At 33.4% G+C, this 62,145-nt stretch overlaps 2 long non-coding RNA genes and 3 other non-coding genes across 5 annotated transcripts; 2 read left to right on the forward strand and 3 right to left on the reverse strand.

Annotated features, from left to right (window-relative positions):
* Positions 1 to 10,879: 10,879 nt before the first annotated feature.
* On the forward strand, positions 10,880 to 10,987 carry LOC112780868 (small nucleolar RNA R71). The gene has a single exon (XR_003191676.1). It is a non-coding gene; the product is annotated as a small nucleolar RNA R71 (small nucleolar RNA).
* Positions 10,988 to 34,040: 23,053 nt separating this feature from the next.
* Positions 34,041 to 36,267, reverse strand: LOC112776894 (uncharacterized). Its single transcript, XR_003190224.3, has 4 exons — positions 36,119 to 36,267; positions 35,630 to 35,743; positions 35,367 to 35,517; positions 34,041 to 35,241 (listed from the first exon to the last, which is right to left on the reverse strand). It is a non-coding gene; the product is annotated as an uncharacterized lncRNA (long non-coding RNA).
* Positions 36,268 to 37,558: 1,291 nt separating this feature from the next.
* LOC112775379 (uncharacterized) lies at positions 37,559 to 39,901 on the forward strand. The gene is made up of 4 exons (XR_003189534.2): positions 37,559 to 37,730; positions 37,823 to 37,877; positions 37,956 to 38,099; positions 39,576 to 39,901. It is a non-coding gene; the product is annotated as an uncharacterized lncRNA (long non-coding RNA).
* Positions 39,902 to 41,305: 1,404 nt separating this feature from the next.
* On the reverse strand, positions 41,306 to 41,379 carry TRNAW-CCA (transfer RNA tryptophan (anticodon CCA)). The gene has a single exon. It is a non-coding gene; the product is annotated as a tRNA-Trp (tRNA).
* A 193-nt stretch (positions 41,380 to 41,572) lies between these two features.
* TRNAP-UGG (transfer RNA proline (anticodon UGG)) lies at positions 41,573 to 41,646 on the reverse strand. The gene has a single exon. It is a non-coding gene; the product is annotated as a tRNA-Pro (tRNA).
* Positions 41,647 to 62,145: the final 20,499 nt, after the last annotated feature.

Here is a 62,145-nt window from a genome sequence, read left to right on the forward strand (position 1 = left end):
ATAGTAAGAAGTCCTATTTATACTAAACTAGTTACTAGGGTTTACAGAAGTAAGTAATTGATGCATAAATCCACTTCCGGGGCCCACTTGGTGTGTGCTTGGGCTGAGGTTGAAGTCTACACGTGGAGAGGTCATTCTTGGAGTTGAACGCCAGCTTTTGTGCCAGTTTGGGCGTTGAACTCCACTTTGCAACTTGTTTCTGGCGCTGGACGCCAAAATTGGGCAGAGAGCTGGCGTTGAACGCCATTTTGCGTCATCTAAACTTAGGCAAAGTATGGACTATTATATATTGCTGGAAAGCCCTGGATGACTACTTTCCAACGCAATTGGAAGCGCGCCATTTTGAGTTCTGTAGCTCTAGAAAATCCATTTTGAGTGCAGGGAGGTCAGAATCCAACAGCATCAGCAGTCCTTCTTCAACCTCTGAATCTGATTTTTGCTCAAGTCCCTCAATTTCAGCCAGAAAATATCTGAAATCACAGAAAAACACACAAACTCATAGTAAAGTTCAGAAATGTGAATTTAACATAAAAACTAATAAAAACATCCCTAAAAGTAACCAGATTCTACTAAAAACATACTAAAAGCAATGACAAAAAGCGTATAAATTATCCGCTCATCAATGCTATTCTAACCTTATTCGTAAAACTCAATTCTCCACTAAATCCATATGCACCCAGCACTAACATTTTTAATTAAAAAAATACTCTAATTAAAAACAATCTTAAATCAATAATATTACTGGTATTTCTAATTTAAAAATTTTAACAAAATTTTTATTCACTACTCTAACTAACATTTATAATCAAATACTCTAAGTCACTAAATATTGCTAACATTTCTAATCTAACTTAAAGAAAAGAGATTTCAGTTACTCACGTCTTCGTTGATGCTATCAGTAATATGGTACGATTTCATCCAATCGATAGATATATACGATTTGAATCATCCTCTATATCTGTAGTTTTGAACCTTTTCGTATTGTGATCTTAGAATTCTCTCTCGTATGGGGTTTTGGGGGAGAAGGAAATTGTAGCTGTAATTCAAATCAAGCTAATTCGAATCTTTTAATAGAGTATACCAACACTAAATCGAATTAATTGGTGTCAATTTATGTTGTTTGCATTTTGAAGTAATTCGAATCTATTTGATTCGATTTACCTAGAGCTTTCTCTCTTGTAAATCGAATTCATTTATTTTGATTTACTATAAGATGCATGGGTAAAAAAGTCTATTATAATAAGTCGAATCTAATTGTTTTGATTTACTACCGATCTTACTAAACTGAATTCATTTTATTCAATTTATATTGAAAGAGTTTAAATCATACTTATTTGATTCGATTACATAGAGTTGCAAACAAAACAGGCATATAACACAATTTAATTTAGGATATCTATGTAGTATTGTGGAACAATCATTTTATTCATGTAATTTATCCTAATAATTGATCATGAATAAAAAAATATTTATATTTTGTATATTTATATATTTTATACTTATTTATTTGAAAATAAAAATTATATTTATTATTTAAAATATTATATATTAATATATATGTATATATTAATGTATTTTATATTTATGATAATTTGTTAATATTTTTTTATAATAAATTTTAATTTTTATTTAATAAAATTCAATCATTTATAAAAATGTAATATATTTAATGTACACAAAGATACTAGGTTCATTTTAGACATATTCTTCCTTTGCATCTAAAATATAACTTATTCTCTACTGTAAATAATTGCAAATTAGAGCAGCACAAGGTGAAATAATTTTCAGCTAAAATGTGTATGAAAAAATATAGGTGAACAATATAAATGTTGAACAATATAAACAACAGTTTAAAAAAAAAATTAAATTAATTATTAAAATTAAATTCTCAATTTTTTAGAATAATCAATTTTTTAATTTAAATTATTAGGATTAGACAATGTAACCTCCTCTTAATATACTGTCGCATCACGTTTCCATTCCATCTCAACTCTCTTCTCCCTCCTCCACTCACACTGTCATTCATCCCGACAGTCCTTCCCTTCGCCCGTCACACACCTCCACCTCCATCAGTCAGCCCGATGCGCCTCCTCCTCCGGCGCTCGGTCCAACGCACTTCCCACCCACCGGCCCACCCGCCCATCCACTTTGGTGAACAATGGCTTCTTCTTCACTGATTTCTCCACAGTTTTCCGTTGCTGATTCAACGCCATTGGTCAACACAAACAATAAGCTTCCACTCGTGCCTCCCACCTACCTGCCCAGCCACTTTGGTGAACACTTGCTTCTTCTTTGCTGGTTTCTCCGCACTTTCTTGCTGGTGTTTCGACCCTATTGATCAACGACAGCAACAAGCTTCCACATTTTTATTTTGATTTTTTCTTTTTGATGAAATGGATTCATGGGTTTTTTCTCAAATATTGCAACACAAGACAGAGTAGTGTGTAAGAGAAAGTATAGAGATTGTCCAGGACTCTAAGATCACCGCTTTAAATTGTTGTTCATTTTATTAGGTATGCGAATGGATGTTTATTTAATTTGGATTAGATTGAAGTAGATATAATGAAATTTGCTGGATGTTCATTTTACTAGGTTTGTGAATAGTTATTTTTATTCTAAAGTGGATGTTTATTTAATTTGGATTGAATTTAAGTAGATATAATAAAATTGATGGATGTTTATTTTACTAAGTATGTGAATGGTTATTTTCATTCTAAACCGACAATTTGCTGATGGAGAAGAAGCTCAACAACACTGAGACTGCTGGTAAGGAAGGGATCGATGGCACAATGAAAATTTGGGGAGGGGATATACGATGATAAAAAGATTAGAAAAAAATGATTAAAATATAAAAGATGAAAATAAGATTTTTGGAAGAATAATTTGTGATAGAATATATATGATAGTTTATCAGTGGCTAAGAGAAGGGGGGTTGAATCTTAGCCCCTTTTCACAGAGTAACTCTTGCTTTCCTTTTAAACTGCTTTAGGAGATATTTCTACTTTCTGTCTCGTCACTAGTCAAGAGACATTTTTTTGTCTCATAACCAGTAAGGAGATATTTTTCAATTTTGTCTCCTGCGAACAAATTCAGAAATTGAGTAGAAGAGAGAGAGAGAGAATCACCCCAAGAAGTATCCTGGTTCAGCTACTAAATACAATGCAGCCTACATCCAGTCTACATCACAACAATAATGGAATTTCACTATAATCTTCTTGATTACAGACACCAACTCTCCCTAGCTAGGAACTACCCTTCCTATTCGGGACAAGTCCAGAATCTATCCTCAATCCTGAACTTGACTTGGTCACCTACCAAGCTTTCAACTGGTAAGTGCTAGCCCAACTTGCAAGGGGATTCTCACAGAATCATGAAACACAACACAGATATACAAAGGACCTCTAGGACATTTATGACTTTTTTTTTTAATTTTGTATAATCTGCCTTTTTCTGCTCTACGGCTTTTTCATACAAACCTCACTGTTTGTCTTTTTCTATGAGACTTAAGACAGACAAAATTAAATAGAAAAATACAACATGAAACACATTGAAGGAGAAGAACTTCTGTTAGTTTGGGTAGCTATGAGAACTCTGTGCTTTCACTCTATTCTCCTTACTTCAAGCCTTGGCTGTTCACCCTTATTATAGAAGGGGAAGCCTCCAAGGTTAAAACGGTTGAACCGAGCTAATCTTCTTCTTCTTCAACACAAAACTGGTTCGGCCAGAGAGAGAAGAGAGAGAACCGAATGTAAAATCCAACATGCAATTACCTCTTCCTCATCCCTTCTTACCAAGCTTCATCAATCCGGGCCTTCCATCTTAACTTGCTCCCCAAGAAGAATTCCTGACCCTTGATGAGTCCTTGATGCTTGACAGCTCCATCTGCTCTATCTTCTGCTTCTTCCCACGTAGCTAAAGTAGCTACCTCCTGTGATGGATGAACAAAAGTAGAGACGAGCCATACTCCTAGAATCTTCTTCTGTGACTGAGTTGGATCTCTTCCATTTTTGGGTATAGAGAGCTTGAGACTTCTTCACTACATCTTACCATTAGTGGCAAAGATCTCAGCCACACCCTACTGTAGATCTTCTTTCTGCTAACTCCATCATCACAATGACATCTTGCTTGCATATAGCTTTACTGCTACAGTGCCTCATCTCTGATAACTTACTTCTTCTTCTTCTTCTCTGTGACATGACCGAAACAATGAGAGAGAAGAGAGAGAAGAGAGAAAACTTTCAATGTAATTGAAGAATGAAATTAAAAATGAATTAATTTTCCACTTCCCTTTTGCTTATAACGTGTGATAGTAATACTGGCAATCAAATCAATTTCCACTTTCTCTTTCATGTTTTCAATGCTATTAATGCAAGTTAATTGAATTTTGAAATCCATTCAAAGATGAGAGTGGGTAACCATGGGAAAGCATGCAATATTGCTTTCTTCCTTTTTCAATTTTTTGGACCAAGCCTTGATGGTCTTGTAGCAAAGATTAATTTGGGCTTGTTCAATAAAATATGGCCCAACTTTCACAATAATAATTTCAGCCACATATTTTAAAACTTTTTTTTCACAAGGCTGAATTTTAACTTCACATTGGACTTGTTATTTTTCGGCCCAAAATAAAATCTGTAAGCAAAAAAAATTATTATTAACAAATGTGAATTAAAGTTCAAATTAATAATTTTGTGATTAATTATTTTAATAATGTTTGATCATCATCAAATTAATTTGGAGTTTTTCAAACTCATCAATCTCCCCTTGATGACAAACATTATTAAAAATTGAAATGAAAAGAGTAAGGATTAAGAGTACTCCCTTTGAAGGTTTGGAATCCTCCTCCTTTCCATCTGTTACATAGCTCCCCCTTAATATGTGCCATTTTATTAAAGGAAGCATTACATGTAACATTCGTAAATCAAGCTTAAAGTCACAATGTATTCAACATGTGGATTTTTAAACAATGTTGAACAGCTTGATTTTTGAGCAGAAGTAACATGATAAACACAATCTGATTTGTTATCAACTAATGATTTTCTGCTCAGTATAAATAAAGTAAAGCATGCTTGAGTACCTTCAAAGTACATTTCAACATATAATCAAGACTCAACATACTTAAAATGAACAAACTAATTCTTGTAAAAACACTTTCCTGCCAAGAAAACTTTTGCCAAATAAAACAATAATTCATGATCTATGAAGGTTTTTCTGGGATAAAAACAACTCTTCATAACAATTGGCAGATTAGAAAAAAAATCAAAGCATAATCAAAATATCACAGCCAAAATTAGAACATGATAATGCATAAACCAGAGCATATATCATAAAACATGAAAATAAGATTGGAACACATGCACAAGGGTAATCATTAATCAAATTGATTTTAGTCCCTGTTTTTCAATTTTTTCAACTTTTCTCCCCCTTTTGTCATCAATGGGGGAACCTGCAAAACAGATAAGAACAAAATACCAAAATGCATAATATTTGTTTAAACTAAAACATAAGGTCCAGAGTATCTGGTGCACGAAATTGTGATCCCTGGTAATGGTCGTCCAAGTAATAAAACCTTACGTGAGTAAGGGTCGATTCCACAGAGATTGTCGGCTTGAAGCAAGCTATGGTCACCTTGTAACTCTCAGTTAGGCGGGTTCAAATGGTTGTAGAATTTTCGAATAATAATAGTAAATAAAACATAAAATAGGATAGAGATACTTATGTAATTCATTGGTGAGAATTTCAGATAAGCGTATAGAGATACTTTCGTTCCTCTGAACCTCTGCTTTCCTGCTGTCTTCATCCAACCAGTCCTACTCCTTTCCATGGCAAGCTGTATGTCAGGCATCACCGTTGTCAATGGCTACATCCTGTCCTCTCAGTGAAAATGGTCCAATGCGCTGTCACTGCATGGCTAATCATCTGTCGGTTCTCGATCATACTGGAATAGGATCCAGTGATCCTTTTGCGTCTGTCACTATGCCCAGCACTCGCGAGTTTGAAGCTCGTCACAGCCATCCCTTCCCAGATCCTACTCGGAATACCACAGACAAGGTTTAGACTTTCCGGATCTCAGGAATGGCCATCCATGGGTTCTAACTTATACCACAAAGATTCTGATTAAGGAATCCAAGAGATACTCATTCAATCTAAGGTAGAACGGAAGTGGTTGTCAGGCACGTGTTCATAGGGAATGATGATGACTGTCACGATCATCACATTCATGTTGAAGTGCGAATGGATATCTTAGAAGTGGAATAAGTTGAATTGAATAGAAAAATAGTAGTACTTTGCATTAATCTTTGAGGAACAGCAGAGCTCCACACCTTAATCTATGGTGTGTAGAAACTCTACCGTTGAAAATACATAAGTGATAGGTTCAGGCATGGCCGAATGGCCAGCCCCCAACGTGATCAATAGATCAAAAGATAATCCAAAAATCTAAATACAATAGTAAAAAGTCCTATTTATACTAAACTAGTTACTAGGGTTTACAGAAGTAAGTAATTGATGCATAAATCCACTTCCGGGGCCCACTTGGTGTGTGCTTGGACTGAGCTTGAAGTTTACACGTGTAGAGGCTTCTTTTGGAGTTGAACGCCAAGTTGTAACGTATTTTTGGCGTTCAACTCTGGTTCGTGACGTGTTTCTGGCGTTTAACTCTAGACTGCAACATAGAACTGGCGTTCAACGCCCTTTTGCGTCATCTAAACTCGGGCAAAGTATGGACTATTATATATTGCTGGAAAACCCTGGATGTCTACTTTCCAACGCCATTGAGAGCACGCCATTTGAAGTTTTGTAGCTCCAGAAAATTCACTTTGAGTACAGGGAGGTCAGAATCCAACAGCATCAGCAGTCCTTCTTCAACCTCTGAATCTGATTTTTGCTCAAGTCCCTCAATTTCAGCCAGAAAATACCTGAAATCACAGAAAAACACACAAAGTCATAGTAAAGTCCAGAAATGTGAATTTAACATAAAAACTAATAAAAACATCCCTAAAAGTAACTAGATCCTACTAAAAACATACTAAAAACAATGCCAAAAAGCGTATAAATTATCCGCTCGTCACAACACCAAACTTAAATTGTTGCTTGTCCCCAAGCAACTGAAAATCAAATAGAATAAAAAGAAGAGAATATACTATAAATTCCAAAATATCAATGAAACATAGCTCCAATCAGATGAGCGGGACTTGTAGCTTTTTGCCTCTTGAATAGTTTTGGCATCTCACTTTATCCATTGAAGTTCAGAATGATTAGCATCTATAGGAACTCAGAGTTCAGATAGTGTTATTGATTTTCCTAGTTCAGTATGTTGATTCTTGAACACAGCTACTTTATGAGTCTTGGACGTGGCCCTAAGCACTTTGTTTTCCAGTATTACCACCGGATACATAAATGCCACAGACACATAATTGGGTGAACCTTTTCAGATTGTGACTCAGATTTGCTAAAGTCCCCAATTAGAGGTGTTCAGGGTTCTTAAGCACACTCTTCTTTTGCTTTGGACCTTGACTTTAACCGCTCAGTCTCAAGTTTTCACTTGACACCTTCACGCCACAAGCACATGGTTAGGGACAACTTGGTTTAGCCGCTTAGACTAGGATTTTATTCCTTTAGGCCCTCCTATCCATTGATGCTCAAAGCCTTGGGATCCTTTTTATTACCCTTGCCTTTTGGTTTTAAGGGCTATTGGCTTTTTGCTCTTGCCTTTTGGTTTTAAGAGCTTTTGGCTTTTTCTGCTTGCTTTTTCTTTCTCTTTCTCTCTCTTTTTTTTTCGCTATTTTTTTTCTGCAAGCTTTTGTATTCACTGCTTTTTCTTGCTTCAAGAATCAATTTTATGATTTTTCAGATTATCAAATAACATTTCTCCTTATCATCATTCTTTCAAGAGACAACATATTTAACATTCTTAAACAACAACTTCAAAAGACATATGCACTGTTCAAGCATACATTCAGAAAACAAAAAGTATTGCCACCACATCAAAATAATTAAACTAGTTTCAAGGATGAATTTGAAACCATGTACTTCTTGTTCTTTTGTTTTTAAAACATTTTTTATTTAAGAGAGGTGATGGATTCATATTCACTACTTTAAGGCATAGACACTTAGACACTAATGATCATGTAATAAAAACACAAACATAGATAAACATTTAGCATAAAAAAATGAAAAACAGAAAATTTAAGAACAAGGAATGAGTCCACCTTAGTGATGGTGGCATTTCCTTTTTGAGGAACCAATGATGTCCTTGAGCTCTTCTATGTCTCTTCCTTGTCTTTGTTGCTCCTCCCTTAGTTGCTCCCAATAATTGTGTGGAAGAAAATATATCCCCTGAAGTATCTCAGGGATCTCTTGATTTGCAGTCAAATGTTCTACCACTGAGCTATAGACCCTTGAGATGAATCTCTCCATCTCCTATGACTCGGAGGTGGAAGCTTTTGTCTTCCCTTTCCTCTTTCTAGAGGTTTCTCTGGCCTTAGGTGCCATAAATGGTTATGGAAAAACAAAAAAAACTATGCTTTTACCACACCAAACTTAGAATGTTACTCGCCCTTGAGCAAAAGAAGAAAGAATAGAAGAAGAAGAAGAAGAAGAAGAAGAAGAAGAGAAAATATGGAGGAGAGGGAGGTGTGGGAAGGGTTCTTGGAAAAGGGTGATATAGGATTATGAGGAGGTAAGGTGAGTGGAGGTATGTGGGGATCCTGTAGGGTCCACAGATCCTGAGGTGATCCTGTGAGGTCCACAGATCCTGTGGTGTCAAGGATTTACATCCCTGCACCATTGAGGCATGTAAAATGCCTTTGCATGCAATTCTGGTGTTTAAACGCCGAATTGATGCTTGTTCTGGGCATTCAACGCCCATATGCAGCATATTTCTGGCGTTGAACGCCAGCTCCATGCTTGTTTCTGGTGTTCAGCGCCAGCTCCATGCTCTGTTCTGGCGTTGAACGCCAGCCAGATGCTCCTTACTGGCGTTTGAACGCCAGTGAGTCCTTCCTCCAGGGTGTGATTTTTCTTCTGCTGTTTTTTATTCTATTTTTAATTTTTTGATTTATTTTATGACTCCACATGATCATGAACCTAATAAAACATGAAAGAACAATAAAAATAAAAATAAAATTAGATAAATAAAAATTAGGTTGCCTCCCAACAAGCGCTTCTTTAATGTCAATAGCTTGACAGTGGGCTCTCATGGAGCCACACAGGTGATCAGGTCAATTTTATAGACTCCCAACACCAAACTTAGAGTTTGGATATGGGAGTTCAACACCAAACTTAGAGTTTGGTTGTGGCCTCCCAATACCAAACTTAGAGTTTGACTGTGGGGGCTTTAGTTGACTCTGTACTGAGAGAAGCTTTTCATGTTTCCTCTCCATGGTTACAGAAGGAGATTCTTGAGTTTAAAACACAAGGTTGTCCTTATTTAGTTGAAGGACTAACTCTCCTCTGTCCACATCAATCACAGCAAGGGTCTTCCAAGGATGATGGATTCATCCTCATCCTTCCCAGTGTCTAGGATTATGAAATCAGCAGGGATGTAAAGGCCTTCAACCTTTACTAACACGTCCTCTACTAGGCCATAAGCCTATTTTCTTGAGTTGTCTGCCATCTCTAATGATATTCTGGCAGCTTGCACCTCAAAGATTCTCAGTTTCTCCATTACAGAGAGTGGCATGAGGTTTATCCCTGACCCAAGGTCACATAGAGCCTTCTCAAAGGTCATGGTGCCTATGGTACAAGGTATTAGGAACTTTCCAGGATCCTGTTTCTTCTGAGATAATCTCAGTTGATCCAATGCATTTAGTTCATTGGTGAATAGGTGAGGTTCATCTCCCCAAGTCTTATTACCAAATAAATTGGCATTCAGCTTCATGATTGCACCAAGGAACTTGGCAACTTGCTCTTTAGTGACATCCTCATTCTCTTCAGAAGAAGAATACTCATCAGAGCTCATGAATGGCATAAGGAGGTTCAATAGAATCTCTATGGTCTCTAGATGAGCCTCAGATTCCTTTGGTTCCTCAGAGGGAAACTCCTTATTGATCACTGGACATCCCAGAAGGTCTTCCTCCTTGGGATTCACGTCCTCCCCTTCCTCCTTGGATTCGGCCATGATGGTTATATCAATGGCCTTGCACTCTCTCTTTGGATTCTCTTCTGTATTGCTTGGGAGAGTACTAGGAGGAGTTTCAGTGATCTTCTTACTCAGCTGGCCCACTTGTGCCTCCAAATTTCTAATGGAGGACCTTGTTTCATTCATGAAACTCAGAGTGGCCTTAGATAGATCAGAGACTAAATTTGCTAAGCTAGATGAATTCTGCTCAGAATTCTCTGTCTGTTGCTGAGTGGATGATGGAAAAGGTTTACTATTGTTAAACCTGTTTCTTCCACCATTATTAAAGCCTTGTTGAGGCTTTTGTTGATCCTTCCATGAGAAATTTGGGTGATTTCTCCATGAGGGGTTATAGGTGTTTCCATAAGGTTCACCCATGTAATTTACCTCTACTATTGCAGGGTTCTCAGGATCATAAGCCTCTTCTTCAGAAGATGCCTCTTGAGTACTGTTAGATGCAGCTTGCATTCCATTCAGACTCTGAGAAATTATATTGACTTGCTGAGTCAATATTTTATTCTAAGCCAATATAGCATTCAGAGTATCAATTTCAAGAACTCCCTTCTTCTGAGGCGTCCAATTACTCACAGGATTCCTCTCAGAAGTGTACATGAACTGGTTATTAGCAACCATGTCAATGAGTTCTTGAGCTTCTGCAGGCGTTTTCTTTAGGTGAATAGATCCACCTGCAGAAGTATCCAATGACATCTTAGCTAATTCAGACAAACCATCATAGAATATATCCAGGATGGTCCATTCTGAAAGCATGTCAGAAGGACACTTTTTGGTCAGTTGCTTGTATCTCTCCCAAGCTTCATAGAGGGATTCACCTTCTTTCTGTCTGAAGGTCTGAACATCCACTCTAAGCTTACTAAGCTTTTGAGGAGGAAAGAACTTGGCTAAGAAAGTCGTGACCAGCTTATCCCAAGAGTTCAGGCTATCTTTAGGTTGAGAATCCAACCATATTCTAGCTCTGTCTCTCACAGCAAAAGGGAAAAGCATGAGCATGTAGACTTTAGGATCTACTCCATTAGTCTTAACAGTATCACAGATCTACAAGAATTCAGTTAAGAACTGAAAGGGATCTTCAGATGGAAGTCCATGAAACTTGCAGTTTTGTTGCATCAGAGAAACTAATTGAGGTTTAAGCTCAAAATTGTTTGCTCCAATTGTAGGGATGGAGATGCTTCTTCCATGTAGATTGGAATTTGGTGCAGTAAAGTCACCAAGCATCTTCCTTGCATTATTATTATTTTCGGCTGCCATCTCCTCTTCCTGTTTGAAAATTCCTGTAAGGTTATCTCTGGATTGTTGTATTTTAGCTTCTCTCAGTTTCCTCTTCAGAGTCCTTTCAGGTTCAGGGTCTGCTTCAACAAGAATGTTCTTGTCCTTGCTCCTGCTCATGTGAAAAAGAAGAGGACTAAAGATACCGAGGATCATCTTTATCACAGTATAGAGGTTCCCTTGTGTGAGTAGAAGAAAAGAAGAATAAGAATGTAGAAGAGAAGAATTCAAACTCAGAGGAGAGGAAGGGGTTCGAATTTTGGGTGAAGAGAAGTGTTAGTAGATGAATAAATAAATAGAAGGATATGAGAGAGAGAATTTCGAAAATTAAATTTTGAAAAAGAGTTCATGATTTTCGAAAATTAAAGGAGAATTAAAATTAAAATTAAAATTTAAACAATTAATTAATTAAAAAGAATTTTTGAAAAAGAGGGAGGTATTTTCGAAAATTAGAGAGGGAAGAGTAGTTAGGTGGTTTTGAAAGAGATAAGAAACAAACAAAAAGTTAATTAGTTAGTTGAAACAAATTTTGAAAATCAATTTTTTTTTAAAGATATGAAGATAAGAAGTTAGAAAAGATATTTGAAAAATATATGATATGAAAAGGTATGACTAAAAAGATATGATTTTGAAAAAGATAAGATAAAAAGATATTTTTGAAAAGATATGATTGAAATTAGTTTTGAAAAATATTTGATTTTTAAAATCACAATTAATGACTTGATTCACAAGAAATCACAAGATATGATTCTAGAACTTAAAGTTTGAATCTTTCTTAACAAGCAAGTAACAAACTTGAAATTTTTGAATCAAAACATTAATTGTTGATGATATTTTCAAAAATATGATATAAAATTAAGAAAAAGATTTTTGAAAAATATTTTAAAAATTTTCGAAAATAAATAAAAAAATTGAAAAAGATATGATATTTAAATTGAAAATTTGATTTGACTCATAAGAAACAACTAAATTTTAAAAAGTTTTGAAAAAGTCAACTCAATTTTTCGAATTTATGAGAAGAAAAAGGGGAAGATATTTTTTTGATTTTTGAATTTTTAATGATGAAAGAGAAAAACATTAAAAAGACTTAATGCATGAAAATTTTAGATCAAAACATGTGATGAATGCAAGAACACTATGAATGTCAAGATGAACACCAAGAACACTTTGAATATCAAGATGAACACCAAGAACATATTTTTGAAAAAAATTTTGATGCAAAGAAAACATGCAAGACACCAAACTTAGAAATCTTTAATGCTTAGACACTAAGAATTCAAGAATGCATATGAAAAACACCATACAACACAAAACAATATAATATGAAGATCAATCAAGAAAGTTTATCAAGAACAACTTGAAGATCATGATGAATGCAATGCATGAATGTAATTTTCGAAAAATGCATAGATTTTTAGAAAGAATGCAATTGACACCAAACTTAAAATTGACTCAAGACTCAAACAAGAAACACAAAATATTTTTTATTTTTATGATTTTATTAATTTTTTGGGTTTTGTATATTTTTTTTTCGAAAAACATATAGGAAAAAAAAGAAAATAAGAAATTCAAAAATTTTTAATAAGAATTCCAGGAATCTTTCAATGTTAGCCTAAAGCTCCAATCCAAGGGTTAGACATGGCTCACTAGCCAGCCAAGCTTTAGAAGATACAAATCAGGCATATAACAGCTCATACTTCATCCAACTTCATATACATGCCTTTTATGTTGACAAGTGGAAGCCTCAATCCAAAAGAATTTGGATATGGCTTTACAGCCAGCCAGGCTTCAACATGTTACCATGAAACTCTAGAATTCATTCTTAAAAATTCTGAAATAATTTTCGAAAACAAAAGGAAAAATTTTTTTTTGAAAGATTTTAAAAAAAATTTTGAAAATAAAACAAAAAGAAAATTAACTAATCTGAGCAACAAGATGAACCGTCAGTTGTCCAAACTCGAACAACCCCCGGCAACGGCGCCAAAAACTTGGTGAACGAAATTGTGATCCCTGGTAATGGCTCCTAAAACTTGGTGCTCTAATCTTAATTCATAATTTGTCACAACTTCGATAAAACTAACCAGCAAGTGCACTGGGTCGTCCAAGTAATAAAATCTTACGTGAGTAAGGGTCGATCCCACGGAGATTGTCGGCTTGAAGCAAGCTATGGTCACCTTGTAACTCTCAGTTAGGCGGGTTCAAATGGTTGTAGAGTTTTCGAATAATAATAGTAAATAAAACATAAAATAGGATAGAGATACTTATGTAATTCATTGGTGAGAATTTCAGATAAGCGTATAGAGATGCTTTCGTTCTTCTGAACCTCTGCTTTCCTGCTGTCTTCATCCAACCAGTCCTACTCCTTTCCATGGCAAGCTGTATGTCAGGCATCACCGTTGTCAATGGCTACATCAAAATGGTCCAATGCGCTGTCACTGCATGGCTAATCATCTGTCGGTTCTCGATCATACTGGAATAGGATCCAGTGATCCTTTTGCGTCTGTCACTATGCCCAGCACTCGCGAGTTTGAAGCTCGTCACAGCCATCCCTTCCCAGATCCTACTCGGAATACCACAGACAAGGTTTAGACTTTTCGGATCTCAGGAATGGCCATCCATGGGTTCTAACTTATACCACAAAGATTCTGATTAAGGAATCCAAGAGATACTCATTCAATCTAAGGTAGAATAGAAGTGGTTGTCAGGAACGTGTTCATAGGGAATGATGATGACTGTCACGATCATCATATTCATGTTGAAGTGCGAATGGATATCTTAGAAGCGGAATAAGTTGAATTGAATAGAAAAACAGTAGTACTTTGCATTAATCTTTGAGGAACAGCAGAGCTCCACACCTTAATCTATGGTGTGTAGAAACTCTATCGTTGAAAATACATAAGTGATAGGTTCAGGCATGGCCAAATGGCCAGCCCCCAACGTGATCAATAGATCAAAAGATAATCCAAAAATCTAAATACAATAGTAAAAAGTCCTATTTATACTAAACTAGTTACTAGGGTTTACAGAAGTAAGTAATTGATGCATAAATCCACTTCCGGGGCTCACTTGGTGTGTGCTTGGGATGAGCTTGAAGTTTACACGTGCAGAGGCTTCTTTTGGAGTTGAACGCCAAGTTGTAACATGTTTTTGGCGTTCAACTCTGGTTGGTGACGTGTTTCTGGCGTTTAACTCCAGACTGCAGCGTAGAACTGGCGTTCAACGCCCTTTTGCGTCATCTAAACTTGAGCAAAGTATGGAATATTATATATTGCTGGAAAGCCCTGGATGTCTACTTTCCAACGCAGTTGAGAGCGTGCCATTTGGAGTTTTGTAGCTCCAGAAAATTTACTTTGAGTGCAGGGAGGTCAGAATCCAACAGCATCAGCAGTCCTTCTTCAACCTCTGAATCTGATTTTCGCTCAAGTCCCTCAATTTCAGCTAGAAAATACCTGAAATCACAGAAAAACACACAAACTCATAGTAAAGTCCAGAAATGTGAATTTAACATAAAAACTAATAAAAACATCCCTAAAAGTAACTAGATCCTACTAAAAACATACTAAAAACAATGCCAAAAAGCGTATAAATTATCCGCTCATCAGTATCCAAGTTAACTAACAGTTATACAGTACCAAAAACAAGAAAGCATGAAAATGAAACAGAGTTCATGAGTACGAGCAGCTTAAATATATCAGGCATCAGAAAGATTAATGTCAGAGCCAAGGGATTGGTTGTCTTCATCTGCATCACCCATGTCTTTTTCAAAGCTGTCGAGAAACAGATTAATTTGCTCATGGCACTTTTTCCAAGCCTTCTCATTCTTATAGGGTTATTTGCGGGCTTCTTTGTATGAGCGTACCATCAGAGTTGACATGTTTGAAAATTCAGTTAGAGCGTCCTTGATGGAATCAGCAACCTTTGTAGGCTCTATGGGACGACTTTCAAGATCACTTTCTGATAGTTCAGAGGGCATGGAACGTTTTCCTTTGGTACTTTTCACAGATCCAGAGACTCCTCCTCCTTTGATGGTGAAAACCTTATTTTTCTACATGCTCATTAGTTAAATCAATATAAAAATGTTCAAATATGCATGTGAGAAAAATGCCATAAGGCAGATTTACCTTTTTGTCACTACGCACACAATCTCACATGTGACGCACCATCAAATAAGAAAATGAAATAGGAGAAGAAGTAAGGATTACAAAAAGAACTAAGGAATCACAAACAGTTACTCTTTGGAAGGAACCACTATGAGGCATCAAGATATGATTGATGATCCTGTGAAGTAGCGCTCTTACAGGTCCAAGAGCTTTATGCGTTAAAACCGTCCCATCCAGGGCAGAGAAGTTTTCACAGGTTCGATTCAGAGCAATCTGATATGTGATCCCAACCTGTGAATCTCACTTTCCAATCATGTTGGCAGTTTCTCCTTCATCAGTGTATTCCAATGCAACGCTGATGGTTTCTCTGTTTAGAAATAAGTGAACCCTCTTGACATATAAGTGGATTGCTTCGTCAAGATACACCATGTTCGCATAGAACTCGCGAACCAGGGATGGATAAACAGGCTTCTAAATATGGAATAAAGGAGTCCACTTCAGGTTATCAAACAGAGTGGCAAAGTTGATGCCTTTTGTAGTCAGTGCCTCCAAATTTACTATGTGAGAGTCACATAGGTAACGTTTAGCCAGAACTTGATTGTGAAACTCATACGCAGCACATGAGTTAAATCTGCCCAGATCAAAATGAGAATGCCCCTTGTTGAACTTGTTTTTGAAATCAAGAGATTCCAAGTTTGGCGGTTCCCAGGTGTTATGGAGAGAGTAGTCTTTTGAGCATTGAGAACTGCGGCCAAAAGGGTGAGGCGTTGATTTTCTTGGTGGTGAATGAGGTGGAGAAGATTGAGACTCCTCTTCTTCTACAACAGGTTCTTTTTCTTTTCCAATCTTCTTTCGAGATGAGATTTTCTGGGCAATAACTTTTCTTCTCATGGTTTCAGTTGGCTGAGAGGAAGGTGAAGGAGATGATGAAGAAGTAGAGTGTATGTGAATGTGAGTATGTGTTTGAGGAGTAAAAGAAAATGGAGGATTTTTGGAGAGTGGAGTTCGGCTACTTCTTTTAGGAGCCACCTTCTTTTTCATGTTATGAGAGTGGAGAGAGGAGAGGGAAGATGAAGGAGTGGCCGAAGAGATTGGAGAGAGGTGGGAGGTTATGATAGCATTTAATGCTGAGTGGAGAGAGAATTAAGTGAGTAATAGACCATTAAGTGGTGCGGTTATCAACAAGAAAAGATTTTTAAAATTAAAAAATGAGAGATTAGCTCCTAGAATCAAGGGAAAAGGTGGAAGAAAAGATTATGATTTGACAAGGACTCATTCCTACAAGATATGATGTGACAACTTCCCAAAAAGGTATTATTTTAAAAACATGAGAAATTCAAAACGGCCAGAGTCATGGATAAGGTCAAAGAAGATTTGGTGGGGCCCAAGATCATTATCATCAGTTCAGTCTCCCCCTGTATCATGGCCTGTTCTTCACGTCCTCAAATTTGTCTCCTTCCTACCTACGAGACAAAACCAAACAGAATCAGAAAAATCACAAATTATCAACAGAATTCAATTCTAACATTCCCAAACCGTTTCTTAGAGAGCAGAATCTGTCTTCACACAAGGGTTTAGTAAAAATGTCTACAAGCTGTTCTTCGGATTTTACAAATTGAATATCATTAGTTCCCTTTTGCACATGTTCTCTAATAAAATGATATCTTACTTCAATGTGCTTGGTTCTAGTGTGCAGAACATAATTTTTTGAAATGTTTATTGCACTCATATTGTCACAAAATAAGGGTATGCTATTGATTTTCAATTTGTAATCCTTCAACTGAGTTTTCAACCAAATTAATTGTGAACAACACGCAAAGGCAGATATATATTCAGCTTCAGCTGTGGATAGAGCAACTGTGGCTTGTTTCTTGCTTGACCACATGTTAAGTGAGCTTCCAAGGAAGCAACACATTTCGGAGGTACTCCTTCTATCCACCCGATTTCCTGCATAATCTGCATCACAAAACTCTACTGCACAAAATTCATCAGTTCTAGGATACCATAAGCCATAATCACAAGTTCCCTTAATGTATCTAATGATTCTTTTTATGGCTGAAAGATGGGATTCTTTTGGGTGAGATTGAAACCTTGAACATACACCCACACTTTGAACAATATCCGGTCTAGAGGATGTAAGATACATGAGTGAGCCAATCATTCCTCTATACCATGTTTCATCCACATCTTTGCCATTTTCATCTTTTTCAAGTTTAGTATTTGGATGCATTGGTGTTCCCATAGGTTTGGAGTTTTCTAGGCCGAATTTCTTGATTAATTCTTTAGCATATTTTCCTTGGTGAATGAAAATGCCACTAGGAGTTTGTTTAATTTGGAGACCAAGAAAGAATGTTAGTTCTCCCATTAAACTCATTTCAAACTCACTAGTCATGAGTTTTCCAAACTCTTCACACAAGGATTCATTGGCCGATCCAAACACTAATCATCCACATAAACTTGAACAAGAAGAATATCATCATTAGATTCTTTGATAAATAAAGCAGTATCAGTGGTACCCCTTTGAAATCTATTTTCCAATAAGAAGGCACTAAGCCTTTCATACCAAGCTCTTGGAGCTTGCCTAACCCCATAAAGAGCTTTTGAAAGTTTGAAAACATGATTTGGAAATTCCTTAATTTCAAAACGGAGGGTTGTGCCATAAATACTTCTCTATATATGAATCCATTAAGGAAAACACATTTGACATCCATTTGGAACATTTTAAACCCCTTGTGGGCAGTATAGGCAAGAAGCAATCTAATTGCTTCCATTCTTGCTACCGGGGCAAAAGACTCATCAAAATCTATACCCTCTTTTTTATCGTAACCTTGGGCCACTAATCTAGCCTTTTTAGGAACAACACTACCATCCTTTCCCAATTTATTTTTAAAAATCCACTTAGTACCCGTTACTTTCTTACCATTCGAATTAGGTACAAGTGTCCAAACCTCATTCTTTTCAAATTGGGCAAGCTCCTCTTCCATGGCTTTGACCCAAGAGGGGCCTTCAAGAGCTTGTTTCACATTGTAAGGTTCCATTTAGGACAAGAAAGCAACATTGCTTTGCTCGGTTTGCTTCCTGGATGAGGATCTTGTGGTTACTCCTTGGGAAGGATCACCCATGATAAAATCATGAGGATAACCCCTCATAGACTTCCATTCTTTTGGTTTTTGCAGTATGGTTGAACTTTGATGAGTTTCAGCAGGTTTTTTTGTTTCAGATTCTCTTATTGGCTCAGGAGACAAAACTGAAATGTCTCCTCCTTCCTGATGAGACATTTCTGGGCAGGCAGGATCTTCATTAGGAACAGCCTTGGGATTTTCTTCACTCACTTCCTGATTGATAAAATCTTCACCACTTGTATCATCATCTACAATATTGGGAATTGAATTAGTATCACAAAAAGAAATATGTATGGATTCCTCTATGGTCCTATGATCTTTGAGGTAAATTCTATACGCTTTGCTAGTGGTGGAGTATCCAACAAACATTCCCTCATAGGCTTTTGGATCAAATTTTTCAAGATTTTCTTTATTATTAAGCACAAAATATTTGCATCCAAAACATGGAAATACTTAAGATTAGGAGTGGTTCCTTTCCATAGCTCATAAGGAATTTTCTTTAACCCTTTTCTAATGATAGTCCTATTCAAAATATAACAAGCTGTATTTACAGCTTCAGCCCATAGAAATTTTGGAACCTCATTTTCACATAATATAGCCCTAGTCATTTCTTGAAGGCTTATATTCCTTCTTTCAACTACCCCATTTTGTTGAGGTGTTCTAGGGCATGAAAAATTATGAGCAATTCCAAAATCATCACAGAATTTTTCAAAATCTTGATTTTCAAATTCCTTTCTGTGATCACTTCTTAAATGAGCAATTTTCAAATCTTTTTCATTTTGAATTCTTTTGCAAAGGGTTGAGAAAGCATGGAAAGCATCATTTTTATGAGCAAGAAAAAGTACCCAACCGAATCTAGAGTAGTCATCCACCACCACCAATCCATAATGTTTACCTCCTAAACTTTGTGTTCTTGTTGGACCAAAAAAATCAATATGCAACATTTCTAATGGCCTCTTGGTGGAAATCCCATCTTTAGGTTTAAAAGAGGATTTTACTTGTTTGCCAAGTTGACAAGCATCACAAGTTATATCCTTATCAAATTTAATGTTGGGAATTCCTTTTACCAAGTTCCTTTTCACAAGCTTAGAAATTTGGTACATGCTTGCATGACCTAATTTTTTATGCCAAAGCCATTTTTCATATTCAAGTAAAGTAAAGCATGTTACTTTTTTATCTTTTAAATCCTCAAGAGTCAATCCATACACATTGTTACATCTCTTAGCTTCAAACAGAATCTCACCCGATTTTTCACAAATAACTAAGCAAACCAATTTTCTAAAAATGACTTCATACCCAAGATCACATAATTGGCTAACACTTAGTAAATTGTGTTTCAAACCATCAACAAGAAGAACATCATTTATAAAAGAAGAAAAACTTTTACCAACTTTTCTAATGGCCATTATCTTTCCTTTTTCATTATCACCGAAAGTGACAAACCCACCATCATATTCATCAAGCTTAATGAAGAAGGTTGCCTTTTCGGTCATGTGCCTAGAACATCCACTATCCATATACCACATATTGTCCTTTCGCTTGGATGCTAGGCAAACCTACAAAATGAGCTCAAGTAACCTTAGGTATCTAAGTCTTTTTGGATCCTTTCACGTTAAACCATCTTCTTTGTCCCAATCCATTGTAATCAAAAACAATTTTACAAACTTTGTTGATAGTGGCAGAAATTGACCAGTTAAGAAATTGATAAATGAAATGCGTTGCAAGTACAGTTCTCAACCAGCTAAGATCCGCCTTCTGAATTTAAAAGGGGTTGTCACAAAAAAATTAGAATTAAAATTACTGGGAGTATGAATCCCAGGTCGTCTCCCAACGAGTTGTAGGAAAGAGTGCTAATTTATTAATTAGAAATTTTCCAGAAGGTTTAAGTTGGATAATGAGTAATTAAAATAATTGTAAATTAAAGTAATAAAACTAAAAATTATTATTAATATAAAAAGCCTTGACTAGGGAATTGATTAATTGGATGTTCTATCCTTGTTGGAATCTTCTCAAGTGTAATGTAAAGCGGTTGTTGTTTTCACTTAGTTAACCCTTACTGAGTAAAGGAAAGTCAAGTGATTGGGCTGATTCTTATCCGCAGATCCTAGTCCTTTCCCTTGGGAAGGTCTAGCATTAGTAGATATAGAATTAGCCAACAATATTCAATTCAACTAAGCACTTGAGCATTTCAACTCAAGTGTCTCCTCTTAATCAACCCCCATGTCAATTAGAAAATCTACTCCATTGACATGGAATTAATATTCATAAAAATATAAGAAGACATATTTGAATAAAATAAAATAAAATAGAGATTTAAAATTAATTAAAAATAAAAGAAATTCTATGTATTAATAAATCCAAAATGCAACATACTTATTTGAATAGGGTCAATGATCAACTGAAAAGAGTAAAGGAATAAGGAAACAAACTAAAGTAGTGTCTTCAACGGAGGTAATGACTCTTCAACATCCAAAAATCCAAAGCAAAAGCATAAACTACTAATGTAAAACTAATCTCAAAATCCAGATCTAAAACTAAAAGCAATCCTAATATCGATGTATCTGAATGTGAATGGATGCGTGTTGAGTCTCTGTACGTTCCCTAGCTTTAGTCTGTGTTTCTGGGCCAAAAACTGGGTCAAAATGTGGCCCGAAATTGCCCCCAGCATATTCTGTTATTTTTGCAGATCGCGCAGGTCATATGTATGCGTCGTCCACGCGATCGCGTCATTCAGCGATTTTCCTTGTCACGCGTTTGCGTCGTCCACGCGTTCGCGTCATTCGTACAAACTTCAATTCACGCATTTGCGTCAGGCACGCGTTCGCGTCGCTGTGATTTCTTCATTTCGCGCGCTCACGTGAGCCATGCGTTCGCGTCAGTGTTCGCTGGTCATCTCCTTAGTTTCTTGTGTTCCTTCCATTTTTGCAAGCTTCCTCTCCATTCTCTAAGCCATTCCTGCCCTATGAAGCCTGAAACACTTAACACACGGATCACGGCATCGAATGGTATAAAGGAGAATTAAAATACATAATTAAAAGATCTCTAGGAAGCAAGTTTTCAATCATGGAACAATTTTGGAAAGGAATTGTAATATCATGCTAATCATGTGAATAAGTGGGTAAAGATTTGATAAAACCACTCAATTAAACACAATATAAATCATAAAATAATGGTTTATCAGTTACCAATCATTCTTTCACTGAAGAAACATTGAATAGGAAAGTGGCCATTCCGGTTGCATAATCTACAAAATCTATGAGAAGCTGTTTTCACAAAGCTTGTTGGGCTTTGAAACCTTACATCATTTGAAGATGATTCTATGTTTGCAAAACAAGGTGTTTGAACCAATTTTGATGCTTTATGGAATCCCAATCTAGCTTTGTCATAAAGAGGTTTTTGACTAGCCAATAGTTGATTTAAATTTTCTGAACTTTGTGCAAAGTTGGCTAAGTCTTCTTTAAGCCTTTTTATCTCTTTATGCAGCCACTCATTTTCTTCAAAATAATTCAGATTAGCAGTTACGGAATGGTGTATTCACAGCTTTTAAGTTGAGTTTTCAACTGCTTGTTTTCTTCAACAAGTTCAACAGCAGTTTCAGCATCTCTCAACTTTTCTTTTAGAAAACCATTTTTAGCTTTAAGGATTTCAATTTGAGACTCAAGATTTTGGTTTTCAAGCAAGAAGCATCTAATTTTTTCAGACAGGTGATCGATCATGAGATGAAGATCTTCAGTTTTAGGGTTATGAAATACTACCTGCTCAACATGATCAGCCATAAGGCAGGTTTGAGACTTGGTTTCTGATTCTTCATCTTCATCAGAATCGTTCTCCAAGTCTTCCCAAGAAGCCATGAGTCCCTTCCTCTTTCCCTTTTTCGGCTTCTCCTCTTTCTTTAGCTTAGGGTAATCAGATGTGAAGTGCTCAGTCTCCTTGCAGTTGTAGCATATCACTTTGCTGAAATCTTTCCTTGGTTTTCTTGAACCGCTTCCTTTGTTCCTTTCCTTGAACTTCACCATTTTTCTGAATTTTTTTGCAAACAAAATAAATTCATTTTCAGAAGAATAATCACTGGATTCATCATCCAGGGGGTTAGCAACAGATGTGAGAGCTATTCCTTTTCTTTTAGTATCTTTTTTCAAATATGTATTTTCAAATGCAAGTAAATTTTCTCTCAAATCATCATATGTCATGGAATCAAGACCACTACTCTCAGATATCACTATAGCTTTAGTTTTTCACTCTTTAGTGAGACTTCTCAAAATTCTCCTCACAAGCACAAATTCAGGATACATAATCCCCATAGCATCCAAGCCATTGATGATGATGTTGAATCTTTCGAACAGATCATCAATTGATTCCTCTTCCTTCATTATGAACATTTCATACTTTCTGTTTAGCATGTCTATTCTGGTTTTCTTTACTAGGGTCGTGCCTTCATGAGTGACTTGTAATTTGTCCCAGATTTCCTTTGCCATTGTGCAACTTGATACCCGTCGGTATTTCTCGAAGAAGATTGCACAATTAAGCAAGTTGACAGCTTTGGCGTTGAGCTCCACCTTCTTTCTGTCTTCTTCGGTCCAGCTGGCTTCACCTTTGAGAGAGACCACACCATCAGCCCCTGTGGTGGTTGGGAATTGAGGATCTTCTAGGATTATCTTCCAGAGTCTGTAATCTACTGATTGGACAAATATCTTCATTCTTTCCTTCCAATATGTGTAGTTCTTTCCATTGAATAGAGGAGGTCTGTTACTTGACTGCCCTTTTGTTAGAGTGTAGGCCACCAAGTTTGAGCCACTGTTTTCTGCCATCAGGATCTTTTCTCCAAGCTGAAAAGCTTGATCTCTTTGAGACCAAGCTCTGATACCAATTGATGGTTTATCAGTGGCTAAGAGAAGGGCGGTTGAATCTTAGCTCCTTTTCGCTGAGTAACTCTTGCTGCCCTTTTAAACTGCTTTAGGAGATATTTCTGCTTTTTGTCTCGTCACTAGTCAAGAGACATTTTCTTTTTGTCTCATAACCAGTAAGGAGATATTTTTCAATTTTGGCTCATGCGAACAGATTCTGAAATTGAGTAGAAGAGAGAGAGAGAATCACACCAAGAAGTATCCTGGTTCAGCTGCTAAGTGCAATGCAGCCTACATCCAGTCTCCATCACAACAATGATGGAATTTCACTATAATCATCTTGATTACAGACACCAATTCTCCCTAGGAACTACCCTTCCTATTCGAAACAAGTCCAGAATCTATCCCCAATCCTGAACTTGACTTGGTCACCTACCAAGCTTTCAACTGCTAAGTGCTAACCCAACTTGCAAAGGGATTCCCACAGAATCATGAAACACAACACAGATGTACAAAGGACCTCTAGGACATCTATGGCTTTTTTTTAATTTTGTATACTTTGCCTTTTTTCGCTCTATGACTTTTTCATACAAATCTCACTATTTGCCTTTTTCCATGAGACTCAAGACAGACAAAATTAAACAGAAAAATACAATATGAAACACATTGAAGGAGAAGAACTTCTGTTAGTTTGGGTAGTTATGAGAACTCTGTGCTTTCACTCTATTCTCCTTGCTTCAAGCCTTGGCTATTCACTTTTATTATAGAACGGGAGGCCTCCAAGGTTGAAACGGTTGAACTAAGCTAATCTTCTTCTTCTTCAACACAAAACCGGTTCGGCTAGAGAGAGAAGAGAGAAAACCGAATGTAAAATCCAACATGCAATTACCTCTTCCTCATCCCTTCTCACCAAGCTTCATCAATCCGGGCCTTCCATCTTGACTTGCTCCCCAAGAAGGATTCCCGACCCTTGATGAGTCCTTGATGCTTGACAGCTCCATCTGCTCTATCTTCTGCTTCTTCCCCACGTAGCTACAATAGCTACCTCCTGTGATGGATGAACAAAAGTAGAGACGAGTCATACCCCTGGGATTTTCTTCTCTGGCTGAGTTGGATCTCTTCCATTTTCGGGTATGGAGAGCTTGAGACTTCTTCACCCATCTTACCATTAGTGGCAAAGATCTCAGCCACACCCTACTGTGGATCTTCTTTCTGCTAACTCTATCATCACAATGACCTCTTTCTTGCACATAGCTTTACTGCTACAATGCCTCATCTCGTATAACTTGCTTCTTCTTTTTCTCTGTGACATGACCGAAACAATGAGAGAGAAGAGAGAGAAGAGAGAAAACTTTCAATGTAATTGAAGAATGAGATTAAAAATGAATTAATTTCCCACTTCCCTTTTGCTTAGTAACGTATGATAGTAATGATGGCAATCAAATCAATTCCCACTTTTTCTTTCATGTTTCCAATACTATTAATGCAAGTTAATTGAATTTTGAAATCCACTTAAAGATGAGAGTGGGTAACCGTGGAAAAGCATGCAATATTGCTTTCTTCCTTTTTCAATTTTTCGGACCAAACCTTGATGATCTTGTAGCAAAGATTAATTTAGACTTATTCAACAAAATTTGGCCCAACTTTCATAATAATAATTTCAGCCACATATTTTAAAATATTTATTTTACAAGACTGAATTTTAACTTCACGTTGAACTTGTTATTTTTTGATCCAAAACAAAATCTGCAAGTAATAAAATTATTATTAACAAATGTGAATTAAAGTTTAAATTAATAATTTTGTGATTAATCATTTTAATAATATTTAATCATCATCAAATTAATTTGAAGTTTTCAAACTCATCAATATATATATATATATATATATATTTTGCCCTTTTATAGACTGAAAGTACAATCTAATTATTCCCATTGTTTATAATTTATGTATTTATCTAGCGAAATTGAACTTTTATTTCATCTTGAACGACTAAGATAGCAAGCATTTCGTTTTAACGAATCATAATGCGGGGAGGATTAAGTGAATCTACAAGCTAATAAAAATCACATCATATACTTCTTTTCTTTTGGTCGCTACATCACGTGGAATTTTTTTGAGAAATGAAAAAAAAAAGGTATGTATTTCAGTGTAATAATTAGTTGGTATAATTTTTTAATATGAATTTTAATTTTTTTATTTTAATTAATAAATTAGACAGTCATATTTAAAAATAATAAAATTTATAAAAAAATTTAATGGTCAGATTTCATAGTGCATAAATTAAAAACTTTAATTTGTGTTGAAGTAGATTTTTTATTTTATCGTAAAATAAATTGAAAGATTCGATTAGCACATTTAAAAAAAATTAATACTCATATACAAATTTAAGGGTTAGATTTATATGTTTAAAAAATTAAAATAAAAAATAACGCTCAAATTTGTGGCTAATTTTTATTGATATTGTAGTATTAAAAGCATAGTTGTCAGAACCAAACCGGTGATCGAACCGGTCAGATTACTGGGTCACTGGGTCACTGGTTCAACCGGTGAGTCACTGATTAAACCGGTTAATCCGGTCCCACATAAAGAGTTGATCAGAAGTTGATCTTTGTTCCTGAGAAGTTGATGTTTCTGATGATGTATTTGATGAAGCCATCCTAAATTCCTAATGACTAAATGACTAATCAACAATCTAACAACAATGGATAATAAACAAATTGAACAGAAATCAAATATAAATCAACAACCAAGAGAGATCAAAATCAAACAGAATAATCAACAATCTAAATTCTAACAGAAATCAAACAGAAATCAACATACATAATCAATCATTAATCAATTAATCAACATACATAATCATTAATCATTAATCAACAATCTTAAATAACTTAAAAATCAAACAGAAATGGATAATCAACAATGGATAATCAACAAATTGAACAATGCCAAACTACTTCAAAACCATAATCAACAATGGATAATCAACAAATTGAACAGAAATCAAACATAAATCAACAACCAAGAGAGATCAAAATCAAACAGAAATCAAACAGAATAATCAACAATCTAAATTCTAACAGAAATCAAACAGAAATCAACATACATAATCAATCATTAATTAATTAATCAACATACATAATCATTAATCAACAATCTAGAATAACTTAAAAAAAAACTTAAAAATACATACCTGGAGGGACGAGCAGAAAGAAGACGGCTGCCGAACAGGAGGCGTCGAGCAAAGAAGATCAGAAGCGGGACTAAGGGAGACCGGCGATGACGGCTCACGAGCAGGAGGCGACGAGCAGAGAAGATCAGAAGCTAGACTGAGGGAGACCGGCGGCGACGACTCACGAGCAGGAGGCGACGACTCACGAGCAGGAGCCGACGAGCAGTACGCGACTTCAATCTTCGATGGAGGTGCTTCTGGGCTGTTGTGGGTGGCGCACTGTGATGGTTGCCTCTTGCGACGACGGTGAGCCGGGTGAGGTGGCTAAACGGGTCTTTCTCACACTCTCTGTCTCAGGTGGAAGGTGGTCTCTCATGGAGTCATGGCCAAAAGATTTGGGATTTGGGAAGGGAAACAGAACAGGAAAAAGGGACGATGGAGGCAGCTAGAGTTTCAATGGAGCTCTTCAGCACTTCAGCACTTTACCTATTTTTTTTTAATTTTAAAGGAAACGACGTCGTTTCAAGGGAATTAAAAAAAAAAAAGAATTCGAACCGGTTCGGGTTAAATAAAACCCGCCAGTTTATCGATTTTGGTCAAACCTGACCGGTTCAAACTGGATCATTCCGGTTCGCTTTCTTATCCGATTAAAAAAACTCAACCGGACCGATTAAATTACCGATTCACTGAGTTTTCGGTCCAACCGACCGGTTCGATCTGGTTCTGACAACACTGATTAAAAATGATTTACGTTAATATTATGATATTTTTATGTAATATATTAACATGGGATATTTACAGTAAAAAATTCATAAATAATGATTTTAAATAAGACATAATATTGTTCAAAAATAATAACAATTTTCTTTTTCTAATTGTGATGAAAATTAAATATATTAATCATTACCAACGATTTGAAAACGAATATTTTTAAATATCAAAAAACGTTGGTCCACGACTTATTAGTGCCAATAATAATAATAATAATAATAATAACAATAATAATAATAATAGAACTTCACGGTGCCTATTGCCTAACATTAATAATAGTAAAAATATTAACATGATAACAAAAATATATCATATTATTCTAAAATAAAATATATAATGTTGTATAATAATTACCAATAATAATATCTAAAATATGCTAATAATAATAATGACAAAACTCAAATATTATTCTAATAAATTTGATAATTATCTCTAACCTATTTCACATTAATAATAATAGTAATAAAACTTTAATTTTTATTAATTAAGATAAAACAAGACAAGCATATAGTAACATAATAATAATAAGAAGAATAATAACAATAAATTGAAATATTTTTAATAATGATAACAATATAATGCCATCACACCAGTAAACATAATAATAATAATAATAATAATAATAATAATAATAATAATAATAAAATATTATTAATATTAATTAATGATTTAAGTACAAGAAAATATATTTAGCATCATAACAATATACTACAAGATAAAAAATACAGATGTGTTTTGTCTAATATATCAAATATGGGGGTAGTAGCTAGTAAATTGTGACTTACCATTTGAGAAAGTAAAAATTTATTAAAAAAAGCCATTGAGGCTGAGCTATTAATGGCAAATCGTCACTTACTTGTGCACAGTAAATAAGACGAATTGTTATTCATAATTTGTATAAAGTCATTTTTCAGATCCATATGCAAGTATTACACCGTTTTAGCCAATATCTCAATATTACACAAATCTTACACCCTTATTAAAAAAATGTGCAGATTTATGTTTAAAATTTTTTTAAATCGAGAATAATTAACAAATCTAATTTTATAATCTCTACAATAAAAAAAACACCAAATTTTATTATTGCTAGAAAATACTATTGGAAGGCCAACATTAAAAGTAAAATCATTATTATTATTATTATTATTATTATTATTATTATTATTATTATTATTATTATTAGTTCACATCTTCATAGCATGTTGCCTTTAGTCAGGTGCAATATTTTATACTTGGGAATTAATTATTAACTAATAGAATAAATTAAGAAGCAGAAAAATTTATTAGAGTAATTATTTAAATTAATCTCTACAAATTTTAAAAATGAATATTATTTTAGTCCGTAAAAAAAATTAATACACAAAAGTATTTTTAAAGTTTTATTTCGGCAAATAAATCAGTCTTCAGTTTAATTTATTTTTTGTCAGAGTAATTTTTTAAATCAGTCTCTAAGAATTTTAATTTTCAAAAAAAATTAATACACAGATCAATTTCTAACATTTTTTTCGTCAAACATAACAATTTCCATTCATTTTTCGACATGACTCACTAAATTCTTCAAATATCTATTTGAAAAAAAATTAGTAGATATTATAATTAAATTAATTTTTAAGATTAAATTAAACCTATTTGATTTTTAATATGGTATTTTTTTTTTAGAATATTATTGAACCATCCTCACTACATACACAATTCCAAATCCAACGAAAAGAGATGTACTAAGTCTCATATTCTCTTAAATTAAAAACATATTATTATGGTTTATTTAATTTTATGTCTTGTTTGTACTTTTATTTTGTTATGTTGAGTATTCTCTAACTCTAAGTCAGATATATTTTTCATTAAGAAGTGGTTCAAACATTGATTATATACAAGTGTATGTATTATGTAAGATTATAAATAGATATGATTGCCAATGGGTTATAACTCAAATGACATAGACTCCCCATACTCAATTAAGAGGTCGCGGGTTCGAGTCATATATCTTTCCAAATTTTAAGCCAATGAGTAATAGCTCAAATGGCATAATTTCCCCATACTCATCTAAGAGGTTGCGGGTTCGAGTCTTCATATCTTTGATAAAAAAATAAAAATAAAAATAAATAAATAAATAAATAGATATGATTATATAGCTCAAATGCCATAATCTTCCCATACTCATCTAAGAGGTTGCGGGTTCGAGTCTTCATATCTTTGGTAAAAAAATAAAAATAAATAAATAGATATGATTATATAATTAGTATCAATTACACCACATAAAAAATAAAATAAAATTATTATTATTATTATTATTATTATTATTATTATTATTGTACCATAATTTTTTACATATTTTTAGACAAAAATAATGATAAATTTATTTATTAGATTCTTATATATGTATTTATAATACAAAACAAATTTTTTGTACAAAAAGTATATATATATATATATATATATATATATCACTCGACGACGACAACAACAACAACAACAACAACAACAACAACAACAACAACAACAACAACAACAACAACAACAACAACAATAATAATTCTACAAGAAATTTAAAGTTAAAATTATTTAATATTTTTGTATTTAATATAATTTAGTTTTGTGTGATAGCCAGTAGTTAAGTATAATTAAAATTATTCTTCCGTTTTCACTTGAATCTCAACTTATCACCAAATTATCAGTTACGTTGAAAAATAGACAAGAAAAAGTGTTGAAAATTGATCTATGTATTAATTATTTTAGGGGCAAAAATATCCACTTTTAAAATTCTTAAAGGCTGATTTGAGTAATTACTCCACTAAAAAATAAACTGAAGACTGATTTATTTGGTAGAATAAAACCTTAAAAATATTTTTATGTATTCATTTTTCTTAAAAACTAAAATATTCACTTTTAAAATTCTTAAAAATTAATTTAAATAATTATTCAATTATTATTTTTACTTAATATTTTTAATTTTTAATTTATTTTTTAATATAATAATTTAATAACATACTTTAATTCCACATTTTTAAATATTATTAACTAACCAATGAGTTATAGTTCAAATGACAATGACGGACCCAGAAAAATTTAGTAATGGAGGCAAAAATATAATAAAATTTAGGTATAGATTTTTTTTTTGCTTCCCACGATATCCAACAAGTTAATGACTAATCCACCGTGAATTTGAGTTTCATTTAAGAATCTACAATTGGCCGACAATGAGTTGCTATACATACGAGACGAAATTCGAACCATCAATACTTATTTAAGCGAACGACTAAATTGATCACTTGACCAATTTAGATTTATTTAGATGACCAATTCAGATTGATTTAGATATATTCAAAATTTTAAATTAGAACTATCTATATATATTAATAAAAACTAGAAATATACACACAATCACTTATTATAATATTTAAAATATTAAAAATATAATTTCATACATTGTATAATATTTAAAATAAAAAAATATTTATAATTATTTTTTTATTTTTAACATTACTAAATATTATTTTTCTATATATGTTCTTAAACAATTATTTTACTTTTTATTATCTCATATTTAATTGTTAAATTTATTTATTATAGTCTTTATGGTATGAATAAAATTTTTAACCAAAATAATTACAGTATATTAATATATAGATAATATATTTTTTTATCGTAAACAATTTTTAGAAAATTACTAATAATTTAAATTGTATTTAATTAGAAAACTAAGTTTTAATTATCAATTAATTAATTAATATAATAAAATTAATTATCATTATTTTTTGAGTTTATTTATTTATTTTTTAACATAAAATATAAAAGTACTATTTATATTTTATTTTGAGACAAATATAATATAATATATATATATAAGTATTAATTTTTTTTAAAAAAATTTGTGGGGGCAAATGCCCCCTCTATATTAAACGTGGGTCCGTCCCTGTCAAATGACATAGTTCTCATACTCATCTAAGAGGTCAGGTCGCGAATTCGAATCTCTTTATCTTTTGGTAAAAAAAAGAAATTATTAACTAAACATAAAAAAAATTTACTTGTCCAATCTTTATGAGGGCATAAGCATAAATTGGTCACATTGCTAAAACGACAAGAATCAATTAAAAACATCCTCCTCTGTAGATTAAAATATTAAATGCACTTGGGGACAAAACTGGCATGCGTAGCACCCGCAGATTCAGATAGCACCTTCGAAAGCATGTGCGGTTCTTTGACTAGATCTCCATTTGCCAAACCCAAACAGCAAAGTGCGCAAGCTACATCATATTAAACAGAATTAGAAACCCATTACAGCTATATTAACATTTAAAATAACAAAAATACACTCTCAAGTTTCTCTTCCGGAGTAAACTAACATTTCATATCATAAAAAATTTAAACGCTGACGATTAGTTCAAACTATAAATAGCATAAAATAACTTGATGCCCGTAAAAAGGAATGGGTTAGTTCCACAAATTACTCAGAACTTAGAAAAAACATTTAAACTGCAGTGGACACATTGAGAATATTAAATTAACTTATTACATGTAAATATCATGATGCGTGAACTTAACCATTCTCCATCTGTTAGAAAGTGCAATCCAGATTTAAAAAGTTATGTTTAAGGCATGCATGGCAACTAGCTTGAATGCATCTTAGAGAAAATATTTTAAGCCACCACCTTCTACGATTGTGGTACTCTAACTTCAAAACCCAGTATACACAAGTTCACAATTTCAAATTAAGTAACATTACTAAGACTTGGTTGATTAATTATTTTCTTATGATTTCACATAACTACATGAATATATATACCTGTAACACAGAAAACAGAGTTGCTCCATTTGCATGAGCAAGAGAAAGGCCCATCCATACCTTCAAAAATAATGTTTTGAACAATTAGATCCATGATTGAGCAAATGAATAGTACAAGCCATTCAAATAGTTGGGCTTAAAAAAAAATAAACCACAGAAAATGCATCCGAAATTATTTTGATGCCCTCAAATAATTTAAAAACATGTCAAAATATTTAATCGTGATCATAGACTTACTCCATTAATAAAAAACCTGATGTAACTTACTTGCTAATGTTAGAGAGTCTCACTTGGTATGAAAAACTATTTTTGCCAAATCATTCTTTTTTATTAAGGTAAAACGTCTCAATTTATAGATATACATTTTTGTCACGCTTTTAAATAATTTGAAGATATTTATGTCAATAACAAAATTTAAAAATATTTTTGTCAACAACAAAATAATTCAGATGTATTTTTTGTGATTTACTTATTAAAAAATATAATAGGTTCAATAACTTATATATGGAGAAATCATAATTGTGCTCTAAAATTTTATGTAGTACTACACCACAGAAGGCGCCTAGAGGATCCAAAAGATTTCAATTGAAAAGTGAAGGCACATTTGTGGCCATGCCAACAGCCATATCCTCTTATCTGCATATTTCCAAATCAACATTAGCATGTTCCTTTTGGTGGAATTTTCAACATATTGATGAAAAATTGAATAATGCATTTCCCTTTTAGAATAATTAAACTACTTTTCACATGGGACATCATGGCCTAAGAAAAACATCATATCGTGTCTGCCTGAATATTGAGACAGTTTAGCAAGATAGCGCAGTCATAATACAGCCTGAGAACGAAGCTAAAATAAAAAAGAAAAAAAGAAAATCAAACTGTTGAATGCAATTCAAATTAAGGTTTAATTATTTTGTTGGTCCTATAATTTCGTGAACTTTTCAATTAGGTCCTTATACATTTTTTCTTTTTAATTGAGTCTCTGCACTAATTTTTTTTCAATTAAATTCTTCTTAGTAGTAATTGACTTAATTTTATAGAGACCCAACTAAAAAAAAAAGAATTGGTATAGGGACCTAAATAAAAGAAAAAAAAAAGTGTAGGGACCTAATTAAAAAAAATTTAGTGCAAGGACTCAATTAAAAGGAAAAAAAGTATAAGAACCTAATTGAAAATTTCGCGAAACTATAGGACCAATAGAGTAATTAAACCTTCAAATTATATAGAAAATATCACATATATATAGGGCGCACCCATTAGAACTTGGACATTGAGGGAAAATAATCAATGGAGCATGTTGCTGATAAAAAAAAATATTAATTAAAATATTAAATATAATATGATCTTACTAATTTTACTATAAAATATATTTTTATTATAAAAAACAATTTTGGAGCTGAGCTGGATGACTTAGAGTATAATTCAAATTCGATTCAAAAATAAAATCAGATAAAAATAACAAATTCGAATTCGACAAAATATGTCTTAAGTCCAGACCGAATTTTAGACTAAGTCGACTCTTGAATACCCATAAATGGTATATAAGACGCGAACGTCTTTGACAAAAAAAGTTAAATGTGGTCCTTAGTTCGAATATGACAAACGTGTGGCTATACTTTAATTCGTACAGGTGGTATGGGATGTATGAAATTTGCCCTAGAATTTTTAGTATTTGCAAATCAGTTTATGATAGTCCGGTCTCTATTAGCTTAATAATAAAGCATTAGGTTATTGACAAATGTGACAAAATCATTATTAGGCTTTATTGGAGCATAACGTGCTTTATTGGAGTATCGTGAACATGGTCGATTTTTTGCAAGAGAGATAAACAAAAAATATTCATTTACAGGTACAAAAAAAATGTAGTTGCTATGGGCTAATTTGCTAGGCCATTCTAAAAGGATAAGCAGTCGTTGTTAAATGAGATTTGGATAGTGTTAAAAAAAATCAATTTTGATAACAAAATGTGCAAATATACGTTTGTGTTATGATAAAAAAAATATACGTTTGTGCCGTGAAAATTAGCTCTAAATTTGGTTATATAAAATGTGACAATCATTTTATGTTCTGCAAAATTAACGTTAATATGTGAGTAAGATATAGTAGTCATGTTAGATAATAGTGTAGACAGATAATAATAACTTAGGTAGTTGCAATTTTTGTTAAGGAAGTGGTGCAACAGATTGATAAAGCATAATCGCATGTATCTAGTGCGTAAGGCTGGTATTATGTAACTTATTTGGTACGATTAACTAGTGTAATCATAGAAGAAGGGAATAGAAGATGGACCACATTATGCTGGTAAGTTTTATAAAGCATATTTTCTTAGTAATTTAGGCTGTAATAGCCATAGACAGGAGAAAATAAATCACCTGTAACCAGTGAGATAGCTTTCCAAAAAACTTAATGTAGTATATGAGTAGCAATGTCGAACTTATATAACAGTATAACCCACATGTTGTGAGTCTTATAAAGTATGAAAAGAATGTAGATATTCACTAGCTTCTAGCTTCCTAGAAGGTTCGGACGGCAAAGATTGTCACCAGTTCACGGTTGACAACCTTGAACACCCTAACATGTTCGGGCTTGAAGTTGCACAAGCGAACAAAATCTAACCACCTTCCAAAAAATTACCCTAAAACTGCTATTTCTTTTTCCACTGTATCGGTGTAGCATGTTGTAACCTCAATGTGGTTGTGTGCAAATTAGATTGGGTGCTTCTAACTAGTGAAATGGCTCAGATGCGACACGTTTGGTTGATTGCAACATAAGAACAAATTATTAATAGATAGATAGTAAAGCAGAAAGCACATATATAAATATAAATTAGTATAAGCATACAATGTATAAAATTAGTATTAAATAAAGAACAAGTTGTAGTTAGTTTGACTTACAAACAAGTGTGAGCACAATATGGGGCAGTTAGGTCTATTTGGTGTTGAATTTTGTGGCAACGACTTTAGCCCTCTCGGATGAAAGATTGTTGATACATTTGGTACCCTTGAACTTGCCTTTAGTTTCAGAGGGTTGTCCTTCTAACTGGTGGGACTGGTAGGTATTTTCGAGTCCATCAAAATCAAAGATATGGACTTGTAAATCAGAGTTGTCTTTGTGTTTGAAAAAGAGAATGGAGTCTTGAGTGATTTAGTACATTCGGTAGAACTGTGACTAACCTCGTGCCAATGTGATGTTTCCATCTTCTTATAGTATCTAGTGGCACTGAATATGGACACCCCTTCCATTAGGGACCACTAGGTTAATGTAGGTGTTCTGGTTCAGCAGCACATCTGGAGTGATTGGAAGGGACTGTTCAACAGCGTACAACTGTGGTTAAGATATTGAGCATTGTAAGAAAATCTAATTTTGTTGTGAAAGAGCTTAGCAAGTCATACCAAAGTAGTTTTGGAGAAGATTAGGGTTTGGGATTGTGGCTTACCAGTTTGAAGAAGCTTGGCCTGATTTCTTGCTTTAAAAAACATAGACAGTCTTCTTGGTGGTGACTTTGACCACTTGTTGCTGGTTGCTTACCTTTGGAGAAAGACATGTGCGCCTAATACAAAAAGCATGAGAATGGAATTCAAAGTCTACTAAAAGTGTAACAAAAATAAGGAAGGAGAGTTCCCGTTTTATTTTTTCAAACAGTACAATTCGAGTTTACTAATGTCATAACAAAAAGAAGGAAGGAGAGATCCGTTTAATCTTTGAAACAGTGCAATTAGAGTTTGCTGGAAGTGTAAAAAAGATAGAAAGAATACAAACAAACATGCAACTAAAAATGGCTATTGTTGATGGAAAAAAAAAACTAAGAAGGAGCCATTAGACGTCGTATAGGATTTTGTTATTTCAATTCTCTATGAAATGGACGTGGAGACGAGAAGAACACAACGATTATGAGATATTGGACGAATGAAGCGGCATGGGTTACCTAATCAATCGTAGGTGGTAGAGCTGCAAAATAGCGTAATAAGGGAGAATCTAAAAGACTTCTTAGTGGGAGGCAAAGCGTTGAAGCATACTTCTTTGGGTGATGGAGATTGTGGATAAAGACAGGTAGTTGAAAGGGGGGCAAGTGTATACAGACTCCCTCCATTGCATTGCCTTTTTAACTCTGCGTTGTAGACTTAGGTCAAAATAGTTGGATGTGGTTGTTTTTTTGTTTTGGTTTATATGGGCTCCCTTTGATCGAAAAAAAAAAAGGTCTAAGCAGACAGGATGAAACTCACCATATAGTTCAGACAGTCCTAAGCGCAGTGGATTGAGTATAATAATTAAAATTTTCTATCAACACTAATTTAAATTAAAAGAAAAAGTAAAGCTATGACTAATCTATATAAACAACTGTAATAGAGTAAATAGATTAAACAATTTTTTCGTTCTGGTGTTTCTCATTTTGTGAAATACTGAGAAAAAGCGTTAGTCATGAAAACATTAAAAACAAAAAAAACAACAACAACAACAATAATAACACGGTGAATTCTATCCTAGCGTTGTTTCAAATAAATGGTTAAACACCAATTATGATATAATTAATAACTACTGAATGAAATAGATTGTGTCACTATAATTAACAGTAACTCCTACATTAATCTGAATTTTGATAACGTAAACAATTTACCATAATAATAATAATAATAATAATATTTAAATTAACAATAGTATTATTTAAATTATAATAAAATAAAATATAACTACAGAATATATTGACCTATGTAAGGTTTAGGGTTAGGGGAATTAACATCTATAATGAAGCTTTAGCTTTATACTCGATTATGGTTTGGGTTTGGGTGTAAGATTTAGGGTTTGAGATTTAGGGTTTAGTGTTTTCTCGTAGGGTTTAGGGTTTATTGTCTACTCTTTAGTATTAATGGTTTAGGGCTTAGTGTTTACTCTTTAGGGTTTGTTTAGGGTTTAGGATTAAGGATTTAATGTTTACTCGTTAAGGTTTAGGATTTTAGTGTTTAGGGCCTAAGAATTATAATAGTAAATAATTATAACTACAATAGTAATAATAACATTGGTGAATAATAATAATATTTAAATTAACAATAATAATAATAATGTTTAAATTAACAATAATAATGTTACTTTACAATAAAATAAAATATATGTACAGAATATATTGTGTAAATTCCGCTAAATTAGTAAATAATTAGTCAATAAATTAAATTTTAATAAAGAAAATTAAAAATATGAATATTATATTAAATTAGGATAGAGTTCATTAAAACAATAATTTTGATACAAATTTCAAAGAATTTAGCCCAAAATTAGGCCGAACAGGTCGAAACAGATAAACCGGGCCAAAATGGGCCAAGGCCCAATTCTAGCCCAACAATACACAAGCACACACAGCTTTCCTTCCTTCCTCCCTCATTTCATTCACGGTGGAAACACTCTTGGAGAAGGGAAGAAGAACATAATCCTAACCTTGTGATCAAACCACTATAACTTCTCACTCCGAACTCCGATCACCGCACCGTTTGTGGCTACGCGACCGCCGCGTCGAGTTCTACAATTCTACTAAAACAATTTTATAGGTAAGGCTCATCTCTCATATCAGCCTCTTATTCTCTTGAATTTTCGAAAATTTGGGGCTTTGGTTATTGAAATTCTATGTCTTGATGTTTAGGCTCAAATTAACTTGAAGAAAATATTCACTCTTGCTTGTGTGATCCTTGGATAAGGTGAGAATCATCAACCCTAGTTAATTCTTTAATTTTGTATATTGGGTATTGAATTTGGGTATGATATATGTGAATTAGGCTTGTATATGTATATATTGAAGTTGATTGAGTACATTGGCGGCTTGGTAGAGATTGGGAGGTCTTGCCTTGGAGATTTTGAACCTTGAGGGTTACTTTTGGTGCCTTGGTGGTGTTTCAGGGTATACGCAGAAATTGGCCAAGGTATGGTTTAGGTTTCACGTATCTAATATATAATATTCTGTGAAAACTTATGCTAGATGACCATAGGATAGGATTTGAATGCATATGTATGTTAGATTGTTTAGTGCCTTGAGAATAATTGTGAATTAAGCTAGGAGTTGATTGTTGTTGATATTGGATATGAAATAACGAATGTATGAATGATGTGTTAATGAGGATTGCCATGTTGATGGTAATGGTCTTGTATGGATGATTATGTTGTTGTAGGAATGAAATTAATGTACTAGAAATTACTAGAATTGTTAAATTGGAGTTTGATGGGTGGTGATTGAATGTGGAGTGATGTTGTTATGATATTGTATGAGTTGGAGCTAAAATTTCATGTTATAGGTTGATTTTGAAAGGTCATTTGATGGAAAATGGAGGTTTTGAAGTTTTATAAAAAAAAAAATTTGGGTTTTGGCCAAAATTTGGCAAGCCATAACTCGGCTTCCAGACCCCCAAATTATTTCAAACTTATTTTATACAAAAATTAAGTCTGTAAAATTTACACCATTCGAAGAACGGAAGAAAAATTATTTAAAACGGAAAAGTTATGCCCGTCGGAAGTTTGAGGTTTTAAATTGAAATTCTGCAGATTTCAGTCTTAGCAAAATTTTTGGCTAAAAAGCCTTGCATGCGTATGCATACACCCTTACATGCATTGATTACATTCTGTTTAGTACCTATGCATACGCATACATGTGCATGCGTACGCATAGCACCTAAGAAAAAGGTGTGTTGCGTACACATACAGGAGCCACACGCATGCATTTAATTCTTTCCAGCATACATACATGGCTTGCCACCATGTGTTCCAAGTTGAGACTCGATACTCTGTTGACCCTACGTCGTAAGAGTGACCGGGCATGTATAAATTCCTGGGAATGATTATTCCCCATTGAGTAAAATTATATATGAATGCATGATTTACGAATGAAATGAGAAAAAGCTATGCATAGACTCATGGGAATGCGTGACGGGGACAGTCCAAGGGTTTTGGACTTGTCGGATTGGCTTGATAACCGATAGATGAGCCTCATCAGCCATAGGATAGGCATACATCATATGTATTTTGTTTGTTTGTTTGTTATGCCTTATTTGAGAATGCCTAACTGTATATATTATGTTAATTGTGATAATTGTTACTTGCACTACTTGTTTTCTACCTCTGTTTGCAATTGTCTGTTTGTCTGTCTTTGCAAACTCACTGGAGATGGAGGAACGGAGGAAAGGTGAAAAGGTTTAGTGTTAAGGTTAAGTTTAAGTTGAGTTTAGAATTTCCTAGACACCTACCCCTTTTATGGTTTCTATTTAGTAACTTAAGCTTTATAATCTGAGTGTCAGCATTCTAGGATTGCCTCTGGCATTCCCAGGACCTTATATATTATGTGCATGGCACCTTTACCATGCTGAGAACCTCTGGTTCTCACCTTATACTGTGTTGTTGTTTTTCAGATGCAGGTTGAGAGGCTCCTCGCTAGGCGTCTGGACTTCTAAAGCGGAGTGGTTTCTGGGTTCCTTTTTGCTATATAGTTCATATGTATATATACTTAGCTTTTTTCTCCGAATGACTTGTTTATTTTGATCCTCTTAGAGGTTTATGGAGAGTTAGGGTTTTGGCAATGTATTTGGGTTTGGGATTTGTATATATATGTGTAAATACTCTCCGGCTAGCCTTGGCTTTACAGGCTGAGTTAGGAGCTAGTTATTTTGTATCCTTGACTCTCTATTCTCACTTTTGTTTATTTATATCTATGATCATTAGGTTTCTTCACGCGCAACTAATCCCGTTTCCTGAGTGTTGTGCTTTTATTTTCGCGATTTTTGTTTCACCTGTTTGTTTTTCAAGGCTCCTAGTTATTATATTCTTTTTGAATATATATATATTTGATGACAGAAAAAAAAGACTCTTTCGTGGTTGATAGAGTTTTCTTTTTAAATAAGATATGGAAAGACAAAAAAACTGCGGAACCCGAGTTTGAGGGATGGGATCTCATATCCTTTTTCTTCTGTTGTAGTATAGTAAAGGAATGGAATCCACGACTAAATCTAATGATAAAAAAGTGAAAGGGCATTCTAAGGTAACTCGTTTTTTGTTTTAAATAAAAAAATCGAACAAATTACATACAATAAAAAAGAGGGGGCCCGATTTTTCCGATTTTTTTCCATAGAAATTCAAGAATTAAGTTAAACAACAAAGTTCTTTTTTATTATTATAATTTTAATTATTTTATTAATATCTTTTTTTAATTCTTTATTTTAAATTATTAAATATTTCGAAATAGAACTGAATAAATATTCTATTTTAGAATAGAAAGAAGAAATATAAATATTCTAGAAACTAGAAATAAAAAATAATTTGAAATTCTTTTTGGATTATTTTACTCAACTTACGAGTTGCTCAAAAAATCTGTTGATTTTGAACCATAGGATGGATAGTTGTCATAGGTGATGAATTGATTTCTTACCGATGTCACTCTATTTTTGTTTGTCTATAATGATTGATAAATCCACAAATCTCAATTGTATTTCTCAAATGGTATCTTTTTCTTCTTCTCCTATTCGATTGTATTTCCTTGGAAACTTAGGGAAGTGCTTTGTAAACATACGTATAAAAAGAACTTATTTCATTTAGTTTATTTATGCCCACTATAACTAGTTATTTCGGTTTTCTACTAGCGGCTTTTAGCATAACCTCAGCTCTTTTTATCAGTCTGAGTAAGATACGACTTATTTGATTTTCAAATTGGAATTGAATTAGAGATTTTCTAATACTACTAGATATTCTTGAGTTCTTTATCATGTTAATTTCCAATTCTGCTTGATCATTGAGATTCGTGGTCAATACAGATTAATTAATATTTAGTTTAAGTATAAAGGATATATATTACCTCCCCTTTTCCTTCCCTTTCAAACAAAAAAGAATGATTGAAGTTTTTCTATTTGGAATTGTGTTAGGACTAATCCCTATTACTTTGGCTGGATTATTCCTAACTGCATATTTACAATACCGACGTGGTGATCAATTGGACCTTTGATTAATTAACATCTCGTTTGTTTAGTGATGTTTATTGACCTCCTATTTCTTTTCTTTGTTTTAACCACAATCCCCAGGAGGTCAAATTCAGCCTTTAAACTACTGTTTAATTATTTCATTGTCATTCTCAATATAACAAGAATGGAATCACGCTCTGTAGGATTTGAACCTACGACATCGGGTTTTGGAGACCCACGTTCTACCGAACTGAACTAAGAGCGCTTATTATTTATTTTTTTTTAATAACATAATAATATTATATTAATAAAATATTATTAAATTTTAAGTGACCCCAATACATCTTGCTTGCATATACCATATACTATATATAAATATTGATATATATGTATCTCCAATTTGAATCGGTCTCAATTGATCCCTTGTTACTTCTCCTACGATAAGTATTAGTTCGAGATAGGGATGACAGGATTTGAACCCGTGACATTTTGTACCCAAAACAAACGCGCTACCAAGCTGCGCTACATCCCTTTCAATTGGTTTCCTGTGTCATTGTAAAGAATCTTTGTCTTGTTTTCCACATTTTCTCCGTTGTATATATATTATATAATATAAATAATATATAATATAATTAAGAATATAAAAATTCTTATATTCTAATCAGAAAAATTTTAATATAATAATCAAAGAAAGACTTCTTAAGTTAATAAATAATTTAAATAATAATAAATAGAAAATTTTCCTAACATGGAAATCTATTTCATTTTTATGGAATGTTCGGGCAGAAATAGACCCCTTTTTATTAGAAAACAAAAAAGCTATCGAATGAATCGTTGTACATTTCAAATTTGAATTAAGAATTCGGCAGAAAATCCAAGTGGTTATTAACAAAATAACTATTTTTTTATAGTCTTATATAAAATTATGTATTAGAAATTGAAATAAAGAAAAAAGGAGGATTAAAAATGCAAGATCTTAAAACATATCTCTCCGTGGCACCAGTGGTAAGTACTCTATGGTTCGGAGCTTTAGCGGGTCTATTGATCGAAATCAATCGTTTTTTTCCGGATGCATTGATATTCCCCTTTTTTTAATTATAGTTACTGTCGCAGGAAGCGGTGAAGAGGATTCGAAATCGAAAAAAATATCAAAAATTCCTCCTATTTTTTTTTAGAATTCGAATCGAATAGAATAAGTTAGAAAAGAGAAAGAATAAAAGAAAAGGTGGATTTGTCCTTCGCGAAACTCGAAATCTGGTACAGGCTTCAATGGAATTGAATGAATAATTCAATTCCATTCTTAATATTAAGAGAGTAAGACCGGAAATGGAAATAGAATAGTTAGGTTGGCGGCAACAATATCATTTAAGATACTTAAATGAAAACCAAAATACTGTACTGCGATTCGAAAAATTGTTTGAAATCCTTGTTTTGTTTGTATTACCTCAATTTTCCGGTAATATATTAATTGAAACGAAATTGGATTTAGAATTATCAACTTTTATTTCTTTGTCATTCCTTTCTTCGTCGAATACAAAAATAGATAGATAAGTGAATCCAAAATCAAAAGAAAAGGAGGTTCATGGCCAAGGGTAAAGATATCCGAGTAAGGGTTATTTTGGAATGTACCTGTTGTGCTCAAAAGAGTGTTAATAAGGAATCGACGGGTATTTCCAGATATATTACTCAAAAGAATCGACACAATACGCCCAGTCGATTAGAATTAAGAAAATTCTGTTCTTGTTGTTGCAAACATACGATTCATGCAGAGATAAAGAAATAGAAAGCAGAGATAAAGAAATAGAAAAAAGGATTGTTTGTGTGTCACCTTGCCAAACAAAGAATATGAAGAATGATACATATTCTAATATTTATATAGATGCATTTTCTAATTTATATATAATCTAATTTAGATTATATATAACATAATAGATAAAATAAATTTCATTGTATAAGTATACATAAAAAAACCCTTTTGTTAAGAAATAGAATTCTCGGGATAGGAATAAACAAATCATGGATAAATCTAAGCGACTCTTTCTTAAACCCAAACGATCTTTTCGTAGGCGTTTGCCCCCGATCCAATCGGGGGATCGAATTGATTATAAAAACATGAGTTTAATTAGTCGATTTATTAGTGAACAAGGAAAAATATTATCTAGACGGGTGAATAGATTGACCTTAAAACAACAACGATTAATTACGATTGCTATAAAACAAGCTCGTATTTTATCTTCGTTACCCTTTCTTAATAATGAAAAAAAGATTCTTAATAATGAAAAAAAATTTGAAAAAATTGAGTCAACCGCTAGAACTACTACTACCGGTTAAAAAAAAAAATTAGAGTTATTGTTCAAGTGAATTCAAATTGGAATTGAAACACAAATCAAATGTGGATTGATGTTTTGTTCGAAAACGAAAACTATGACAATCAAATTTTGATTGTTGTCTTGTAAGAAAAAAGATAATCTATAACGAAGAATCAATCTTTTTTTTATTGAGCCGTGCTTGTTCATTTTGATGACTTTATCATATGAATTCTATTTTATCATACAAATCCCTACTCTACTACCTTCCCGGAGTTCATTCTCCGGGGAATTCTTATTTTATGTTATGATTTCGTTGGCAATCATAAGAAGGCAATTCCCCTTTAAGATACCCATTTGTGCTACTATTTTACGATTAAGAAGCAATTGCCCCTTGTACATATTATACAATAAATTACTATACCTATTGTATTGTTTTTTTTTATTCTTACCAATTATTGCATTTATTCGATGGATCCACAAACCGCGAAACCCTCTTTTTTTCCTATCTCTATCCCTATTAGCCGAAACCAACGCTTTGATTTTCTGTTGACTAATAGTTCGAGTAAGTCTTGAATGAGCCCCCCGAAAGCTTGATGTAAATAAACGAATTTGTGTCCTACGTTTCCGAGCTATATATCCTCGTTTAATTCTGGTCATTGAGTAAATGATACTTTGATGAATAACAATTCGATTTTTTTCTTTCAGTTATTCTTTTTTCCTGCCCAGTCTATTAATAACAAAAATGGATTCTTCCAATGTATAAAGTAAGAATTTCAATGGCTTTTGCTACTATAACCTTCCTGACCACCATTTTTTGCTTTTTATTTAAAAGCGTTTAACCTATCCATATGAAAGTGTATTGAATTGAGAAAAAACATAGTAAATAAAATAGAAATAGATAAAGAAATGGTGGGTTCCATCGTTTCTATGATTACTTTTTAAACGGCGAGATCCTCTCTATACACCGGAGCCCCTTCCCGGATTTCATTCATATTATTAACTTGTACAGTTCACACTCTTTGGCTCTACCCATGAAATATCCAGTAAAATAGGTCTTTCACAACGAAATCTAGCTATAAAGTAACGGTATTTAAGTATGCATATTAGCTGGGTAGCTGACCCTCGTAGTCCGTTCTTTCAAAAAGAAAAATAAGAGCATAATTTTTCCGCTATTTATTGAAAATAAAGGATTTCCCCCGCTTAATAGGTAAGCATTTGCTACCAATGGGAAATTTGTCTCATCTTAAATTGTAAATTGAGGTGATTGGATTTCTACCAACCAAAAAACCATAAATTTGATACACAATAGAAGAATATATATAGATATCATTTTTTTTATTATCCATTTCTAAATTTTATAGATTTTTTTCAGTTAAGATAGTGAAGGGAAGAGCTCCATTCACTATCTTAACCGATACATCGATACTGGAAAATCTTTTTTCCTTTTTTGTCTTAGTCTATGATCTGAACGAGTCGCACATACACCCTAGTACAGGTTCCTCGGCGCTGAGGACATCCCCGAAGAGCGGGGGATTTTGTGACATTTCGGATTGGCTGTCTTGTGTTTCTAATAAGTTGTTTCATAGTTGGCATGGTGAGTCGTATACATACTGAGTTGGTTTAGATCAATCTTAACCCGATGTTTAAAAATCAGTTATAAACTAATTAATAGAAATTTTTTATATAAATATTATAAGTTATAAGAAATCCGATAAGATAATAAGAAGATTAGATGAATAAAAAAAAAATAGAAAATCGTGCATTTGCGCGGAATCATTGCTGCTAATTCGCAACCGCGACAAGATCAACAATTCCGTGGGCTTGAGCTTCTGCTGCTGACATAAAAGCATCCCTTTCCATGTCTTTGGATACAAGCCATACAGGTTTGCCCGTTCTTTGTACATAAACTCTTGTGATAGTTTCGCGCAGCTTTAGTAGTTCTTCTGCTTCCAGGATAAATTCTCCCGTTTGTGCTTCATAAAAAGAACTAGCGGGTTGATGGATCATTACCCTAATGATATAACAAAATACTGGTTTCCTCTCTGCCGCACGATAAGGCGAGAGAGAGGAAAAAGATAGAATCGAACAACCGTACAGGCATCTTTTGCGGATTGCATACGGCTCTATTATGGAATTGATTTAGACCTTCCATCAAAGAAATAGAACATATACTAGGTCTATCAGACCCAGATCAGCATCAGTAAATGATCCAATAACCATCCTTCCTTTTTTGTTTGAAGTATTTATAAAATACTATGATGGTTCTGTTGCTTTATTATTTCGTCTGTTCTTCAGCAATCCCAAAGTGTCTTTTTTTTTTTCAAATAGTTAGAATATATATATATATATTCTTGCATAACATAAATATTGTTTAAACCTTTCCGGTGTAAAAACCGAAAACTAAACAGTTTGTGACACTGAAATAGGCTTCCGATAGATCATATGAAATGGTAACTACGGATTTTTTCATACTACTCTTTCGATACAGAATCAAATGGTTTTTGAGAAAAAATTAATATCGAACTCGAAGTGCCATGCTATTATTACTTAATATTTATTTGGCGAAGGCATAGTCTTCTTTTTTTTTTAAAGGACTCATTGGCGCCAAGCGTGAGGGAATGCTAGACGTTTGGTAATTTCTCCTCCTGCCAAAAGAAAAGATCCCATTGAAGCAGCTAATCCCATGCATACTGTCTGTACAGCGGGTCGTACAAATTGCATAGTATCATAAATTGCTATTCCGGGTATTACCCATCCGCCCGGAGAATTTATAAACAGATACAAATCTTTGTTCTCGTCCTCCATACTAAGATATATTATAAGGCCAATAAGTTGATTCGATATTTCACTATCAACCTCTTGGCCTAAAAAAAGGAGTCTTTCTCTATAAAGTCGGTTGATTAGGATAAGATTTTATCCTTTAAGAGCCGTACATGCATCTTTTGATGCATACGGTTCACAAAAGATCGCAAAAATAAATCAATGTGTAGATTTCAACCCCTTTTTTATTACTTTATGACTCTTTTCCAGAATGGACTTTTTAGAATTTCTAACGAAGGGAAAGGTCTTCTTCTTACAATTTTTTTTTTCAATAAAGAGGACTTTTGAGCCCTTCTTTTATCCATACATATAGAATGTATTTAACTTTTTGAACTAACTCCTCATTGATGTATTGTTTTCATCGAGATCGAATCTAAATAAAATTAAATCACAATGTAATTTTCTTGTTTCTGAATGGGCTTCTTCAATTCTTTTCTTTTAGGTTTCTGTTCTACTCTGAGTAAAGATCTGCCCGATTCTTATTTGCACATATAGGACAAATACTGCAATACCACATCTTTTTGCTTTTGCTACGAACCCCCTGATTCTGAATTTCTTTTTTCACATATATGACATGCTAGAAGTAGTAATCCTTGGTATATTACCCAATTGGGTTTGTCTAAACAGAGCCTGGATGCTTCATTTTATTTATTGGTCCAGTCAAGCCAACCATAAATAATTCAAAATTGAGAATACTAATTTGGATACCCCCTTAAAAATTAAAAGATCGGTCTAATTGAACTTCATTACACTTCACGCTCCAGATTTTTGACGATTCAATCAATATTTTTCGGGGTGAAAGAGAGGATACCTCAATCGGTGGAGAAAACGGGGAAATCCTATATAACCCATATATATCTGACAAGTCGCACTATATGTCAACCCAAGATGCATCTTCCTCTCCAGGACTTCGAAAGGGAACTTTTGGAACACCAATAGGCATAAAATGGAAAACAAAAATGAAGTAATATATGTAACTTTGATGTGGAAACGTAAAGGTTTATTGTCTAAAAATTTATTTTTCTTTATTTTATCATATTGTATTTATAAATGATAAATAAAAAAAGGGGAGGTTGCTCCTATATGAGTGTTTTTATTCGTGAATGCAAACATATCTTTTTTTATCATTCAAAGAACCTGTTTGTAATAACTATCCCTTTTTTTTATTCATTTGGTCAACGTCCTCCCACACCACCATTGCGTATTGTTATTTATCGGATATAGAATAAAATAGATCCACTTCTTTTTGTTCCTACTGAATAGAATTGTTCCATTTTTCCTAAAAACCTAGAACAAATATAAATCCTTTACCAGATATAATCGACTGCAAAGGGGGTTCCATAGTATATTTTTTAGTATCTTTTTTCTAGTGCAATAAAGTTACATAGTGTCTATTTTTTGCTGAAAAAAAAAAGAGAGGGGTATTCTCATGGGTTTGCCTTGGTATCGTGTTCATACTGTTGTATTAAATGATCCCGGCCGCTTACTTTCTGTCCATATAATGCATACAGCTCTGGTTGCTGGTTGGGCCGGTTCGATGGCTCTATATGAATTAGCAGTTTTTGATCCCTCTAATCCTGTTCTTGACCCAATGTGGAGACAGGGTATGTTTGTTATACCCTTCATGACTCGTTTAGGAATAACCAATTCGTGGGGCGGTTGGAGTATCACAGGAGGTACTACGCCGAATCCGGGTATTTGGAGTTATGAAGGTGTGGCTGGAGCACATATTGTGTTTTCGGGCTTGTGCTTTTTGGCGGCTATCTGGCATTGGGTCTATTGGGATCTAGAAATCTTTTGTGATGAACGTACAGGCAAACCCTCTTTGGATTTGCCAAAAATCTTTGGAATTCATTTATTTCTTGCAGGGGTGGCTTGTTTTGGTTTTGGCGCATTTCATGTAACAGGATTGTATGGTCCTGGGATATGGGTGTCCGATCCTTATGGCCTAACCGGAAGGGTTCAATCCGTAAATCCCGCATGGGGTGTAGAAGGTTTTGATCCTTTTGTTCCGGGGGAAATAGCCTCTCATCATATTGCAGCAGGGACATTGGGCATATTGGCGGGCCTTTTCCATCTTAGTGTACGTCCACCCCAACGTCTATACAAAGGATTGCGTATGGAAAATATTGAAACCGTCCTTTCCAGTAGTATCGCTGCTGTATTTTTTGCAGCTTTTGTTGTTGCTGGAACTATGTGGTATGGTTCAGCAACAACTCCGATTGAATTATTTGGCCCCACTCGTTATCAATGGGATCAGGGATACTTCCAACAAGAAATATATCGACGAGTTAGTGCTGGGCTAGCCGAAAATCAAAGTTTATCAGAAGCTTGGTCTAAAATTCCCGAAAAATTAGCTTTTTATGATTACATCGGCAATAATCCGGCAAAAGGGGGCTTATTTAGAGCGGGCTCAATGGATAATGGAGATGGAATAGCCGTCGGTTGGTTAGGACATCCTATCTTTAGAGATAAAGAGGGGCGTGAACTTTTTGTAAGGCGTATGCCTACTTTTTGTAATACCACACCACCTCTGTTTTACGTCTTAAGCGTAAAGCTCTGTGTGGTAGGGTGTTACATATTGACCTTTATAGGGTTTAGGGTTGAGGGAATTAACATCTGTATACGAAGCTTTAGCTTTATACTCAATTAGGGTTTCAGTTTAGGATTTAAAGTTTCGAGTTTAGAGTTTAGAGTACAGTGTTTACTCTTCAGAGTTTAGGGTTTGTTGTTTTATGTAAATCTCGGGTAATTAATAAATAATTAACTAATTAATAAATTTTATTCAAAGAAATTAAGAAATTAAATTTGATAAGTTAGAAGAGTAAAAATAATTAAAATACAAATTTCGAAACTAATTTTAAAAATTTTGGCCCAAAATTGGGCCAACGGACCGAACCGGTTGGACTTGGCCCAAACTGGGTCCAAGACCTATCATATATAAAGCCAACTCTGCCTTGTATATATTATATTTTGTCTCTCTTAGAGGCTGACTTGGAGAAACATGTATTTATTTTGGAGTTTGAGTATATACGTATTTTTATTTTTAGAGGTCGTAGCGCCTCGCTACCTCTGATTTACATCATAGGCGTAAAGCTCTGTGTGGTAGGGTGTTACAGTATAGTATCAGAGTAGTTCATTCTTGTAGAGCTTGAGGGACAGACTAACTATGCTTATGGGCATACTCTGGGTTATGTGTATATGTTACTTAGGATATCTGACTGATATATGCAGCATACTTGTTCGTGAGCATGTATTTAGAACTTTAAAATACTAAACTTGAGATATTAAGATTGATCACATTGATATCAATTGTTTGGTGTGAACAGGAACCAAATGGCGTCTCACGGACCTGGGCAAGGTACTCAGAGAGAAAATCATGTGGTCGAACCAGCGCGAGGATGTCAATATGGAACTTTGGTGCTGGTACAAGCAACGTAGTTCGAGACTATAGGTCCATGACCCTTGCCGACTATCTTAAGATTGATCCACCTCAGTTTAACAGAAATATCAATGCTTTGGAGGCTAATGGGTGGTTTCGAGATGTGAAAATTTTTTTTATAAACTCAGCGTGTTCCTAAAGTATAGTCTATAGAGATAGTAACCCATGTGTTAAAAGGAGATGCTCATCGTTGGTGGCAAGAAGTGTGTTGTACCTTGCAGGTGGAAGTAACTGACATTCCTTGGAATAAGTTCAAGATGGAGTTTTATGGAAAATATTTCTCGCAAGCAATTCACACTGCAAAGGAGTTGGAGCTAATGCAGTTGAAGCAGAAGGATATGTCTATTGCTGAGTATACCCAAAAATTTAAGAACTTGTGCTATTTCTTAAATACTTGTCATGAAAATCTAGCTAATTACGAAGAATGGGCTTGTGCCCAGTACGAGAGGGGGCTCTGAAAGGAGATATTCAATCACGTATATCCACAAAGGATAAGGAGTTTTATTGAGTTAATTAACAAGAGCCAGTTCACGGAAGATTACTCCATGAAGTGGCCGTTGATGTTGGAAGTTTATGATGAGACTGCTCCAGATGAGTCGCGCAGGTTTGGGTTAGGTATATGCTGCCGATGTGGGTTACCGACGCATTTGTTGTTGAATTTGGTGGAAAATTTATGGTGAATTTGAGAATTTGGTTGATGATTAGTCATAAAGGATGATGATTTGTTGTTGAATTTGGTGGGAAATTTATGATGAATTTGTTGAATAGATTGTATGGCTGTGAATGTTGGTATGTTGTATAGTTAATAGAAGTATGTGATATTGTGAAGATATATTTTGTATTGAATTGGTTAGGAATTTGGTTGGTTTTGGATTTGGAAAACTTGAGATTTGAGTTTTTGGTAAACATATGATTTTTGACCAACTTCGACAGGCTATAACTTGGCTTCCAGACCCCCAAATTTTGTGAAACTTATTTTGAATGAAAATTGGGTCCGTGAAATTTATAACCATTTTGAAGAACGGACTAAAAATAATTTTTAACAAAAAAATTTATGCAAGTTTAAAGTTTAGGTTTAAAAACATAATTTTGCAGAAAACCAGGATTTCTGGTGTGCGTGCATATGCACGAGGGGGCGTGCGTATGCACAGCCTGAGGATTTTGCAAGTTGTGCAAATGCACAAGCTGAAAAGTTCCTTCTGGTGCATGCGTACGCTACACTAAAACTTTGTTTTTATTGTTTGACCTTCCCGGCAAGTTCATAAATCTCCGAAACTACTGTTTTGATGAAAATTCACAATTTTTAAACTATCAACCATTCTTCTAATTTTTCAAACCTCTTTTACACCTGTTAAGGGTCTGTTAGCGAGTTTTCAAGTTTAGGAACAGAGGTGAATATATTGGATGGGTTAAGTAGATATTGAGAAAGGTTTATGAAGTAAATAAATAAGTAATGAGAAGTGATTGATAATGATGATAATAATAATAATAATAATGCATTTGAGAATGAATGAGACATGATTAATGGCAATGATGATACTGATGTGTTGGATGTGGAGAAGACGGTAGGGCACTAATCCCTCGATTCATTCCCCACATTTTTTGTGATTTGTGTTTTAGTTGATGTGGGGAGGGCGGTAGGGCACTAATCTCTTTATTCATTCTCTCGCATTGTGATTTGTGTTTTGTGGGTGGGATGAGGAAGGTGGTAGGGCACTAATCCCCCAACGTTTTTCCTCACATTCTCTCTATCTCTCTGTCTGCAAAGTGGTAGGACACTAAATCCCTCGACCAGTATGGCACGACCTTATTAGGAGAAGGTGGTAGGACACTAATAATCCCCCAATTTATTCCCCCTAGTGTCTGCCTCCAGGAGAAGGTGGTAGGGCACTAATCCCCGATCTTATGCCTCTTGGAGATGCGCATTCGAGAGACAGTATCCGGGTTAGCTACCAGATGTGTCGGGCTCTGACAGTTAATCGACACATGAGCTCATGGCCAATAGGATAGGTATGCATCATGTGCATTTATATGATCGGATACATTTAACTTTGGTGTTAAATTGAATTTCAATTAAGGCAATAAAATTCTTTACATAATTTTAAACTTTTTTTTTTAATTTTAATAAAATAACCCATGTAAATCTACTAAAATCATCAACAATGCTAAAAAATATTTGTGATTATAAACGAAAGTTTGACGAAATGGTCCCCAAATATCAAAATACAATAAATCAAAATTGCAATTGCCTTAATATAGTTCTAAGAAAATGAAAATTTGTTTTACTTGAAAAGATGACAAATATCACATGCTTCGTCATGGTGTAGGAAAATAAAGGGATATTGTCTATATAAAAAATTAAGTCTTTTTTCATAGATTTGTGTGGGTGATAGATGATGAATTGATAGTATTTATAGAGTGTAAATAGGCGAAAAAATTTGTCATGAATATATAATCCATCTCTCATTCTATCTAAACTAATCATTCTCAAATTGTTGGCCTATATCTTGCAAGAAAAATATGAAAATGTAAGTTCACAATTAAGTGAGAAGTGAGTTTAGAAATTGAAATAATATTGAAATTAAAGTAAGATAGATAAAGAACATCATAAAAAATTAAAGATGGTAAAAATTATATGACACCCTTATAAAAAGATGTGATTTGAGAACCATTTGACATGTGTACAATAATAGAATTAATTTTAGAATTAGATGTAAACTAAAATAAATTTGATGAAATATAATCTGTAGCACCATAATAAATGATCCAAGTATTAAAAAAATTATGTAGGTTAAAAACAATTATTGAGTATAAAAAAAGTATTAAAATAACAGAGATAAGGTATATTCAAATTCAGACTTTGTAAAAGCCCAATTAGATTAGAAAGTGAGACCACATGTTTGCCTTTGCATTCTGAAGAGGAATTTTCAACCCTTTTATGCCATTATTAATTGAACCGGTCATAGAATATAAATTATTTGAAGGAGTCTTTTTTGATGAAAAAGAATAACGTGGTTCTTGAAGATCCATAGATTTATATGAAATTAGGAATAAATATGTGGGTTCTGTTGTAATTATTAAATTTTAAAAAGAAACCTTTGATATACTTTAATTATATTTATTAACAACTTCGTTAGGTAATCAACAAAAAATGTAACCAACTTCAATTAACTCCTATTTGGACTACCCTTTAAGACCCATAAAAAAAGGACTATGGATAGTTTTTTTTAGTAATTGAATGTTTCATTCTATAAAGATTAAGTGTTTTTTATTTGTTAGGATTTATGAGTTAAGAATTTATTTTCAAGGGTTGTGAATTTTTTTTTTTTTTTGTAATTGGATGTTTCATTCTGTAAATATTAATTTTCTTTTATTTAATAGAATCTGAGTTAAAAATTCAATCAAGGGGTTGTGGTTGTTCTTTTCTTTGTAATTGAATTTTTTTTTTATGAAAGAAACATTCCTATTCTAAACTCCAATATATTTTCTAAGGGACGAAAAATATTCACAATATATAAAAAAAATATCCAAATTATATAAAAAAATATCCAAATTACATAAAAAAAATCTAAATTACATCGAAAAAAATTTAAATCACATTCAATTCATTCTCAAAGGGATTATGGATGTGTCTTTCTTTGTAATTGGATGTTTATTTCTGTGCAAAAGAAACATCAATACTCTAAATCTCAATACATTTTCTACTAAGGGGAAAAAAATATCTACAGTATACAAAAAAAATCTAAATTATATCAAAAAAATATTCAAATTACATGAAAAAAATATCTAAATCACATCGAAAGAAGAAGATGAGGAAGAAGGATGAGGAGGAGGACGGCAGTGGGCATGACACGATGGAGAGCGGCGACGTGATGGAGGATGGCGACTCGAGGGAGGATGCCCACTGTGGTGCGATGGAGGAGTGTGACGTGAGGGCGGGGCTAGGGGTGGAAACAGGTCAGGCCAGGCCAGGCCAGGCTTTTCTTTTAACAGGCCTGTCCTGTCATGTAGTCAATTGACCTGAGTCGGGCCTGCAACCTGTTATAGACTTTTTTTAAAGTACTAAGCCTGGCCCGTTATTCAGCCTGGCCTGAAGCCTATTAAAATGTCTGATAATTTTTTTTTTACAAAAATAAAAATATTATTTAAAAAAATTATTTTTTAATAAACATATTTATATGTAATATATCATATTTAATATTTATAAAAAGTTTTAAATTTTAAAATATTTAAAATATACAAAACTATTTATAATTAAATATAATAAATTTAAAATATCTCATAATTTTTTAATAATAAAAAATTATTTATATACGTAATTATGTATTAACAGGCCAGGCATCTCTGACAGGCCAATAAGGCTAATTAGTGAACCTGGGCCTGACCTATTAGCATAATAAGACTTTTATAAGAGTTTGAGCCTGTGCCTATTTTATAATAGGTTAGGCCAGACTACAGGCCCCTGGCAGGCCGCCTGACCTTTTTCCACTCCTAGCGGGGGCGCAACGCAATGGACGACGACAGCGCGATAGGAAGTGGGTAGCAGATAAAGGAGTGAAACACGATGATGAGGGCGGGAGGCAAACAACAACGATACAATGGACGGGAAGAAGAGTGGAAGAGGGAGGAGGAGAGCGCATATAGTGAGTGATTTATGGCTTGTGGTTGTAGGGCGCTTATATGTAGAGAATGTAAAACCTAATTTTTTGAATTTTAAAATTAGATTTAGAAGAGAATTAGTTGAGTTGGTGTTATGCAATTTCTTTAACAAAATCCGAATTGATTCGATATCTAATAATTTGAGAGCGAAACCTAATTCTCTTAATGAGTATCAGCTTTGAATTATGCACCAAATGCTTTGTTTTGGATTGATAGAAGAGACAAGAACTTGAAATAAAAAAAGGATAAAAAAAGGTATAGAAAAGAGCAAAAACTAAATGAAAACAAAGAAAACAAACAACTTGAAAATTAATTAAATACCTTATCAAAGGAATTTAAATTCGAATACAGTGCATAAACATAAAGAAAATAAAGAAAAGAAAGGCTTTGCAGAAAAGTAAAGCTGTAAGAAAAAATAAAAAAAATGTAAAACAGTGGACGGAATTTTACATAAAAAAAATGTGCTCTAAACTGTTGAAAGTTTATTGTAATTTAAACTTCTATTGTGGCCTAATTGTAATTATTTATAAATCATTAATGGCTTAATCTCATCCGTTAATGCTAATGTTTGATGGACGCATTAGATTTAAAGATTATAACACATATAAAAATGGTCCTCTCTCTGCCTCAATACACACGACGTTTTACAGTTTCCACTCACTGAAAATAGCGTGAAACTGCCATCCTGATGAACGTCAAAAGGAAAGAAAAGGGAGAGAAACCAGTGTTGGAGATCAACTCTACTGTAACCAAAACTCAACAAAATCAGTCTTAAAGTTCAACTCTACCGTAATCAGGACTTGTTATGGCAACCAATCCAGGTATGAAAATCATAACTTTTAAGATCCTAATTAATGCTTCCGCTAAAATAAGTTTACATGTGGTATCAGAGCATGTGTTCTGAAAGTATGTGATTTTCTCTGATCTAATTATGATATCCACGGTGTTTAATGTTTCTGATTAATTATGTATAATTGGATTTTAATTAAGTGGGTTTCAAATTTTATGCCATCAAAACTGCATATTTGTGATTGTATATGTTCTATATGTTTTCTTCTGAATATTTTAATTTGATCATAAATTATACTCATGTATGAATTTAATCTTGAGTTTAAGTTTAGTATTGATGACAATTATGAAATTAATTTGAGTACGTAATGTACTCTAATTTTATGAAAAGTCTATAAATATTTTATTTATAGTATTAAATTTATTTAGATTATTTACTGCTTGTGTACACCAAAGTGACCAAGTTATAACGTAAAATGCCAGTATATTTAATAATGTGTTAATTAATTTTAGAATTAGATTTATCCAAAGGAAATCTCTTCTATTATTAATAGACTTGAACGAGAAAAAATTATTATTCTTGGGTCAGATATATGTATTGTCCAATGATGGTATATGTATTTGGCAGAGAATTTTAATCTTCAAGTATGATAAATATGGCATTTATTTGTATGTTAATATGTTAGTATATTATAGAATTTTACCCAAAGGTGAACTGTAATATGCTTGTTATGTTCTGTAATCTGAATAGATGATAAAATTAAAATTAATATGAGCATTGTATGATTAAATGATAGGTATTTCAATTCATTCGCAAGCTTCATCTGTTACCATGTTTAATGGCTTAAACTTTTCTGAATGGAGTGAACAAGTGAAGTTCCATTTAGGTCTTTTGGATCTTGACTTGTCATTTTTAGAAGAGAAACCCATTGTCACTGATGATAATGATGAGGATGAAAAGTATGCACTTAAGACATGGGAACGTTCTAACAGATTAAGCCTTATGTTTATGCGAATGACTACTGCAAGCAATATTAAGACTACCCTTCCACAAACAGAAAGTGCTAAAGAATATCTTGCGTTTGTGGAAGACCGCTTCCATTCTGCTGATAAGTCACTTGCTAGTACATTAATGTCACAGCTCACGGCCATGAAGTTTGATGGGTTTAAGAGCATGCAAGAGCATACTATTGAGATGACTAATATTGCTGCAAAATTAAAGTTACTGGGTATGACAGTTGATGACTCCTTTATGATGCAATTCATTCTGAACTCATTACCTTCTGAGTATGGAGCTTTTCAAATTAATTATAATGTCATGAAGAAAAAATGGGACGTTAATGAATTGATTGGAAAGCTCATACAGGAAGAAAATAGACTTAAGAATTATGGTGGTCATTCTGTCAACTTGGTTCAAGGAGCTGGCAAATTAGAAAAGAAATTAAAGACAAAGCCCAAGAATTTTAAGAAGAAAGGACATGCCAATACAAAACAGTGTCATTTCTGTAAGAAGGAAGGACATTTCCAAAAGGATTGTCCTAAACGTAAGGCATGGTTCGAAAAGAAAGGTATATTTGAAACATATGTATGTACTTATGAATCAAATTTAATTGATATTCCTCATAATTCTTGGTGGCTTGATTCTGGTGCTACAACTCATGTATCTAATGTAATGCAGGAATTCCTTACAATCCAAACCACAAGCCAAAGTAAGATGTTCTTCTACATGGGAAACCGTGTGAAAGCGCCAATTGAAGGAATAGGAACTTATCGTTTGGTGTTGGATACAAGCTTTCATTTAGATTTACCTAAGACTCTTTATGTACCTTCAATGTCTAGGAATTTAATTTCTGTTTTAAAGTTGGACAATTGTGGTTTTTCTTTTAATGGTGGACATGGTTGTTTTAATTTATTTAAAATTCTAATATTGTTGGTTATGGTGTTTTAATTGATGGCTTGTATAGGTTAAAACTTCTTGATCAATTTTTTGAATCCTTGCTTATTGAGTACTAGAATGATGTAGCTAGGCCAAATATGCCTAGAGAAAGTTCTGCATTCTTGTGGCATAAACGCTTGGGTCACATATCCAAGAAAAGAATAGAAAGATTAGTAAAGAATGAGATTTTACAAAATCTAAATTTTACTGATCTTGGTTTATGTGTGGATTGTATTAAGGAAAAACAAACCAAACAAAATAAGAAAGGTGCCGTAAGAAGTAGTCAGCTTCTTGAAATTATACACACTGATGTATGCGGACCTTTTGATGCTCCATCTATTGGTGGAGAAAAATATTTCATCACTTTTATTGATGACTTTTCACGTTATGGATATGTCCATTTGCTTAAAGAAAAGTCTCAAGCAGTTGATGCTATTGAGATTTATATTAAAGAAGTTGAAAGGCAATTAGACAAAAAGGTAAAAGTTGTTTGGTCAGATAGAGGTGGTGAATATTATGGAAAACATAATGAAACAGGACAATGTCCAGGTCCATTTGCAAAACTTCTAGAAAGACATGGCATATGTGCACAATATACAATGCCATACACACCACAACAAAATGGTGTGGCAGAAAGGCGTAATCGAACGTTAATGGATATGGTTAGAAGTATGATGAGCAATTCTTCTTTACCCAAATTCTTGTGGATGTATGCATTAAAGACTGCCATGTATTTGCTAAATAGAATTCCTAGTAAAGCTGTTTCAAAAACTCCTTTTGAGTTATGGAATAATAGGAAACCCAGTTTACGGCATTTACATGTTTGGGGTTACCCAGCAGAAGCAAGAATATTTAATCCACAAGAAAAGAAATTAGATTCTCGAACAGTGAGTGGCTATTTTATTGGCTATCCAGAGAAGTCTAAAGGGTATATTTTTTATTGTCCAAACCATAGTCCAAAAATTGTAGAAACTGGTAATGCAAAATTCTTTGAAAATGGTGAAGTTAGTGGGAGTGAAAATCATCAAAATATAGAAATAAAGGAAATTAAAGTTAATGTTCCTATACATGTTAGTGTTCCTTTATCCACACCTACTCAAGGATTTGTTCCAACTATTGTTGAACACATTAATAGTGATGAACAAGATTTGCATGATAATGCTCCCAATGAAGAAACTAACTCACAAATATAAAAAAGAAATGAGTCTCAAGAAATACCATTGAGGAGATCTCAAAGGGAAAGAAAATCAGCTATTCCAAGCTATTATGAGACTTATTTACAAGAAGAAGATATTGGAATATCTAAAGATCCAGTTTTATTTACACAAGCCATAAATAGTGATGATTCAGAAAAATGGATTGATGCCATGAAAGAAGAGTTAAAATCCATGGAAGATAACAAAGTTTGGGATATTGTTGCATTGCCAGAAGGTGCTAAATGTATTGGTTGTAAATGGGTCTTCAAAGTTAAGCGAGACTTAAAGGGCAATGTTGAACGATATAAAGCTAGACTTGTTGCTAAAGGATTTACTCAAAAGAATGGTGTTGATTATAAAGAAACATTTTCATCTGTTTCTAAGAAAGATTCATTGCGTATCATTATGGCATTTGTGGCTCATTATGACTTAGAGTTACATCAAATGGATGTAAAAACTGCCTTTCTGAATGGTAATCTTGATGAAGAAGTTTATATGGATCAACCTGAAGGTTTTCCAACTGAAGGAAAAGGTCGTATGGTGTGTAAACTTAAGAAATCAATATATGGACTAAAACAAGCCTCACGACAATGGTATATTAAGTTTAATAATACCATTCTTTCTTTCGATTTTGAAGAAAATGTTGTTGATGTATGCATATACCGAAAGGTCAGTGGGAGTAAGTTTATTTTTCTAGTCTTATATGTTGATGATATTTTGCTTGCAACAAATAATTTGGGAATGTTGCGTGACACTAAAGAATATCTTTCTAGAAACTTTGAAATGAAAGATATGGGAGAGGCATCCTATGTGATAGGAATTGAAATTTTTCGTGATAAATCACAAGGATTGTTAGGATTGTCTCAGAAGGCCTATATAAATAAAGTTCTAGAGAGATTCAACATGGAAAAGTGTTCCGCAGGAATTGCACCAATTCAAAAAGAGGACAAATTTAGTCTTATACAATGCCCAAAAAATGACATAGAACGGAAGCGAATGGAAGGAATTTCATATAGTTCTGTAGTGGGAAGTCTTATGTATGTACAAACTTGCACAAGACCGGACATTAGCTTTGCAGTAGGAATGCTTAGAAGGTATCAAAGTAATCCTGGAATGGATCATTGGAAAGCTACAAAGAAGGTTTTAAGATATCTTCAAGGTACAAAGAATTATATGCTCATGTACAAAAGGTCTAGCCAATTAGAAGTAATTGGTTACTCAGATTCAGATTTTGGTGGATGTGCTAACACAAAAAAGTCTACATTTGGCTACTTATTCTTATTTGGAGAAGCTGTCATATCATGGAAAAGTTCCAAACAAAACGTTGTAGCAACATCTACTATGGAGACAGAATTTGTAGCATGTTTTGAAGCTACAAATCAAGCTTTATGGCTGCGAAATTTCATTTCAGGACTTGGCATTGTTGACTCAATTGTTAGGCCATTGAAAATTTATTATGATAATTCTGCAGCAGTATTTTTCTCAAAAAATGATAGATATTCTAAAGGTGCCAAGCATATGGAAATAAAGTACTTTGGCGTTAAGGAGGAAGTTTGGAAATAAAGAGTGTCCATAGAACATGTTAGAACAGAACTTATGATTGCTGATCCATTGACTAAAGGATTGCAACCAAAGACATTTAAGGAACATGTACATAGAATGGGTCTTGGTTCTTCTGAATGATGCTAACACTCTGAGCTCACTATGTTTATTTATGTGTTTTTTGAACATTGATAGTTTGTTGTTTCTAGTTAAAGTAATATTATTGTATGAGTTATAACATAATGATCTAGAAACTTTATGGAACCGATATAAAATTGTGTTATTTATGTAGCTTGTGTAGTAAGATGCTAGTGGTTGTAGTATATGAAAAGAAATGTGTTTCATATTAAATGCATGACTACCATAACTCACACAAAGTATTTTACCATATTAAAGCAATTATATAATGTGTGAGAATATGATTACACTTAGGCCAAGTGGGAGAATGTTGGAAGTTTATTGTAATTTAAACTTCTATTGTGGCCTAATTGTAATTATTTATAAATCATTAATGGCTTAATCTCATCCGTTAATGCTAATGTTTGATGGACGCATTAGATTTAAAGATTATAACACATATAAAAATGGTCCTCTCTCTGCCTCAATACACACGACGTTTTACAGTTTCCACTCACTGAAAATAGCGTGAAACTGCCATCCTGATGAATGTCAGAAGGAAAGAAAAGAGAGAGAAACCAGTGTTGGAGATCAACTCTACTGTAACCAAAACTCAACAAAATCAGTCTTAAAATTCAACTCTGCCGTAATCAGGACTTGTTATGGCAACCAATCCAGGTATGAAAATCATAACTTTTAAGATCCTAATTAATACTTCCGCTAAAATAAGTTTACATAAACAAGATCAAAAAATCTCTAATGATGTGAAATTGCAAGAGTATTTTTTTGAAAATAAATTCCAACTTTTATTAATAATTGGCAAATGTAAATCCAATCAACTACTGAAAAGTGCTACTTTCATTGGACATTAAGGATTACGAAAGAGGAAAAGAGATTAATTTGTAACATAACTAGCAACAGAAAAAGAGAAAATCGCGACATATGTTTATTAATTAGAGGACAAAGGCCAACTTTCATCACACAATTTCATAGCTCCTTTAGAGTTGCTTTACTTTTTTTGTAGCCTTCATGCCTTGTCTTGTTAGTTCTTTTTAATTTTTTTGAAGAAATATTGTTTGAGCGGTTTTAAAAGATGACATTTTTATGAACGAAAACTCATGAAATTGAGTACTTTAGAATTTGATGTGAATTGAAATGAAGTAGAGGTGGTGGTATAAGTTGTAAAAGATAGATGTTTTAGATTTGTCGAAAAATTAATGAATTCAATGGAAAGAGAAGCGGTAGCCACTGAATGGTATTGGACAGGCAATTGCCAAGAAAGAGATGATACTATGGAACAGAAACAACTCACTTAGATTAGAAAAAAAAGAAAAAAGAAAATAGAAGAAAAAAGAAAAAAATTATATTCACAAACTATTTGTAATTCTTCACATTAATTAAAAAATATTTTGAAAAAAAAAACTTTACAGTACAAATAGATTCTCATTTATTATCTGATATCTCCAAGCATAATTTTTTGAATTTTAATTCTAATTTTTTTTACTGTAGACAAATACCTTTTTAAAAGATTATATTTTTATGGTTGTTTATAGAATTTTTTAATATGATAGATTAAGAACTAATTCGTTGTGAATTTGAATTTTATTTAATGGTTTGTGTTAGTTAATAAATTATTGCATGTAAAATTAGAATTTAAATCTCTTACCTTTATTTATTGAGTTGACCACTCAATTAACCAAGTTGATTATTTGAAAGGTGATATTAAAATGCAAAGAAATTGTCTACTTTTTCACTTTCAAGTTTCAAGAGTTAGATTGCTCTCTCTTGTAAATTTATTTGATGTTGAAGCTTCAAAATTCAAATCGGTAGATTGCTGAGAGTTGGTGATACTTGTGATATACCCCACAAAAGTACAAGTGAACGCAAAGGCCCACTAAGCACGCACGATGCACGTGTCAAGAAACGATGCTTCAAGACCAAAATTTGTATTTGCCGCGCTCAGCGATTGTGGTCAACAAACCCAATGAAACATAGCTGTTGCCTCGGAATTTGTCATGTTTCCGAACCAGAGGTTAGGTAACTCCGAATCACTTATTTTATATTTTATATTTTATATTTACACAAACACATACACAAATAATTTTAAATCATTTTAGGATCTCTGTAAAATATTTGACATTAACATATAATAATACTTTTTTAAGTACGAGATAAGTGTTCAATATTAAACATATATTAAAAGAATCCTATACGGTGTAGA

The sequence above is a fragment of the Arachis hypogaea genome, chromosome 19 (assembly GCF_003086295.3).
Source record: "Arachis hypogaea cultivar Tifrunner chromosome 19, arahy.Tifrunner.gnm2.J5K5, whole genome shotgun sequence".
Classification (NCBI taxonomy): domain Eukaryota; kingdom Viridiplantae; phylum Streptophyta; class Magnoliopsida; order Fabales; family Fabaceae; genus Arachis; species Arachis hypogaea.